Source organism: Pongo pygmaeus, chromosome 1, assembly GCF_028885625.2.
Source record: "Pongo pygmaeus isolate AG05252 chromosome 1, NHGRI_mPonPyg2-v2.0_pri, whole genome shotgun sequence".
In the NCBI taxonomy this organism is placed as follows: Eukaryota; Metazoa; Chordata; class Mammalia; order Primates; family Hominidae; genus Pongo; species Pongo pygmaeus.
Genome location: NC_072373.2, coordinates 218,137,798 through 218,205,252, shown reverse-complemented (window position 1 = coordinate 218,205,252; position 67,455 = coordinate 218,137,798). Strand labels below are relative to the sequence as shown.

Here is a 67,455-nt window from a genome sequence, read left to right as displayed (position 1 = left end):
CTGTTTTTTTGTTTGTTTTTGTTACTGTTTTGTGTTGTTTTGTTTTTTGAGATAAAGCCTTCCTCACTCTGTTGCCCAGGTTAGAGTTCAGTGGCATCATCATAGCTCATAGCAGCCTTGAACTCCTGGACTCAAGTGATCCTTCTACTGCAGCCTCCTAAGTAGTAGTCATGTGCTAATTTTATATAGATTTCCCTTACACATTGGCTTCCAATCTCCATAACATGTGTCAAACCAAAGAGCTGGATTACAGAGGGAGTCTGGAACAGTGCCTAGTTCAACCCAGTTGCACTAAGGTTTTCTATGCACAGAAATAAGTTTCCAGGCCTTGCTTGGTGGCTCACACCTGTAATCCCAGCATTTTTGGAGGCTGAGTCGGGCAGATTGCTTGAGCCCAGAGGCCAGGAGTTAGTGACCAGCCAGGGCAGCATGGTAAAACCCTGTCTCTACAAAAAATAAAAAAAACACAAAACCTAGCCAGCTATTTAGGAGGCTGATTTGGAGGATTGATTGAGCCTGGCAGGTCAAGGCTGCAATAAGCCGTGATCGTGCCACTTCACTCCAGCCTGGGTTGCAAAACAAGACCCTGTCTCGAAAAAGAAAAACAAAAATAAAGATTAAAAAATGTATACATAGCCAGCAATTGATTTGCTTAGTGAAAGAAGCTAAACTTTGAACAGTAGAACTTAGAGAATGTTCAGTTCGAGGTCAGGCATGGTGGCTTACACCTGTAATCCCAGCACTTTGGAAGGCCAAAGTGGGAGGATCACTTGAGGTAAGGAGTGCGAGGCCAGACTGGCCAACATGGCGAAACCCCGTCTCTACTAAAAATACAAAAATTAGCCCAGCATGGTGGTGTAAACCAGTAGTTATAGCTACTTGGGAGGCTGAGGCAGGAAAATCGCTTGAACCCAGGAGGCAGATATTGCAGTGAGCAGAGATCATGCCACTGCACTCCAGCCTGGTGACAGAGGGAGACTCTATCTCAAAAAAAAAAAAAAAAAAAGTCAGTGGTAAAACTTTCAGTTAGCTGGGTGCGGTGGCTCATGCCTGTAATCCCAGCACTTTGGGAGGCCAAGGCAGGCAGATGACGAGGTCAGGAGACCGAGACCATCCTGGCTAACATGGTGAAACCCCATCTCTACTAAAAATACAAAAAAATTAGCCAGGCGTGGTGGCAGGTGCCTGTAGTCCCAGCTACTCGGGAGGCTGAGGAGGGAGAATGGCATGAACCCAGGGGGCTGAGCTTGCAGTGAGCCAAGATCATGCCACTGCACTCCAGCCTGCATGACAGAGTGAAACTCCATCTCAAAAAAAAAAAAAAAAAAAAGAAAAACATTGGTTAGTGTAATCTAGTCTTCCCAGTAGATGCAGCTAATTTTATTTTATTTTTATTATTATTTGTTTTTGAGAGAGAGACTTCCTCTGTCACCCAGGCTGGAGTACAATGGTGCGATCTCGGCTCACTGCAACCTCTGCCTCCCGGGTTCAAGTGATTCTCCTGCCTCAGCCTCCCTAGTAGCTGGGAATACAGGCATGCACCACCATGCCCAGCTACTTTTTGTATCTTTAGAAGAGAAGGGGTCTCACCACATTGGCCAGGCTGGTCTTGAACTCTTGACAAGTGATATACCCATCTCAGCCTCCAAAAGTGCTGGGTTTACAGATGTGAGCCACCATGCCCAGCCTGATTTAGCTAATTTTAGTTTCAAGATACCATTTGTTCATTCAACCTTTGTAGAAGGCTGAGAAAAACAAGGGCAATGGTAGTGCCATTAAATTTGTAAAATCTTCTTTAAGCATTTGATAATCTGTCCAGTAAAGTGTGTTCCTGAGACAGGATTGTTCCCTTGACCTTGACTTTCTCCATGGGCAGGAACTAGAGTGGCTTGTTTCACTCTGGCTGCAGTCTGTGGATGGCTGAGTGTTAACAGCTCAGTGTAGGGTCAGAGTGACAGCTTCCTGTGCCTGCCCTTTTTGACACCCATGTTCTTATTTGGTGTAAAGGAAGAACCAGGTCACATTAACTATTTAAAGAGTAACATAAGTGAAGGATTTTATTGGGTGATAAATGTGGCTCTCAGTGGAAAGGGGAGTTAGAAAGGGGATGGTGCTGCCAGGTGCAGTGGCTCAAGCCTGTAATCCCAGCACTTTGGGAGGCTGAGGCAGGTGGATCACCTGAGGTCAGGAGTTCAAGACCAGCCTGGCCAACATGGTGAAACCCCATCTCAACTAAAAATACAAAAAAATTAGCAGGGCCTGGTGGCGGGTGACTGTAATCCCAGCTACTTGGGAGGCTGAGGCAGGAGAATCTCTTGAGCCCAGGAGGTGGAGCTTGCTGTGAGCTGAGATCATGCCACTGCACTCCAGCCTGGGCAACAGCATGAGACTCCCTCTCAAAAAAAAAAAAAAAAGAAATGGTATAGTGCAGCAAGAAGGTGATCTTCCCCTGAAGCCACAACATCTGAAGTTAGCTGCATCTCTCTGTAGGCTTTAATGCTCATACACTTGTATCCCCAACGTGCAGCCACTTGTATTTTGATGCTCAGCATCTTGCATCCCCGACCACTTGCAGCAGCTGCTTGTGTTGCTCTGCCAGCTGGTCTTTTTATGGGCCCAGGATAGGCTGTGGGGAATGCCAAAAGGGCAATCATTTGGGCAAAAAAATGGGGTTAGCTGTTTTCACTTAGGGCCGAGGTTCCAGGCTTGAAGGTGGGTTCAGTTGGGAACCCAGCTGTTCTGAATAATTTCCTTATTGCTGGCCAACAAGGTAAAACCCTGTCTCTACCAAAAATTAGCTGGGTGTGGTGGGGGATGCCTGTACTTCCAGCTACTTGGGAGGCTGAGGCAGGAGATTCCTTGAACCCGGGAGGCAGAGGGTGCAGTGAACTGAGATCGTGCCACTGCAGTCCAACCTGGTGACAGAGCAAGACTCTATCCAAGAAAAAAAAAAAAAAGAATGGGCACACAGATGCCTCAACAGTTGGCAACTGAGGGACATTTCCTCCTGGGTCATTATCCATCCATTCCAATTATGGAAAAATTCCTGCTTTCTAGAGCATTAAAGGAGAATCACCAAGAGGATATCAAGACAGGTGTTAATAAAGCCTTTTGGGTATAGTTGTTCTCACTGTTGGGTTTATGCAAATAGAGATATGATAAAGACATTTTTTGGCCACTTTAGGACAGATTACAATAGAGACCACAAAAAATGCTGTGGGACACAAAAGTCTCTAAATTCCTTACCTTAAGTGGTTTAAGGGAAATGTTTATGTTTATAGCTAATTGCTACAAGTCTAACTAATACTCAGGAGGCTGAGGGAGGAGAATGGGGTGAACTCGGGAGGCGGAGCTTGAAGCGAGCCAAGATCGCGCCACTGCACTCCAGCCTGGGTGACAGAGCGAGACTCCGTCTCAAAAAAAAAAGAGATCTGGAGAACACGTGCCCATGGTGGTGGGGGCACAGCTTGATTTCATACAGTTTACGGGAACATTAGACATCTATTAAATACATCTAAGAAATACATGGCCGGTCCGCTGGGCGCTGTGGCTCACGCCTGTAATCCCAGCATTTTCAGAGGCCGAGGTGGGTGGATCTTTTGAAGTCAGGAGTTCAAGACCAGCCTGGCAAACATGCTGAAACCCCATCTCTACTAAAAATACAAAAATCAGCCTGGCATGGTGCTACACACCTTTAATCCCAGCTACTCAGGAGGCTGAGGCAGAAGAATTGCTTGAATCTGGGAGGTGGAGTTTGCAGTGAGCTGAGATCGCACCACTGCACACCACCCTGGGCGACAGAGCGAGACTCCATCTCAAAAAAAAAAAAAAAGAAAGAAAGAAAAAAGAAATACATGGTCTGGTGCGTAGTGGTTCTCGCCTGTAATCCCAGCACTTTGGGAGGCCGAGGTGGGTGGATCACCTGAGGTCAGGAGTTAGAGACCAGCCTGGCCAACATGGTGAAACCCCGTCTAATTTTTGTAAAAACACAAAAATTAGCCAGGCGTGGTGGTGCACATTTGTAATCCCAGCCACTCAGGAGGCTGAGGCAGGAGAATTGCTTGAACTCCGGAGATGGAGGTTGCAGTGAGCTGAGATCACACCACTGCACTCCAGCCAGGACCACAGAGTGAGACTCTGTCTCCCCCCCCAAAAAAATGCACAATTAGTTGAACATTTGAATTCAACCAATGTATTTAAACAAATAAATAGAATAAAAGCACCAGAAAATGATCATCTTAATTGATGTAGGAAAGCATTTGAAAAAATTCAATGACTCATTCAGGATTTTAAAAATATTCTCAGCAAAATAAGAAAATAATACCTCAATATGAGTTGCTCAATGGGATTACAGGCACACACCACCCACCTTATCAGTCAGTCCCTTAGTAAATTCCATCAGTGTTTGTTAGGATTAGGGTGGAAGTCAAGAATTCATTCGTTAATGCCCTCCACAGAGAATGAGTTGTGCTAACATGTGACCTTCCTTCCTATTTTTGAGTTTGAGAGAGGGAAGGGTTCAATCTGCTCCTGAGATTAGACAGAAAAACAGAACCTGAAAGCTTTATGGTTCAGAGATCTTTGTCTGGATCAACGTTATCAAAATGAAGTCTTGACTTGCATCCTAATCCCAACACTTTCAGTTTCATGATTAGGATATCCAAGGGATTGAATGGACGCCTGAATTCACAGGCTTAACTGGGTGGAGCTCCAGAAATAAAATCAGGCATCACTCTCTGATGGGAAGCTGGTGGTTGAAAAGGGGAGGTGTGATGAGAAAGGTTCAAGGAAGCTTGTGAGCACCCCCAGAAGAGACTCAGAGCTGTGGTGCTTGGAGTTACTGCTTGGTTCTACACAAGATCCGCGCACATTGCAAAGTGAGTCCAGATCTGGTAAGTCAGGGACCTCCACAAAGGGCACTCCTATGACCCACAGTCAGACAGTCCAGATGACGACATGAAGGTCAAGACGACACAGAGAATTCTTCTGCTTGTTTTTCAGATGAACAGATGTAGGCTTTGATTTTTCCTCTAATACAGTTTTATCTACACTCCAAATATATATCTACATATATATTTTTGTTTGTTTGTTTGTTATGAGACAGAGTCTCACTCTGTTGCCTGGGCTGGAGTGCAGTGGCATGATCTCGGCTAATTGCAACTTCCACCTCCTGAGTTCAAGCAATTCTCCTGCCTCAACCTCCTGAGTAGCTGGGACTACAGGTGCCCACCACCATGCCTGGCTAATTTGTTTTGTATTTTTAGAGAGACAGGGTTTCACCATGTTGGCCAGGCTGCTCTTGAACTCCTGACCTCATGGTTCACCCACCTCAGCCTCCCAAAGTGCTGAGATTACAGGCATGAACCACCACACGCAGCCACTCTCCAAATATTTTATTTCTGTTTTAGTTTATGCCATCTCAAAGTTCTCTTTTATTTTACTTTTTTGAGACAGACACTTGCTCTGTCTCCCAGGCTGGAGTGCAGTGGCGTGATCCGGGTTCACTGCAACCTCTGCCTCCCGGATCGAGTGATTCTCCTGCCTCAGCCTCCCTGTTATCTGGAATTACAGGTGCCCACCACTATGCCTGACTAAATTTTGTATTTTTTTTTCCCAAATTGCTTCAGGGCTTGATAAGCTTCTTTTTTTTTTTCTTTTGAGACGGAGCATCACTCTGTTGCCCTGGCTGCAGAGCAATGGCACAATCTCAGCTCACTGCAACCTCCTACCTCTGAGGTTCAAGTGATTCTCCTGCCTCAGCCTCCCGAGTACTGGGATTACAGGCACCCACCACCACACCTGGCTAATTTTTGTATTTTTAGTAGAGATGGGGTTTCACCATGTTGGCCAGGCTTGTCTTGAACTCCTGACATCATGATCTGCCTGCCTCAGCCTTCCAAAGTGCTGGGATTACAGGTGTGAGCTACCGCACCCAGCCCTAATTTTGTATTTTTAGTAGAGGTAAGTTTTCACCATGTTGGCCAGGCTGGTCTTGAACTCCTGACCTCTCAAGTGATCCACCTGCCTTGGCCTCCCAAAGTGCTGCAATAACAGGCATGAGCTACTGGGCCCTGCCACATTTCAAAGTTCTTTTTTTTTTTTTTCCAAGAAGGAGTCTCACTCTGTCACCCACACTGGAGTGCAGTGTCTTGGTCTCAGCTCAGCGCAACTTCTGCCTCCCGGCTTCAAGCAATTCTCCTGCCTCAGCCTCCCAAGTAGCTGGGATTACAAGGCACCGGCCACCATGCGCAGCTAGTTTTTGTAGTTTTAGTAGAGATGAGATTTAGCCATGTTGGCTACACTTCTTTCAAACTCCTCACCTCACTGCAACCTCTGCTCCCCAGGCTCAACTGATCCTCCCTCCTCAGCCTTCCAAGTAGCTGAGACTCCCATGATGCCTCACACCTGTAATTTCAGCAACCTTGAAAGGCCAAGGCAGTCAGATCACATGAGGCCAACTCCATCCCTACTTAAAATGCAAACATTAGCCGGGCATGGTGGTGCATACCTGGGTGACCCAGGAAGACTTTGCCTTAAAAAGGAAAAAAAATTTATTTGTGCTTTGTTTTATGTCATTTCAAAATTCTTAACCAAAAAATTAAAAAAGAATCCAACTGGGCCAGTTACAGTGGCTCATGTCTGTAATCCCAGCACTTTGGGAGACCAAGGTGGGTGCATCACCTGATGTCAGGAATTTGAGACCAGCCTGACCAACACAGTGAAACGCCTTCTCTACTAAAAATACAAAAATTATCTGGGCATGGTGGCACATGCCTGTAATCCAAGCTATTCAGGAGGCTGAGGCAGGTGAATTGCTTCAGCCCGGGAGGTGGAGGTTGCAGTGAGCTGAGATCACACCATTGCACTCCAGCCTGGGCAATAGACTCCGTCTCAATAAAAAAAAAAAAAAAAAAAAGAATCCAATTACTTAATGTCTCGTTCCTTGACATTTAAAGTTTGTAGATTGTGTGCACTTAATTTACAGTTTGTAGACTATGTTATTGTGATTTTAATTTCTTGAGACAAAGTCTCACTCTGTCACCCAGCTGTACTGCAGTGGTGTGATCATCGTCTCAGTGCAACCTCTGTCTCCTGTATTCAAGGGATCTTCTCACCTCAGCCTTCCCAGTAGCTGGGACTACAGACCCACACCATGAGGCCTGGCTAATTGTATTTTTAGTGGAGATGGGGTTGTACCATATTGCCCAGGCTGGTCTGGAACCCCTGGACTCCATGTGATCTGCCAGCCCTTAGCCTCCCAAATTGCTGGGATTCCAGGCAAGAGTCACCCCACCCAGGAATGCTATTGTGATTTTGAAAGATAGGCTTTGTTTTTTACTAAAATTATCAAGATATTCCTTCCACCATGTTCTATTAAATTTTTTTATTATGATGGGATCTCACTTTGTTAGCCAGGCTGGTTTGGAACACCTGGACTCAAGCAAACCCCCCACCTTATCTCCTAAAATCTTGGGATTACAGGCATGAGCCATCATGTCTGGCCCCATACACTGTTTTCAAGAGTAGAGTCTTTGTTTTGAATGTAGGAACAATTTCTTCCCCTAGACTCAATCCCAAAGTGTGTTAGTATTATTATTATTATTATTATTTGAGAGAGGGTCTTTCTCTGTTGCCCAGGCTGGAGTGTGGTGGCAAAATCTCAGATAACTGAAACCGCTGCTTCCCAGGCTCAAGCCATCCTCCCACCTCCATCTGCAGAGTAGCTGAGACTATAGGCATGTGCCACAATGCTCAGATAATTATTTAATATTCTAGTAGAGTCTAGTAGACATGGGATATCACTATGTTGCCCTGGCTGGTCTAGAACTCCTGGGCTCAAGTGATTGTTCCGCCTTGGCTTCCCAAAGTGTTGGGATTACAGCTGTAAGCCGCCATGCTTGGCTTCTCTTCACATTTCTTTTTTTTTTTTTTTTTTTGAGACAGAGTCTCACCCTGCCACCCAGGCTGGAGAGCAGTGGCTAGATTTTGGCTCACTGCAAACTCTGGCCCTTGGGTTAAGAGACTCTCCTGCCTCAGCTTCCCAAGTAGCTGGGATTACAGGCATGAACCACCACACCCGGCTAATATTTTGTATTAGTAGAGATGGTATTTCACGATGTTGGCTGGGCTGGTCTCGAACTCCCAAGCTCGTGATCCGCCCACCTCAGGCTCTCAAAGTGCTGGGATTACAGGCATGAGCCACCACGCCGGGCCAAGAAGACATTTTTATTTTCTCAAAAAAGTGGAGATCTGAGCTTCAAAGATCCTTGGTAACACTTCCCAGTGCTATCAGTTTAGTGGAGCAATGGCCAATAATTCATGGACCCTATAGGAGTGATCTTGCCTGCTCTTTAGAGGTTGGGACACACTCTTCTTGGTAGCAGAAGGGCAGAACTATGCCTCTGTGGCCACTTATTGCAGAATGGAACTGGAATAAACTGAGGGCTCTTTCACACATGCTAGAGAAATGACTTTGGCCCTAGGAGAAGAGGGAGTTGCAGAGGATTGTCCTGAGAAACTTGCCTTTTCACTGGATTGTCCTCAAGAGTTTTTCTTTGCAGATTTGTCAGAATGAGCCTCCAGTCCCCATCCAGACTCCTGGGGCTGGCAGGGCAGAGCCTGCTGAGGAAGCAGTTCTTGACCATCTTCACCTTGGATGAGCTGCCCAGGGAGGTCTTCCCTCTGCTGTTCATGGAGGCCTTCAGCATGAGACACTATGAGGCCCTGAAGCTGATGGTGCAGGCCTGGCCCTTCATCCACCTCCCTCTGGGATCCCTGATGAAGACACCTCATCTGGAGACCTTGCAAGCTGTGCTGAAGGGACTTGATACACTGCTGGCCCAGAAGGTTTGCCCCGGGTGAGGTGACTCAGGTGGCCTGGTGGGAAGGGTCCAGGCATGTGGGGACGGGACAGTGGGATCAGGAGGAGTGGTGGGGTTGGGGAGCTAGCGTGGCTCAGAGGCTTCTGCTGGTGCCCATGAGAGGCCTTGACCATTGCCCAGATCCTCTGGGAAAGGACTGCTCACCATACAGTGTCCACTGAGGAAACAGGAACCTGCTTTCTCCCAGTGGATGGTAAAGGTTCTAGAAGTGAGAACCAGGCAGAACCCAAGGGGGAGCGAGATGGAGAAGAGACAGAAGGAGGAGCACTGAGGACAGGAGCAGCTGATTGATGTCCTGGATGTGGAGTGAAAGCTCAGGTCAGGGGTGGGTCCTTGCCTACATTCTGAGCTTTTCCCCTATGTTACTCACAGGAGGTGGAAACTTCAAGTGCTGGATTTGCGGGATGTTGATGAGAATTTCTGGACCATATGGTCTGGAGCCAGGGCCCTCTCCTGCTCCACAGTGGCCATGAGTAAAAGGCAGACAGTGGAGGACTGTCCAAGGATGGGAGAGTGCAAGCCCTTGAGGATGTTCATAAACCTCTGTCTAAAGAAAAGTACTCTGGATGAATGCCAGAGCTACGTTTGTGGGTGGATCCACTACAGAAGAGGTCTAGTGCACCTGTGGTGTAATAAGGTGCAGAATTACTCAATGCCAACTTCAACTTTCAGAAATTTATTGAAAAGAGTATACCCAGACAGTATCCAGGATTTGGAAGTTAGGAGAAAGTGCTCTCTGAATAAAACAGGAAAGTTTGCCCCTTACCTCAGCCAGATGAGCAATCTTCACAAACTCTTTTTAGCCTTCGGTTATGATGATGAGTTATATGAAAGCGGCCAACAGCAGTTCGTTCCTGACTTGGACTGTCCATTCCTCTGCCTGTCCTACCTTAAGATGCTTTATATAAGAAAGGTCAATAATATCAAAGAGCACCTGGAGCACCTGCTCAGGTAAGAAAGGATGGTGAGCTTTCTCTGCAGACCTTACCATAGACTTTTGTTCTTTTTCACAGTAAACGCTAGTGGGCATCTACTGTGTGCCAGCCACTGGTGATGTCACAGGGAATGGGACGCTAGAATGTCAATGCCTTATGCTGTTCAGTGCTCTATATCCTGAACTGGGTATCACAAAACCGCTCAAATAAGGGCAGAGGGATGGCTTAGAGTAGATGTTACACAGAGAGACATGTAGGGAGCTAGTTAGTCAGGGGTTCAGATCTAGGGAGGGTGCATTTGTGAATTCCTTTTTAGGAAGTGTGTTTGAAGTTAATATGATGAAACTTACTCTTCATATAGAGGAGAATATGAAAGAAGGGAAAGTGCATCAAACCTGTGCGTTTCACAGTAGAAGCTCCGTCCTCACAGCTTAGTAAACACCAATGATCCTGTCTCTAATTCCCTGTCTGTAAAAGGTTCTTTTGAACCCCAGGAAAAGTAGTTGACATGAGAAAAGCGTGCTTCTTGGATGGAGGTGAGGGAGTAGGCAGGAGAGTGATATAAAGTGATAGGTGGTTTGCAGACGCGGGCATGTCAGGGAACCTTTGCAGGCAGGTGGCCCTAGCAGAAGTCCCTAGACCTTACTCAGTTGAGTTCTTTGTGCACATCTCCCAGTGGGCTTCTCTGGCCCAGAGCTGAGGTTGTCTGCTGAAAGATGAAGTAAAGAAGCTTTAAAGATTTTGTGTCCTTCAACCAATCACACAAGAAAGGGTGACAAGACTGAGCCTAAAATGGAGCTGCCCCTGAATGATCTGAGTCTTCATCAGGCAGCACCTTGCATGCGGGCCATCATCTGATGATGGGAACAAACTTGTGTTTGGGTGAAACAGGCTTCCCCATTGCAGGTTAATATAACACCTGTGTTGCAGTAAGGTGCAGAATTACTCAATACCCACTTTAAGCTTACCATTGAGATTATTTCCCACCCCCCTCCTCTAACTGGCACCATTGCCCAAAGCTAACTTCTTGCTTTCCCCAGGTGCCTCAAGAACCCCTTGGGGAGGTTTATATTCTGTCATGCTTACCTAGCTGATCGGGACATGGAGTATCTGTCTCAGTACCCAAGCCTCAGTCAGCTAAAGGAGCTGCATCTGATTGATATCCTAATGTGGACCACCAATCTTGAGCTCCTTGGAGCTCTGCTAGAGAAAGTTGCTGCTACTCTCCAGATCCTCACATTAAAGGACTGTCAGATCCAGGACTCCCAACTCGGGGTCCTCCTGCCTGCCCTGAGCCTCTGCTCCCAGCTCACCAACTTCTATTTTCATGGAAATGAGACCTCCATGAATGCTCTGAAAGACCTGCTGAGTCACACAGGCAGGCTGAGCAAGTTAGGCCTGGAGTTGTATCCTGCCCCTCTGGAGAGTCTTGACAGCAGGGGTCATGTCAACTGGGAGATCCTCACCCCAATTCGGGCTGAGCTGATGCGTACACTCAGGGAAGTCAGGCAGCCCAAGAGGATCTTTTCTGGTCCCGTCCCCTGTCCTTCCTGTGGCTCATGGCCATCTGAGAAAGTGGACTTCCATCTTTGCTCTTAGGGAAGGCTTGGTTAGTGGGATGGATACGCTTTCTTCTGGACCCTTGGGCACTAAAATCTATGACATAGGTGCTTTTTTTTTTTTTTTTTTTTTTTTGATGGAGTCTCGCTCTGTCCCTCAGGCTGAAGTGCAGTGGCAAAATCTCAGCTCACTGCAACCTCCACCTCCCAGGTTCAAGTGATTCTCCTGCCTCAGCCTCACTAGTAGCTGGTGGTACTGGTGTGTGCCACAACACCCAGCAAATTTTTGTTTTGTTTTGTTTTACTTTTTTTTTTTTTGAGATGGAATCTCTGTCACCCAGGCTGGAGTGCAGTGGCATGATTTCAGCTCACTGCAACCTCCGCCTCCTGGGTTCATGCCATTCTCCTACTTCAGCCTCCCGAGTAGCTGGGACTACAGGCGTCTGCCACCACACACAGCTAATTTTTGGTATTTTTAGTAGAGTCAGTGTTTCACCGAGTTAGCCAGGATGGTCTCGATCTCCTGACCTTGTGATCTGCCCACCTTGGCCTCCCAAAGTGTAATTTTTGTATTTTTAGTAGAGACAGGGTTTCACAATGTTAGAGGATGCTGGCCTCGAACTCCTGACTTCAAGTGATCAGACCACCTTGGCCATCCACAGTGCTGGGTTTACAGGCATGAGCAGCCAAGCCTGGTCAGGTGCATCTTAAAGGAAGCACACAGCCATGTGTTTCAGGCACGTGCTGACTGTGAGTGGAAAAACAAAGGTGAATCAGCTGGGGGCAGGACTGGGTGAAAATGCTGACTTGGCATCGATGAGGCCTTCAGGGACTTGTTTCCTAGACTCAAAAATAGAACCTGAATTTCTAGAGTGATGCAGGAGTTACCCTTGCAAGGATGGTTATTTAAAAATGTCAAAAATAAATGGAACCTGAATGGAAACTTTCTGGTGTCTTCCATGATTGGTCAATCTCTTTTAGCTATTTATACATCAGATATCTCTTATTACTGATGAGAGGTACTAAGTCATCTGTGATTAAGGTTCAGCTGCAGCAAATTAAGTCATCAAAACTGAAATGTGATCATTTTGATTAATTCTCACCAATTTTTTACTTCCCTTCAGTCATCTGTTTCTTCCTTACTTTCTCCCATACTTGTTCACTGGGTTCATTCACAAAGGATGCACACTTGGGGCCTGGAACATTCTGTGTGGGCAGTGATGATGAGCCACTGAAATCTACCCTCTTCTCAGGGGCCCTCACTGCTCCCCAGATACTGAGACCCTGCTCACTCCTAATGGGCAGATCCAGAGGAATCCACTCCTGATCTTTGGCCATGCCAGGAAATGGCTTCACTGCACGAGGGGCTGCACCCTGACCTTGAAGGGAATGGCCACAGTGTGTATTGCAGGAGCCTCATGACATCACCAACCCTCACCTGTCCCCAAGGTAGCTGGTGGGTTTCACTGAATTAAAGTGGTTGTGTCCAATTTCCCTTTTAGAAAAATGCATATTACATATTCTAAATATTTCTAGTCTACAGTAATAGAAAAATACATCTTTTGGAAAGCTAATTCATACCAATGAGATATCTTCCTATAACATCTCCCTTCTCTCCTTATCAAGAAACACAAGAGACCAGGGCACTGACCTGCAGGCAGCATTTCCACGCTGCCTTGAGAATCTATTTGGAACTTGCCCCCTGTGGGCCAGGAAGCTCTCTGATGGTTCACTGAGGTGAACCTGGGCTCACTATATTGACCCAGTTTATGTCAAATTCCTAGACTCATGTGTTCCTCCTGTCTTGGCCTCCTAAAGTGCTGGAATTACATGCATGAGCCACCATGCCTAGTCTTACTGTTTTTCTAATTTTAAAATTATTGTGGATATATAAATCTCGTGTATATTTACAGGGTACATCTGATGTTCTTTTTTTTTTGTGAGATGGAGTCTCCCTCTGTCATCCAGGCTGGAGTGCAATGGCACAATCTGGGCTCACTGCAACCCCCACCTTTGGGGTTCAAGAAATTCTCCTGTATCAGCTTCCTGATTAGCTGGGACTACAGGAGCCCATCACCACACCTGGCTAATTTTTATATTTTAAGTGGAGGTGGGGATTCACCAGGTTGTCCAGGCTGGTCTTGAACTCCTGACCTCAGGTAATCCACCCGCCTCAGCCTCCCAAAGTGCTGGGATTATAGACATGAGCCACAGCACCTGGCTTGATATTCTGATACAAGTGTAAAATGAGTAATGTTCAAATCAGGGTAACGCAGGTTTTCACCATCTCAAGAATTTATCATTTCTTTGTGTTAGCAACATTCCAATTCCTTTGTTTTAATTATGTAGAAATTTACTATGAACTATTGTCAATATGAGTTGCCCTATGGTGTTACTGAACTCTAGATCTTATTCCTACCTAACTGCATTTTTGTACCCATTAACCATCCCCTTCTTTTTTTTTTCTGTTTTTTTTTTTTTTTTTTTGAGATGGAGTCTTGCTCTGTCACCCAGGCTGGAGTGCAGTAGTGCGATCTCAGCTCACTGCAAGCTCCACATCCTGGGTTGATGCCATTGTCCTGCCTCAGCCTCTGAGTAGCTGGGACTAGAGGTGCGTGCCACCACGTCCGGCTAATTTTTTTGTATTTTTAGTAGAGACAGGGTTTCACCATATTTGCCAGGATGGTCTCAATCTTCTGACCTCGTGATCCACCCGCCTTGGCCTCCCAAAGTGCTGGGATTAGAGGCGTGAGCCACCATGCCCTTCTTATTCTTTGTTTCCCATTATCCTTCCTAGCTTCTGATGACCATCATTCTACTTTCTATTTTAAGTTTCATGTTTTTTAGTTCCTAAATATGTGTGAGAACATGCCATGTTTGTCTTTCTGTATCTGGCTTACTTCACTTACCATAATGCCCTCCAGTTCCATCCATGTTGTTGCAGATGACAGGATTTCATTCATGTTTATGGCTGAATGATATTTTATTGTGTATATTTACCACATTTTCTTGACCCGTTTATCTGTTGATGGACACTTAGGTTGTTTCCATATTTTGGCTATTATGGATAGTGCTGTAATAAATATGGGAGTGCAGGCCAGGTGCAGTGGCTCACACCTGTAATCCCAGAACTTTGGGAGGCCAAGGCTGGTGGATCCCTTGAGGTCAGGATTTAGAGACCAGCCTGACCAAGATGGTGAAACTCCGTTTCTACTAAAAATACAAAATTAGCCGGACATGGTGACACACACCTGTAATCCCAGCTACTTGGGAGGCTGAGGGAGGAGAATCACTTGAACCCAGAAGGCAGAGGTTGCAGTGAGATAAGATCACACCACTGCACTCCAGCCTGTGCAACAAGAGTAAAAACTCAGTCTCACAAAAATAAAAAGAAATAAAGAAAAAGAAAAATAATATGGAAGTGCAGATATCTCTTGGATATATTTCTTTTTTCTTTTGGATATATATCCAGCAGGGGAGTTTATGGTTCATATAGTAATTCTATGTTTATTTTTTGGAGGAAACTCCATACTGTTTTTCATAGTAGCTGTACTAATTTACATAACTACCAATGGTGTACCAGGGTTCTCATTTCTCCATCTTCTCCTTGGCATCATTTTCTGTTGGTTTTTCTATTTTTTCAGAGACAGGGTCTTGCAATGTTGCCCAGGTTGGTTTTGAACTTCTGGCCTCAAGTGATCCTCCCACCTCAGCCTCTCAAAGTGCTGGGATTACAGATGTGAGTTACTGCCCCTGATCTACCGAGTAAACTAGAATCCTCACGGGAGGCTATGACTCTGGGTTACCTGATTTATATCAGTTGACACACATGTATTAGGACCTGAGAAAGCCTAAAAATGAATGACTACATCATTCCCTCAAAACCTACTTTTAGGGATGACCCAAACAAGGAAACCCTGCTCGAGTTGCCTGCCACCTTTGAAACTGTCAGGCCATTAGAATGAAGATTGTCCACTATTGCACCAGGTCTCTGTTGGACCAAACCGTTTTGGCTCAGACACTGTTTGCTTAGAGGACATTTCTTTTTTCTTTTTCTTTTTTTTTTTTTTTTTGAGGCAGAGCCTTGCTCTGTCACCCAGGCAAAGAGACTTTCCATGAACTATCTACTGATGATGATCAGACCTTCCATGACCCAGAACCTGGAGCTAATGGCTTTTAGAAACAAAAACAGAGGAAAACTGTCCTTGAGCCTCATTTGAAGGGATTCTGTCAGGTGAGTTACATTTAAGGATTTCCATGGGAAACCCTCTTCTAGAGGTAGATGGTGTTAGGAAATCGCTTTCCCAAGATGACAGAATAAGACACCCTGTGACTTCCTTTCACTGATGAAGACTTCCTTTTATTTTGCACTAACACAAAAGGTTCCAATTTATACCTCTATTTTCATAGGAATTTTTCCTTCTCAAATCAAACATCCTCTGGATCCTCTATTTAAAATGTAGCCATGTAGCCACTCTTTTTTTTTTTTTTTGAGATAGAGTTTCCCTCTGCTGCCGAGGCTGGAGTGCAGTGGCACCATCTTGGCTCACTGCAACCTCCATCTCCTGGGATAAAGCAATTCTCTCACCTCAACCAGTAGCTGGGATTACAGGCATATGTCACCACACCCAGCCTCGATTTTTCTTCATTTTAAACCTGAGTAATCTACAGTTGATTTTATGGAGAGAAAAAGGCACTGAAAAAGGCACTGTGTTGTCTGATCAATGAGGTTTGGCCCCAGGAACTCATGGCATGAAAATGAAATCATGATGATCAGCTCCTCCTATTCTTTACTTCCCTCTGGGTGTGTGTTACCACCTTGCTTCTTTATGTGAGTGTTCAGAAGGTTAACACAAATACTAGGTGGACACACAGGGCCTGGATCATTCTAAGTGACCAGTGGGTGTGAGACCCTGAAGTTAAGCCCCTTCTTCTCAGGGGCCCTCACTTCAATCCAGATGCTGAGACCCTGCTCACTCTTAATGGGTGGATCCAGAACCCTCAATTTCTGACCATTACCTGTGCCAGGAAAGGACTTCACTGCAAAAGGTGTGGCCCCTGCCCTGGAAGGGAAGGCCCACACTGTGCATGAGCAGGAGCCTCAGGGCATTGCCAATCCATGCCTGTCCTGATGGTGGGTAGCAGCCTTAGCTGAATTAAACTACCTGTCACCAGTAAAGACATCATATTCCCTTTTATCTGAATATGAAACTCATAGAGGCATATAACACTTGTAAAATATTTCTTTTTTTTTTTTAAGTGGAATTTCAGTCTTTTTGCCCAGGCTAGAGTGCAATGGCGTGATCTTGGCTCACTGCATCCTCCACCTCTTGCGTTCAGTGATTCTCCTGCCTCAGTCTCCTGAGTAGCTGGGATTATAGACGTGCACCACCATGCCCGGCTAATGCTGTATTTTTAGTAGAGATGTGATTTCACCATGTTGGCCAGGCTGGTCTTGAACTCCTGACCTCAGCTGATCCTCCTGCCTTGGCCTCCAAAGTGCTGAGATTATAGGCATGAGCCACCATGCTGGGACCATTCTATGGGCTTTGATAAATGGATAATGACACATTTCCACCATTGTAGCATCATGCAGAGTCATTTCACTTCCCTAAAAAGCCTCTCAGCTCTGTCTATTCATCCCACTGTACCCCAAACCCCTGCCAACCACTGGGCTTTGTGCTGTGCCCATGGTCTTGCCTTTTCCAGAATGTCTTACAGGATGTCGTCTTTTCACATTAGCTTCCTTTAGCTTGTAATGTAACATGCATTTAGGGATTCTCCATGTCACTTCAGGGCTTGATAATCTTCTATTGATTGGACGAATCACTGTTTTTATCCATTCACTATTGGAGGGCATCTTGGTTGCTTCCAAGTTTTGGCAATTATGAATAAAGCTGGCAAAAACATCTGTGGGCAGGTTTACTCATTTAGGTAAATGTTATCTAGGATGATTACTGGATAAAGCACTGTGGGTATTTTAGAATTTTTTTTTCCTGGACAATCTCATCTGCTAGACAGACATTGCCATTTAAAGATTAGGGACTAGGCTGGGAGCAGTGGCTCATGCCTGTAATCCCAGCACATTGGGAGACCGAGGCGGGAGGATGACCTGAGGTCAGGAGTTAGAGACCAGCCTGGCCAACATGGTGAAACCCCATTTCTTTTTTTCTTTTTCTTTTCTTTTCTTTTTTTTTTTGAGACGGAGTCTTGCTCTGTCACCCAGGCTGGAGTGCAGTGATGTGATGCCGGCTCACTGCAACCTCCACCTCCTGGGTTCAAGTGATTCTTCTGCCTCAGCCTCCCAAGTAGCTGAGATTACAGGCACATACCACCACGCCTGGGTAATTTTTGTATTTCTAGTAGAGATGGGGTGAGGCACGAGAATCTTGATCCTGGGATGTGGAGGTTGCCGTGAGCCAAGATCGTGCCATTGCACTCCAGCCAGGGCGACAAGAGTAAAACTCCATCTCAAAAAAGAAAAAAAGGGTATGGACTCTGTCTCTGTCACCATGTGGTCCTGCAGGTGAGCATGGAGCCTGATATGTGCTACCAAATGCTGTTGACCACATGGCACATAGAACAATATCAGTTCACAGCCACTAATTTGTCCATTTGGGGACATCAACATTAGCGGGCTACCAGTTATGTAAATAAGTTGGATATGAAAGACAGAGCTGTGGTGATGCTGTGGTCACTCCCTGTGTATCGTGAAGTCCAGCAATCAGAAGAAGCACATGCGGGCAACTTCATTTGTTTCTCATACATCCCCCCTTCCCTGCAATTAATACAGACAGGGCTCTCACTGTAAGACAATCCAATAATACAGACATCAAATGTCTCCTCTGAACTTTCCCTCCATCTCTACCCCCTCTCCAGATAGTTCAGTTTAGTGTGTCTCCTTCCAGACTTTTCCATGACTTCCTAACCATCCTTATGTGCACATAGAGATGTCTGGGTTTTTTTGTTTCTTGTTTTTTGTTTGTTTGTTTTTTTCTTTTTTTTTATTGAGACAGAGTTTTGCTCTTGCTGCCCTGGCTGGAGTGCAATGGTGAGATCTCGGCTCACTGCAACCTCCACCTCCTGGGTTCAAGCTATTCTCATGCCTCAGCCTCCGGAGTAGCTGGAATTACAGACGTGCACCACCACTCGCGGCTCATTTCGTATTTGTAGTAGAGCCACTGCGCCCGGACGGACGATGTCTGGTTTTACCTTTCCTTATAGAAATAGTGTTTTACTGTGGTATTGATCATCTCACTTTTTCCCCCTTAAGTGTAAATCTTGAAGATTTGTTCTCCTTCTAATTAGCTGACCTAGAGTAGTTTATAAAATGAATAGTGCACGGTTTAATCTTTGCCTGTTTATGTACATTTATTTTACCATTACAGACCATGAGGTACTAAAATTCCTTGTACACACTAACGTTTCTCTTTGGCTTCTCAAAGCTTTCTCTCTTTTTATCCCATCTCTTCTGGATCATCAATTTTCTTGTCTCTGACAAATCATTTTCATCAGCTTATGACCAGGCCCTTCACAATCTTTCATTTTGAAAATGAAGCAAAAGGAAAAGAAAGAAAACTGTGCTTGCTGCCATAGGAGTCTCTAGCTGGCATTCATTTCTTCCCATTTCCAGCAGAATTTCTCCCAAGTGTTCTGGGCTGGGCACAGTGACTCACCCCTGTAATATTAGTACTTTGTGAAGCCAAGGCAGGCAGATTCCTTGAGCTCAGGAGTTGAAGACCAGCCTGGGCAACATAGTGAAATCTGGTCTCTACAAAAATTAGCCAGGTATGGTGGTGCACACCTGTAGTCCCAGGTGCTTAGGGAGCTGAGGCTGGAGGATGGCTTGAACCCAGGAGGTCAAGGCTGCAGTGAGGCAAGATAGTGCCATGGCACTCCAGTGTGCATGACAAAGTGAGACCCTGTATCACCAAAAAAAAAAAAAAAAAAAAAAGAATTCTGCACATTCCAATCATGATGTCTTAGTCTCTCATATATTCTCAGTATAATTTTCACTATATTCCAAATACACAGAAAAATATACTAAGTAATACACAAAACACAAAGTTACTCACACCCAGCTTTATTGTTAACATTTTGCCATATTTGCTTCAGATTTCCCCAGATGAATCACCTTCCAGATGAGTCTTCCTGGGTGACCCTCCCTTATTGCTGGAGTCTTGTCTCTTACTTTCTGCCCAGAGAAAACCACTTTCTTGTATTTGTTATATATTGACTGAGCATGGTGGCTCGTGCTTGTAATCCCAGCACTTTGGGAGGCTGAGGTGGGAGGATCACTTGAAGTCAGGAGTTTGAGACACACCCAGCCAACATGGTGAAACCACATCTCTACAAATACAAAAATCAAATTAGATACCTGTAATCTCAGCTACTCAGGAGACTGAGACAGGAGAATCGCTTGAATCCAGGAGACGGAGATTGCAGTGAGCCGAGATCCCGCCACTGCATACCAACCTGGGCAACCGAGTGAGACTCTGTCTCAAAAAAATAAATAAATAAATTCTAATCAGAGACCTCACTCCCTCAAATCTCTAGGCTCAGATAATTTCCATGTGATTTTTTCCACACTGTCAGTTACTTTTGTTTGTTTGTTTGTGTTTTTGTTTTGAGACGGAGTCTTGCTCTGTCGCCCACGTTAGAATGCAATGGCACAATCTCTGCTCACTGCAACCTCCGCCTCCCAGACCCAAGTGATTCTCCTGCCTCAGCCTCCTGAGTAGCTGAGATTACAGGCACCCACCACCGCTCCCGGTTGATTTTTGCATTTTTAGTACAGATGGGGTTTCACCATGTTGACTAGGCTGGTCTCAAATTCCTGACCTGAAGTGATCAGCCCGCCTCAGCCTCTCAGAGTGCCGGTATTACAGGCGTGAGCCACTTCACCCAGCCGGTATTTTCTGTCTTATATAAGATGTTCCAGAAAGAAAGGCCAATATGGAAGGCTGTATAATTCACTTCATGAGAGAGCTGTAGCCTATATTTTAAAAATGAATAAAGATTATAGAAGGAAATTAAATTTAAAACTTATTTGGTGAAAGTTTTATTTTATTTTATTTTATTTTATTTTATTTTATTTTATTTTTTGAAGACTGAGTATCACTCTGTCACCAATGCTGGAGTGCACTGGCACAATCTCGGCTCATTGCAACCTCCGCCTCCCGGAGTCAAGCGATTCTCCTGCCTCAGCCACCCGAGTAGCTGGGATTACAGGCAAACGCCACCACACCCAGCTAATTTTTGTATTTTTAGTAGTGGCAGAGTTTCTTCATGTTGGCCAGGGTAGTCTCCAACTTCTGACCTCAGGTGATCCACACGCCTCGGCCTCCCTAAGTGCTGGGATTAAAGGCATGAGCCACTCACTGCGCCTGGCCAGCAAAAGTTCTTAAGAAAATATCAGCTGCCTAAATGCAACAGTGCATTAGAAAGTCATATATAATGGCCATTCTGGGAATGCCAGACTATCACAGAAAAATCTAAGTGTAATTCACCACACTGGCAAACTAAAGAGGGAAAAGCAAGTTTCCTACAAAATGCAGAAAAGAACTGCAGAAAAATTAGCTAGGCACAGTGGCTCACACCTGTAATCCCAGCACTTTGGGAGACCGAAGCGGGCAGATCACCTGAGGTCAGGAATTTGAGACCAGCCTGACCAACATGGTGAAACCCCATCTCTACTAAAAATACAAAAAAAATTAGCTGGGCGTTGTGGTGCCTGCCTGTAATCCCAGCTACTCGGGAGGCTGTTGCAGGAGAATCCCTTGAATCTGGGAGACTGAGGTTGCAATGAGTCATGATCATGCCACTGCACTCCAGCCTGGGCAACAAGAGTGAGACTCTGTCTCAAAAAAAAAAAAAAAAAAAAAAAAAAAAAAAAAAAAAAAAAGAATTGCAGAAAAATCAAATTAAATTTATAATAACATATTTTGGAAAATGAAATGTTGTATGTTAAAAAACTTGCATTAAACATCAGATGTAATGGATAAACATTAACTCCCTTCCTACTGAGATATGAAATAAGGTAAGACCCTCAGCAACTTAGGATTTAGAGGCACATAGGTATTTTAGTCAGTAGTAAAGACTCCAGATCCATGTTGATTAATTTAAGTTCAAAACTGGCTCAGTGACCAATGGCTGTGTGATCTTATCCAACTTTCTTAACCTCTCTGTGTTTTAGCTCACTCACCCATTAAATGGGATAATCACAATATTGACTTCACAAAGTGCTATGAGTTAATTTATTTCAGTACTTCAAGCTGTATTTGACATACGGCAAGCAATAATATTTTTATTGTTATTATATTTGAAAAATATATTAGTTAAAAACTTAGGTAAGAAACCAAGGTCTATAATTAAGGTGATTATAAGCCTTCATACACCCTTGTTGTTCTGAAAATCTCAATTATAACAAGACTGGGCAAGGTGGCTCATGCCCGTAATCCCAGCACTTTGGGAGGCCGAGGTGGGTGGATCACCTGAGGTCAGGTGTTCGAGAACAGCCTGTCCAAGATGGCAAAACCCTATCTCTACTAAAAATACAAAAAGTAGCTGGGCATGGTGGCAGGCACCTGTAATCCCAGGTACTTGGGAGGCTAAGAGAGGAGAATCACTTGAACCTGGGGGGTGGAGCTTGCAGTGAGTAGAGAAGCACCATTGCACTCTAGCAGTCTGGTGACAGAGCAAGACTCCATCTACATAAAATTATTATTATTAATAATAATAATTATTATAATTATAACGGACTGTCCGTTCACTCTCCAACGTGTCAGGAAGAGATTCACCCCTTCCCTATCTCACACTCAGGACTATGAAAGGCACGTATTAGTAAAGCTCCATGTTTGTGGAGTGAATCAGTGAATGAGTCCTGGACTTTCACCCTATCCTTAAATCTTTCACTTTGATGGATGAATATCTAATTCAATCAGTTAACCTCAGGATTAACTGGGTGGGGCTTAAGAATTCTAATCAAATGTAGTTCTCTCTCGCTTTTTTTTTTTTTTGAATCTAGCCTATTTCCCAGGCTAGAGTGCAGTGGTATAATGTCAGCTCACTGCAACTTCTGCCTCCTGGTTCAAGTGATCCTCCTGCCTCAGCCTCCCTAGTAGCTTTGACTACAGGCACATACCACTGCACCGGGCTAATCTTTGTAATTTTAGTAGAGGTAGGGTTTTACCATGTTCACCAGGCTGGTCTTGAACTCCTGACCTCAGATGATCCACCTTCCTTGGCCTCCCAAAGTGCTGGGATTACAGGTGTGAGTCACTGCGCACAGCCAAAGTGGTTCATTTTCAATATGTGTAAAAGATGTGTATTGGAAACTTCTGTCTTGTGAATGATGCATAACACTGTTACATAGCTTTCAAAGCTTCTCACTGAAATTTTCAATAATGAGTCCGGGGTGGAGGCTCCTGCCTGGAATCCCAGCACTTTGGGAGGCCAAGGCAGGTGGATTGTTTCAGTCTAGGAGTTCAAGACCAGCCTGGACAACATAGTGAAACCCACTGTCTTTACAAAAAGTCAAAAAATAAAAGATTAGTTGGGCATGGTGATGCCTGCCCGTGGTCCCAGCTACTCGGGAGGCTGAGGTGGAAGAATCCTTTGAGCCTGGGAGGTCAAAGCTGCACTGAGCAGAGATCACAGCACTGCACTCCAGCCTGGGTGACAGAGCAAGATGCTGTCAGAAAGACAGAGAGAGAGGAAGAAAGAAAGAAAGAAGGAAGGGAGGGATGGAGAGAAGGAAGGAAGGAAGGAAAGAAGGAAAGAAAGAAAGAAGGAACGAAAGAAAGAGAAGAAAAAAAGAAGGAAGGGAAAGAAAGAAAGAAGAAAGAAAGAAAGAAAGAAGGAAAGGAGAGAGGGAAAGAAGGAAAGAAGAAAGAGACAAAGATAAAGAGAAAGAAAGCTTAAATAATGAAAAGAAAACAAATAGAACCCGTTCTAGGGAGGCCCCATGAGTGTTCCCAGCCAGCTTATTTGTAGGAACTGAAAATGTAGGCATGTGGGCTTGCAACACTCCCATTCCCATTGTTTTAGAACCTTGAGTAAGTAGAAATTTCCCCAAAGTTCGGAGGGATTAGCTTTCAGGTTCCACCATATTCACAACTCACTGGATGGAGCACTGGATGGAAAGGAAGGGCTAGTGGTGGTCCTGCCTCCTCACTGCTTGAGAGACACTCATGCTGATGCAGCAGAGGCAGAAGCCTGGCTTTGTGGCCATTGAGTACAGAGTAGAATAGGATTAAATTGAGGACTCTTTCCCCACTGCCAGAGCAGTGACTTTGGCCATAGGAGAAGATGAAATTGCATTGGCTTCACCTGAGAGTGATGCCTTTTCTCTGGATTTGTCCTGTGGAAGTTTTCCTTGTAGATTCATGAAGATGAGCATCCGGACTCCACCCAGACTTCTGGAGCTGGCAGGGCAGAGCCTGCTGAGGGACCAGGCCTTGACCATCTCTACCCTGGAGGAGCTGCCCATGGAACTTTTCCCCCCACTATTCATGGAAGCCTTCAGCAGGAGATGCTGTGAGGCCCTGAAGCTGATGGTGCAGGCCTGGCCCTTCCGCCGCCTCCCTCTGAGGCCTCTGATGAAGATGGCTTGTCTGGAGACCTTCCAAGCTATGCTCGATGGGCTTGATGCACTGGTTACCCATGGGGTTCGTCTCAGGTGAGGTGGGCCAGGTGGGCTGGCGGGGAGGGCCCAGGTGTCCAGAGAAGGAACAGCTGGGTCATGAGGAGTGGGGAGGCCCAAGAGGGGATGACGCTGTTGAGAAAGCTCAGAAAGGCCTTGGCCATTCCCCAGCTCCTCAGGGAAAGGACTGCTCACCATGCAAGTCCATGGAGGTAACAGGAATCTCTCCTCTAATGGCACTGAAAGGCACCACAAAAAGTGAGAACTGGGCAGGGCACAGTGGCTCACAACGTAATCTCAGCCCTTTGGGAGGCCGAGGTCAAGAGTTTCAGACCAGCCTGTCCAACATGGTAAACCCCGACTCTACTAAAAATACAAAAATTAGCTGGGCATGGTGGTGGGCTCCTGTAATCCCAGACACTTGTGAAGTTGAGGCAGGAGAATCATTTGAACCCGGGAGGTGGAGGTTACAGTGAGCCGAGATCACATCACTGCACTCCAGCTGGGGAGACAGCGGGAAACTTCATCTCAAATAAAAAAGTGGAATTGGGCAGGATCCAAGGGGAAAACAGGATGGAGAATAGTCAGAGAGAGGGAGAAGAAGCAGTGAGGTGAGCAGCTGCTATCCAGGATGTGGAGTTTAAGTTCAGAAATGAGTACTTGAACTCTCAGCCTCACCTCTATTTTCCCACAGGAGGTGGAAACTTCAAGTGCTGGATTTACAGGATGTCACTGAGAACTTCTGGATGGTTTGGTCTGAAGCCATGGCTCATGGGTGCTTCCCCAATGCCATGAGGAACAGAAAACCAGTGCCAGACTCTCCAAGGATGAGAGGACAGCAGCCCTTGACTGTCTTCATACACCTTTGGCTCAAGAACAGGACTCTGGATGAATACCTCACCTGCCTCCTTCTGTGGGTCAAGCAGAGGAAAGATTTTCTACACCTGTGCTGTAAGAAGCTGAAAATTTTGGGAATGCCCTTCTGCAATATCAGAAGCATCCTGAAAATGGTGAACCTAGACTGTGTCCAGGAGGTGCAAGTGAGTTGCAGGTGGATACTGCCCATCCTGGCACAGTTTGCCCCATACCTATGCCAGATGAGGAATCTTCAGAAGCTCTATCCCTCCCACATGGATGTCTCTCGCTACATTTTCCCAAAACAGAAAGAGTTTGTTACACAGTTCACCACTCAGTTCCTCAAGCTGCAGCACCTCCAAAAGCTTTATATAAACCCTGTTTCTTTCCTCGAAGGCCACCTGGACCAGCTGCTCAGGTGAGGGAGGGTGGTGAGCTTTCTCTGCAGACCACAGCAGAGCCTGTGGTACAGCAAATGCTAGTGGGCATCTACTGTGAGCCAGACTATGAGGATGTAACAGTGAAGAGGACACTAGAACGTCCATGCATTGTCCTGTTGGCAGCTCTGTCCTGAAATGGGTATCACGCAACTATCCCAATAGAGGCAGATGGATCAGCTGCGGTAGATGCTATAGAGAGGCTGTCATGCTAGGAAGCTAGCTACTGGAGGGTTCAGATCTAATGAGGGTGCCTTTGTGAATTCTTCCTGAGGATCTATGTCTAAGTTAAGATGATGAAAACTAGGCCAGGGGTGGTGGCTCATGCCTGTAATCCTAGCACATTGGGAGTCTGAGGCAAGTGGATAACTTGAGCCCAGGAGTTTAAGACCAGTCTGGTAACATAGCAAGACCCCTTTCAGAAATGAATCAATAAAAAATAAAAATAAAAAAGATAATTTTTTTTTTTCTTGGAGAAGGAGTTTCTCTTTTATTGTCCAGGCTAGAGTGCAGTTGCTCCATCTCAGCTCACTACAGCTTCCGCCTCCCGGGTTCAAGTGATTCTCCTGCCTCAGCCTCCCAAGTACCTGGGATTACAAGTGTGGGCCATCACACCTGGCTAATTTTTATATTTTAAGTAGAGACAGGGTTTCAACATGTTGGCCAGGCTATTCTCCAACTCCTGACCTCAGGTGATCAAACTGCCTTGACCTCCCAAAGTGCTGGGATTATAGGCGTGACACACCATGCCCAGGCAACAAGCTAATTCTTCAGAAGATGATGGGAAGTAGGGAAGTTAAGTGGGCACTGAAGAGGGGAATGCTCAGCAAACCTGCACATTTCAGAATACCAGCATTCTGCCCCTCAGCTTGGTGAACACAAATGATCCCATCTCTACTTCCCTGTCATAATAGGTTGTTTTGAGCTCCGGGTAAATTAATTACATAGGAAATACATGATTCTGAAACAGGGTCAGGGAGCAGGCACAAAGAATGGTGAAAGAGATGGTTTGCTGATGATACAGGCATGTCAGAGACTCCTGCAGGCCGCTCACCCCAGCTGATGTTGCAGGATCCTGCCTGGGTTTGTCCCTTCTGCTGGCATCTCCAATGGGCTTGTGTGGCCCAGAGATGTGGTTTCCTGCCTGACAGATGAGGAAAGGGAGCTTTAGGGATTCTGTGAACTTGATTCATTCCTATAAATGATGGTGAAAAGACAGGCTTAAATGGATATATATATAATTTTTTTTTTGATACAGAGTCTTGCTCTGCCACCCAGGCTACAGTGCAGTGGCATGATCTCTGCTCACTGCAACCTCCACCTCCTGGGTTCAAGCGATTCTCCTGCCTCAGCCTTCTAAGTAGCTGGAATTGTAGGCACCTGCCACCACACCTGGCTAATTTTTGCATTTTTAGTAGAGACGGGGATTTGGCATGATTGCCAGGCTGGTCTCAAACTCCTGACCTCAAGTAATCTGCCAGTCTAAGCCTCCCAAAGTTCTGGGATTACAGGTGTGTGTTACTGCGGCAGGCCTATAATGCAATTGACCTCTGTGGCAAAGCTCTTCATCACGCATCATCCTAAGTGTTGACCATCAGACAATCAGAATTACCCTGGGCTTGGGAAAAATGACCTTCGTCCTTCATCTTGAAATTCCCCACCACCCTCAACTCACCCCTACAATTCCCCAGAACTAACTTCTTGCTCTCTCTCCCCAGCTGTCTGAAGACCCCGTTAAAGATCCTCGCAATAACTAACTGTGTGCTTTTGGAATCAGACTTGAGACATCTGTCCCAGTGCCCGAGCGTCAGTCAACTAAAGACCCTGGACCTGAGGGGTATCAGACTGGCCAATTTCAGTCTTGTGCCTCTCCAAGTTCTGCTAGAAAAAGTTGCAGCCACCCTTGAGTACCTGGATTTAGTTGACTGTGGTATCGTAGACTCCCAATTCAACGCCATCCTTCCGGCCCTGAGCCGCTGCTTTGAGCTCACCACCTGCAGCTTCTGTGGAAATCCCATCTCCATGGCCACCCTGGAGAACCTGCTGTGCCACACAATCAGACTCAACAACTTATGCCTGGAGCTGTATCCTGCCCCACGGGAGACTTATGGTGCTGATGGTACTGTCTGCCGGAGCAGATTTTCCCAAATTAGGGCTGAGCTGATGGGGAGAGTGAGGGACTTAAGGCATCCCAAGAGGATCTTGTTCTGTACTGACTACTGCCCTGACTGTGGCAACAGGTCATTTTATGGCCTGGAGTTAGATCAATGCTGCTGTTGAATACCTGCCTATTTAGGCGGATATATCAAATGCTTCCTTCTGGACACATGGAAACTAAAACCTCGGTCTTAGGTACATCCTAAAGGGAGCACAGAAACCACCGTTTCAGACGCCATCTCTGAAAGTGGGAAAGGAAAGGTAATCAAGCAGGGGCCAGACTTGGGGGAAATGTCTACATGGATTCAATGGGACTGTGGGGACCTGTGTCCTGTAGAGTCGAACATGGGAATGTGAATGTTTAGAGTGGAATTCAGGCTTGAGAATACTTGAGGGAGTTCCCCTTGCATGGATGGTTGTAAAGAAGCAGTCAGAAATATAGGGAAACTGAATGGAAACTGTCTGGTGCCCTCTATTATCAAGTAACTGTTTTCCAGTTTAAGCCTCAGGAATCTTCAGATATTGAATTAAAAAAAAAAAAGGCACTGAGTTGTCCAATCAGTAAGATGCAGCCCCAGAAAAATAAGGCATTTAAATGAAATTTGGTTATTTTAATCAATTTCCTCCCATTCTTTTTTTTGAGAAAGAGTTTCACTCTTGTTGCCCAGGCTGTAATGTGGAGTGCATTGGCGACATCTCTGCTCACTGCAACCTCCATCTCCAAGGTTTAAGAGATTCTCCTGCCTCAGCCTCCCAAGTAGCTGGGATTACAGGCATGTGCCACCATGCCCAGCTAATTATAGTATTTTTAGTTGAGACAGGGTTTCAGCAGTATATTGGTCAGGCTGGTCTGAAACTCCTGACCTCAGGTAATCCACCCAACTCGGCTTCCCAAAGTGCTGCGATTACAGCTGTGAGCCACTGCGTCTGGCTCTTCGTTTGTTTGTTTGTTGTTTAAAGGTGTTGCTCTTTTTTTCTTTTTTTTAAAGTTCTCACTCTGTCCCACAGGCTAGAGTGCAGTGGCACAATCATAGCTCACTGAAGCCTCAATTTCCTGGATTCAAGGGATCATCCCACCTCAGCCTCCTGAGTAGCTAGGACTACAGGCATGAGAATCACCAGGCCTGGGTACTTTTTTTAGTAGAGACAAGGTCTCGCTTTGTTGCCCAGGATGATCTGGAACTCCTGAGCTCAAGTGATTCTCCTGGCCTGGCCTCCCAAAGTGCAGGGAGTATAGCTTTGAGCCACCAAGCTCGGCCTCCTCCAGTTCTTCACTTCTCTTTAGACATCTGTTACCTCCTTGTTAGTTTCTGTGGCTGTTCAGTGGGTTAATACACATTAGGTGGACAGCCAGGGCCTGGAACATTACTGGGCAAGAACAGTGAGCCAATCCACATGGAAAGCACCCTCTCAGGGTCTTTCACTGCTAGCCAGATGCTGAGACCTGGCCACTCCTTGTGAGTCTCCACATGGTTCCGGAAGCCTTAGTTGGTGGACGTCAGCTTCACTGCACAAGGAGCCACTCCCTTCTCACTGCCCTGGAAGGGGATGTCCATATCGTGTATTAGCTGGAGCTTCTGGGTGGCACCAACCCTTGCTCGTTCCCCTGATGACCAGCAACCCTTCTTGAATTAAACTGGTTGTAGCCAGTAAAGACAGCCACTTTCCCTTTAAGTAAAATACTAAAATTATACAGGCATGTAACACCACATAAATATTTCAATCTCACATTTAAAACATTACATCTTTTTGGGGAGCTAGGTCAGGTCGATGAGAGATTTTCTCATAATGCCCCCTCCCATCAAGAAGAGACTAGTGCAGCATGTTTTGGAATCTCACATCAAAGGGTGGAGAACGATCAAATGCCTGTGGGTGATGAGTGACCTTCCCTGTGCTGAGGAAGCCTGCATAATGGGCACCCAAGTGAAGGATCCTGCTGAGGATTCAGGGGTTGGTGTTGTTGTCAGGAATCTTAGCCAAGAGTCTCAGATTCCCTGTAAAATGAGGATGATGATGTCCACCAGCTTGTGGGGCACTGGTAGAATCCAATAAGATGGTTCATGTTTTGGGCTTGGCATGGGGCCTGGCATAGAGTAAGATCAGTACATCTTGGTCTTTTTTCTCTTCTCAGCAGAAGTCCCAGCATTTTTCATCTTTCAATCTCACCTCCTATTCCTGATAACAGGGAGGCAACAAGAACCCAGGGCATGCAGTGGGACTTAGATTCTTCAAGTCACCACAGATTTCATCATGAGTCCCCCAAACAACAGAGCTGCAGGAGCCAGCAGGGGGCACAGTTGGCAGTTCAGGCCTGGATTTATACCTAATTATTTTAAGATCAAAATTTCCAATCCATAGGTATCAGGTGCCATCTGCTGGTAGATCAGATCAGATGGTCTAATTTAGTGTTGCAAGGATTATATTTTATTGTATTTTTAGAAAATTACTATTATGAGCCAGTTGTGGTGGCTCATGCCTGTAATCCCAGCACTTTGGGAGGCCAAGGCAGGTGGATCACCTGAGGTTGAGAGTTAGAGACCAGCCTGACCAACATGGAGGAACCCCTTCTTTACTTAAAATACAAAAAATTAGCCAGGTGTGGTGGCACATGTCTGTAATTCCAGCTACTCAGGAGGCTGAGGCCAGAGATTTGCTTGAACCTGGGAGGTGGAGGTTGCGATGAGCTCAGATTGCACCATTTCACTCCAGCCTTGGCAACAGTAGTAAAACTCCATCTCAAAAAATAGTAATAAAATAAAATAAAATAAAATAAAATAAAATTTATTATGGCCAGGTGTGGTGTCTCACGCCTATGGTCCCAGCATTTTGGGAGGCCAAGGCGGGCAGATGACTTCAGATCAGGAGTTTGAGAGCAGCCTGGCCAACATGGTGAAAGCCTGTCCCTACTAAAAATACAAAAATTTAGCTGGGTATGGTGGCGCTTGCCTGTAATCCCAGCTATTCAGGAGGCTGAGGCAGGACAATCGCTTGAACCCAGGAGGTGAAGGTGGCAGTGAGCTGAGATCGTGGAGCTGCACTCCAGCCTGGGTGAAAGAGCAAGACTCCATCTCAAGGTGGCGGGGTAAAGAATATTTAATTTGGTTTGGAATCTCAAAACAAATGAGATTTTACAAACTAATTTTAAAGACACTGAACAATAATCGTTTCTACTTTAAAATATATTTAGAATAATACAATCAGCTTTGAAAGGAAACATGACAGTTTTTAAAAATATTAAGTTTATTTTATTTTATTTTAAGACAAGATCTCACTCTGTCATCCAGGTTGGAGGGCAGTGGCATTATCACGGCTCACTGCAGGCTCGATCTCCCAGGCTCAGGTGATCTTCCTTCCTCAGTCCCCCTAGCAGCTGGAACAACAGGCATGCACCATCATGTCTGGCTTATTTTTGTATTTTTAGTGGAGACCAGGTTTCACCATGTTGTCCAGACTGATCTTGAGCTTCTGGGCTCAAGCGATCCACCTGCCTCGGCCTCCCAAAATATTGGGGTTACAGGTGTGATCTGCCACATCCAGCCTTGAGTTTATTTATTTATTTATTTATATATTTATTTTTGAGATGAAGTCTCACACTGTCGCCCAGGCTGGAGCACAGTGGCATGATCTCACCTCACTGAAACCACACCTCTAAGGGTGAGACACCACACCCAGCCTTGAGTTTATTTATTTATTTTGGAGATGGAGTCTCAGTCTGTCACCTAGGCTGGAGTGCAGTGGTAAGATCTCAGCTCACTGCAACCTCCACCTCCAGGGTTCAAGCAATTCTGCTATCTCAGCGTCCCAAGTAGCTGGGATGACAGGCATGCACCACCACACCTGGCTATTTTTTTGTATTATTATTATTATTATTATTATTATTATTTAGTAGAGACGGGTTTTCACCATGTAAGCCAGGCTGGTCTCCAAACTCTGACCTCAGGTGATCCGCATGCCTCGGCCTCCCAAAGTGCTAGGACTACGGGCGTGAGCCACCATGCCTGGCCTATTTTTTTTCTTTATAGCAGTTTTAGATTCACAGAAAAACTAAGCAGAAAATCCAGAGTTCCCGTCTACCCACTTCCTCCTTCAATACACAGCACCCCCACAGGATCAGCACCTACACCAGCACAGAGCATTCGTCACAATCAATGAGCCACAGGGACACATCATTATCACCCAATGTCCATAGTTTACATGAGGGATCATTGCTGGTTTTGTATATTCTATGGATTTTAACAAAGGGATAATGACATGTATCCACCATAAGAGCATCATGCAGAGTAGTTTTGTTTCCTTAAAAGTCCTCTGTCCTCTTTCCATTCATCCCATTGTACTCCAAACCCCTGGCAACCACTGGGTTTTCTACCATCTCCATAGAAAAAGGCAAAAGCCTTTTCTGGAATGTCTAACAGGATGAGTCTTTTCACACTGCCTTCCTTCACTTGTACAATAACGTGCATTTTGGAATCTTTCATGTGTTTTTATGGCTTCATAATAGTTCACTGACCAGATGGATCACAGTTTGTTTATCCAGTCACTGACTGAAGGGCATCTTTCTTGCTTCCAAGTTTTGGTGCTTATGATTAAAGCTGCTATAAACATCCAGGTGTGGGTTTACTCATTTCTTTAAATACCTGGGAGCATGATGACTGAATTGTAGGGGTATGGTATGTTTTACAAGGATTTTTTCTTTCTTGACAATCTCACATGCTCGATATTGCTGCTAAAGGTCAGGAACTTTGTCTCAATCATCCTGTGTTCCCACTGCTGAGCATGGAACGTGGCACTTGGGAGCAAATGCTGTTGACCACGTGATGCATGGAAATGTTTGTCATCACTATAGCCACTAAATTGCTCACTTGGGGATGTCAACAGTAGCTCGCTACCAATAATACAAATAAGTTGGACTATGGAAAATATAGCCCTTGTGATACTGTGGATATTCCATGTGTATCATGAAAGCCCAGCAATTGGCCAGGCACAGTGGCTCACATCTGTAATCCCAGCATTTTGGGAGGCTGAAGCGGGCAGATCACTTTAGGTTGGGACTTCGAGACAAGCGTGGCCAACATGGTTGAAATCCTGTCTCTATTAAAAATACAAAAATTAACTGGGCGCGGTGGTGCGTACCTGTAGTTCCCGCTATTGGGGAGACTGAGGGAGGAGAATTACTTGAACGCAGGAAGTGGACATTGCAGTGATCGAAGATCATGCCACTGCACCCCAGCCTGGGTAGCAGAGTGAGACACCATATCAAAAAAAGAAAAAGAAAGAAAGAAAGAAGGAAAGAAAGAAAGAAAGAAAGGAAGAGAGAAAGAAAGAAAGAAAGAAAGAAAGAAAGAAAGAAAGAAAGAAAGAAAGAGAAAGAGAAAACAAAATAAAACAAAACAAGAAAGTCCAGCATGGTAGGAGGTAAATAGAGGCACATGAGGGCGAGCTTCATTTGTTTTTCATCCTTTTTCCCTTCTCTGGACAGCATTCTGAATGCAAAACATTCCAAAAGCACAGAGCAAACGTCTTCTCTAATCTTCCCCTTATCCCAGACCGCTCTTCACAGTGTATGTGCTAGTGTCTTCCAGACTTTTCTATGACTTGCTATACAGAAGATCAGATCAAATGGGCATGTCCCTAAAAACTGACTTGCCAGATCTGGACTCACTTTGCAGGATGCCAGGACCTCTGTGAGAATCAAGCAGTAGCTCCAGGAGCTTTTGGTCTCTTCTGTGCATCTTCAGGAGCTTTTATTGAACTTTCTCACTACAACCTCCCTTCTTGATTACCAACTTCCAATCTGAAAATGACGTCTGACTGGATCGTGAACTTCCACACAGTTAACCCTGATTGAGTTTTCAATTTTATTCTCATTAAGTGATTAAATTAGATAGGCATTTATGAAAGTGAAAGAAGTAATAATAGGATGAAGGTCTAAAACTCATTTATTCACTTATTCCACAAACACTGGTAAAGTCTGACTAATTTGTGACCTTCATAGTGATACAGGGAAGGATTTAATCTGTTTCTGACATTAGAACATATATATATATATATATATATATATATACATATATATATACACACATATATATATACACACACACATTATATATATATATATGTATATATATATATATATGTATATATATATATATATATATATATATATATATAAACTTTAATGGAGACTCTTAGGCCACATCAAAAGTATCAAAACGTTTCAGCATTAAAACAGCTTTAAGAAGACAGGGATGTCATCCCTAAAAAACACAAGAAAAATCTCTGCATATCCACTGGACACCTGGGTTTTGTGCTACCTAACATGGTAGATCATATGCCCATTCAGGTGGAAGACAGGAACTACTGAGGGTGTAATTTTTCTCAAGGTTAAGGTCAAGGTTTCACTGAAAGAAATCAGGCCTAAATTACAAAGTTAGGTGGGGGCTGGGCTGGATGGGACTAAGTGTTCTAATGGGACCCTAGGAGGGAACCAAGAAAACATAATATATGGTAGTTATTTTGTGGGCATCTGGAGAAAAGGATTGAAAGACTTTTTTATTTTTTTAGATTGGGTGTCACCCAGGGTGTTGTGCAGTGTTGCAATCTTGACTCACTGCAACCTCTGCCTCCCAGGTTCAAGCAATCATCCGCTTTCAGCCTTCTGAGTAGCTGGAACTTCCAGCACGTGGGAGCATACTGGCTAACTTTTTTGTATTTTATGCAGAGAAAAGATTTTGCCACATTTCCCAGGCTAGTCTCAGAATTCCAGGACTCAAGTGAACCACCATGCAGAGCAATGATATTGTGATTTTAAAAGACAGGATTTGCTTTGTTTTTAAGAAACCTTAGAGATAGACCATATGCTATTTTCTTTTCTTTTTTTTTAAATTTTGAAATGAAGTCTCACGCTGTCACTCAGGCTGGGGTGCAACGGCATGATCTCACCTCACTGCAACCTCCAACTCCCAAATTCAAGTGATTCTCCTGCCTCAGCCTCCTGCATAGCTGAGATTACAGGTTCGAGCCAACACACCCAGCTAATTTTTGTATTTTTAGTAGAGGTGGGTTTTCACCATACTGGCCTCGCTGGTCATGAACTCCTAACCTCAGATGATCTACCTGCCTTGTCCTCCCAAAGTGCTGGGATTATAGGCATGAACCACCATGCCCCATCATATATGCTATTTTCTATTGATTTTTTTAATAGTGATGGGGTCTTGCTTTACTACCTAGTCTGGTCTTGAGGCAGAAATTTAAAAACAATAATAACAACAAATACTACATTCATTTATTCCAAGAAAAGTTACAGACAAGGCTATATGAAGGTCATAGCGACTTAGCCTGAGAAGTAAAAGCCAAGGCCCAGAACATGGCAAGGCAAAGGTAAAAATAAACGAACAAACAAAAAACAAATTTTCCTCTGCCTAGCAAGCTCTTTCCAAGGACAGTTACAAGATAATGCTGTTGGAGAAGTCGAAATGAAAGGAATAGACTACAGACACCCACTGCTCCAGAGCAAGGGTCATTAAAAAAAAAAAAAGAAAGAAAAAGGGCAAATGTCTGCATTTAGCCAATTCTTCCTTTTTATTTTGATGCAGCTACAAGGCCACCAGATATGCAAGGCCACAAGTTATGCTATAGATTACATTACCTGTCATTGCATGATGAACTTCCACTGTTTTGCTTCTGTAAGCCTGCTTGTAAAAATCCTGCTCAGTCTTTGTTCAATGCTCAGCTTTTTGGATATAAATCCACTGAGCCAGTGTGTACCTTAAAAAGAAAATCCTCCTGTTTTCCCATATCAGTCGCTCTGGTCCTCAGTTTCTCACATCATTTTGGTGAGCCAGACTGGAGGAGTGGAGAGGACAGGCTTACTTTCTCCTTTTCCTGTGGGGCTGGAGCCTGGGGTCAAGGGAGACCTGTGACCCGAGGCGCTGCCAGGAGAACTTCAGCCCAGAGGGGACATCGGCTCTCCTGTGACCCGGTGCCCCCACCCAGCAGCACAACAGAACCTGAGGGGCTACAGGATGATTCCAGGAGCAGTGTGATTCCTTCAGGACTGCAGTAAAGTTTTGGGACCAAAGACAGGATCCATCCCATAAGGACAGAAGGGGTGCATGTTCACCTCCAAGGGTGTAACTAGTAATCCGACCCAGAGAGGCTGGAGGTGGTGAGAGAGAGGCTCACCAATTCAGATGAAACTCACACCCTACCCGGCACACAACACAAGAGTGGCTCCCCAAGTCAGTTAGGAAAAGAAAACTGGAGGTGGTGAGAGTGGTTCGCAACCCCAATTAGGAACACATGAACTGGGAGTGGGGAGGTGTGTGAAAGTGTGTGAAAGATACAGTTCAGGGAGGAACTAATGTGGGAGTGGCATAGAGAGTCACAGATCTCTTAGCATGGTCTGTGTGCTCTGAGCGAAGTGTGGGGCCAACCTACACAAGTGGCAAACCACATAGAGCTAATAGGAGCTGCCCCATAGCTCAGAGTTATGGTGGGAATAAAAACCTCTCTAAAGCTAAGTGGTGTCTGAATACTCCGATAATAGGAGATGATCTGGTTGACCTGAGGCAAAAGGAAGAGTGGGTGTGCTGCATCGTAAGGGGAGGAAATAGGAGGAAAGTCATCAAAACACACTCCATTGGGGTGCATGTTACAGAAGTTTAATAAAGGTTTTGCGGGAGATTATGGAGTTAAGCTGAACTCCTAGAGGTTGAGAACTCTCTGTGAATTCAAATGCCTTCTTTTGGTGTTGGATGGCCAACCAAAGGAACTATAGATAGGGAAATAATTGACCGTGCATTTAAGGTGATGACAGGGGTTGGAGGAGAGCCTGGGCACCCAGATCAATTTCCTTATATTGACTCATGGTTAAATATAGCACAGACAAGACCAGCATGGTCCAGCTCTCTTTAGCCAGTTAGTGCAAAACACTTGTGGCCTGAGCCGAGCCAAAAATGAAAGTAAGAACAGCTTCACTGGCAGACACAGAGTTAAAGGCAAAGTCCCAGAGGGAGCAAAAAAGTCAGTTTTGCAGGAGCCACCAGAGGGAATAGAGATTCCTACTCCATATGTCCCAGCCTACCCTCCTTTACAGAGGCCAACGGCCCCCCAGGAACCAGATTCAAGAGCTAGCACACCCCAAGTCTCACCCCAAAGGAAGGATCAGAGGCTTGAGAGGCCAGGGAAGGAAGTCAAGATGGTTAACAGGCCGTCTCAGATCTGGCCGTGCTTGAGTTATGCAAATGCATCTCAGGGAGATGGGAGGACTCATTTATTATGATGACCAAGGCCAAGTCAGGTGGGGGAATGGATTTTCATCTATCATCCCTTTTCCACCACTGATCTCTTGAACTGGAAACACCACACTCCCTCCTATATGGCAAAGCCCCAAGCTCTTATAGATCTGATGCAGTCCATCTTTCTGATACACAGTCCAACCTGGCCAGACTGCAGGCAGCTTTTTCTCCCACTGTTTAACACTGAGGTGTGTCAGAGAGTAACACAGGCAAATCTCTGTCTTCTGGAAGCCCGCTGTTCTCTCTCTACATTTTGTCTCTGTGTCTTATTTCTTTTCTCAGTCTTTCATCCCACCTGATGAGTTATACCCACAAGTGTGGAGGGGCTGGCCCCCTTCATTTAGGGCAGCAGGATTCTGCCACATCTGGATTCCAAATTTTTCAATGATGGCTAAGACATTATATGAAGCCACAAAATCAGAGAAAAAGAGCCGCTCCTTTGGGAAACGAATCAGGAAATAGCCTTCAAACAGCTCAAGGAAGCTTTAAGTCAGGCCCAGCCTTAGGACTGCCAGATATAATTAAGCCTTTCTCTCTATATATTCGTGAATGAAAAAAAAATGGCTATAGGGGTTCTGACTCCAATTATAGTATCATGGCTTTGCTCAGTGGCATATTTATCCTAACAACTGGACTCCGTGGTGCTAGGATAGCCTTCTTGTCTTAAGGCATTAGTTGCCATGATCTTGTTAACTCAAGAAGCCAGCAAATTAACTCTGGGACAGCAGCTAACTGTCCGGGTGCCACACTCAGTTATAACTTTGATGGATCAAAGAGGGCATCATAGGATATCAAACCAAAAATAACTCAGGTCTTCCATGTGAGAACCCTTACATTATTTTAGAAACAGTGAACACCTTACACCTGGCTACTCTGCTCCCAGTCTAACCGGGGGCTCCTCTCCATGACTGTGTTGCAACAGTAGATGAGGTATTCTCCAGTTGGAAAGATCTTGCAGACAGACCTCAGAGACCCAGATGTTGAATATTTCACAGATGGAACTAGTTTTGTGCTAGAAGGGGTTCAAGATGCCAGGTATGCAGTAATAACACTGGACTTAGTAGTAGATGCTCTGCCTCTGCCTACTGGAACATCAGCTCAAAAGGCAGAATGAATAGCCCTGACAGAAGCACTGTTTCTAGCAAAAGAGAAGAAGGTCAATATTTACACTGATTCTAAGTATGCTTTTACTACATTGCATGTACGTGAAATTATAGACAAAGAGAGAGGACTTTTAACAGCTGGAGGCAAAGGCAAAGAACTCAAGTACAAAGAAGAGATTCTACAGCTCTTACAGGCTGTATGGGCTCTAGGAAAAGTAGCTCTGATGCACTGCGGATGGCACCAAAAGGCTTGGACACCAAAAGCTAAAGGCAACAGAAAGGCAGACATAGAGGCAAAGAGGGGAGCAATGACTACACCACATTTTAAAGAGGAAGCCTTAGCTATGCCTCTTTTCACAGAACCTTCTCTCTAAGAAGACCCAAGTTATACTCCAAATGAAAGAGCCTAGTTTGCTCAAGAAGCTGGAAAATATATTAAAGGAGGGTGGTGGAAATTCTTCAATGGGAGATTAGCCATTCCAGAAATGTTAGCTCCTACGTTTCTGAAGCAAATTTGTCTACGAACTCATATGGGAAAAAACGGCACTGGAAACATTAATGAAATGCCATTTCTATGTGCCGTGGCTCTCTGCCATCATTTGAGCTGTTTGTAAACAATGCTTAACCTGTGCTCAGAACAACCCTCGACAGGAGCCCACTCAACCCCCAAGAATTCAGGAAGTAGGAACAATGCCTTGTGAAAACTTTCTTATAGACTTTAACAAACTACCCCAGGCTGGAGGCTATCAGTATGTGCTAGTGCTTATTTACACTTTTTCAGGATGGGTTGAAGCTTTCCCCATCAGAACAGAAAAAGCATGAGAAGTGACTAAAGTACTGCTAAGAGACATTATCCCCATGCTTGGACTGCCTCTAACTTTAGGGTCCGTTCATTGGTCGGCATTTGTAGCTGAAATAGTGCAAGATTTATCAAGACTGTTAAAAATAAAATGGAAGTTACACACAGCCTATCAGCTGCAAAATTCAGAAAAAGTGGAATGCATGAACCAGACATTCAAGCAGCTACTGAAGATATATTTCCAGGAAACCTATCTGAGATGGGATCAGGTCTTGCCTATGGTCCTCCTCTGAGTCAGGTGCACCGTCACCAAACAAATTGGGTATTTGCCCTATGAGATTTTGTTCAGTCAGCCTCCCCCAATCATAAGTCAAATTAAAGGTGATCTCCGTGAACTGAGAGAATTAACCTTAAGAAAGCAAATGCAGGCATTAGGGACAGACTTGCAAAGTGTCCATTGTTGGGTACAGGAAAGAATGCCTATAAGCCTGACAGACAAGATACACCCCTTTAAACCTAGTGACTCTGGGTTAAAAAGTTGAATTCAATTCTCTAGGACCCATATGGGATGGGCACTGTACTGTAAGCTTTTTTTTTTTTTTTTTTTTTTTGTTGATGCAGTCTCGCTCTGCCCCTAGGCTGGAGTGCAGTGGTGTGATCTCAGCTCACTGCAAGCTCCGCCTCCTGGGGTCGCACCACTCTCCTGCCTCAGCCTCCCAGGTAGCTGGGACTACAGGCACCTACCACCATGCCTGGCTAATTTTTGTATTTTTTTTAATAGAGATGGGGTTGCACCGTGTTAGCCAGAATGGTCTCCATCTCCTGACCTTGTGATCCACCTGCCTGGCCTCCCAAAGTGCTGGGATTACAGGCGTGAGCCAACACACCCAGCCCTATACTGTAATCTCGTGCACTCCCTCTGCTGTTAAAGTTGCAGGTGTTGTGCCTTGGAACCACCACAGTTGGCTGAAACCGAAGCTCAGGACAAGTGGACCAGCCAGCAGGACCCAGATCATCCAACTGATCCTGACATGAGACACAGCTGATCCTGAGATGAGACCAAGCTGCTGCTAAAGATGACTGCCCTGCTCTGGTCACTCCGGAGGCTGACCAGTCTACACACTGAAGGTTGAGGAGACAACAAGCCCTGCTCTAGTCACACACTGGAAGCGGACTAGTCTACACACTGCGAAGCTTGAGGACTCATCAAGCAAATAAACGTAGTTAGAAATCTTAGGACTAGTAGTTTTCCTTGTAATACTGTTTTCCTATTGTTCACTGAAACCTCTGCCTCCTCAGTTCAAGCAATTCTCCTGCCTCAGCCTCCCAAGTAGCTGGGACTACAGGCATGACAGCACACCCAGCTAATTTTTGTATATTTACTAGAGACGGGGTTTCACCATATTGGCCAGGCTGGTCTCAGATTCCTAACCTCATGATCCACATGCCTCAGCCTCCCAAAGTCCTGGGATTACAGGTGTGAGCCACTGCGCCCAGCCGTCCTGCTTCTTTCTAAGTGGGGATCTGCTCCCCACACATTCTCCTCTGTGTTCCTCAGGCCATGAATATCTCTGAGGTCCGTGAGTGTGAGGTCTCTTGCAGGTGCCGTTCTTTCCTTTCTCTCAGGACCTTTTTTCTTGGTGTGTCTCTGTGCAATAAGGAATGTGAGCCTGTGAAGAACAGGCTGGACTCTGCAGCAGGACACAGAGGCCCTGGAGAGGCAGACAGTGGAGCAAGCAGAGGCTAAATTTACCTCGTTTTTACCCAAAGGAACCTCCTAACCACTGTCGCCACTGACACAGTGGCTCCAATAAAAAGAAAATAGGGGATGACTCCACACATTTCCTGGAGCAGTTAGAAAAAAAATCCCTGTTGATATTCATATTAGTACAGTACCTTTGGTAGTGTTAGTTCTTGTATTAGTAGTAGTACTAGTATTAGTGTCAATACCTGCATTAGTATTAGTAGTGGTATTGTTTAGCTGATGAAACTTTGTTTCTCTCTCCTTCTGGGATAAAAACTCAAGACACCCTGGGGATCTCGAGTGCATGGACCAGGGAGTCTGAAGGCGTTTGTTCTTTGGATATGAACCCATGGGAAGTGGGTGTGTATTCTGTGGCCAAACTCACTGACCTCTTTGATTAGAGGAGACAGAGGGGGCTAGCACCCACCCCCAGGCCTGTGCTTCCAGGAACACTTGTCTCTCTTTCCATGTGTGTGCCTGAGAGGGTTCCTGGTCCTCACCCATCCCCATTGGCTCTTCTACAGGTGATGTGTCTACTGTACTCCTACAGGTGACCTTGTGTAGAAAGAAATCCAAGAACCTACGTGGGGCCACACAGAGTGCGGCTGCCTCCAGGCGGGCACAGGGACCCTGAGCTTCTGAGGCACTATGAGCACCTGAGACTACGGCACTCTTATGGAGACAAATGCATGGGACTTTAGAAGAGGCTGCGTTGGAGGGAGCAGAGGAGGGCATGGATGGAATGCAGGGGTCCCTGGAAGCTTCAGGGCCAGAGGCACTTGGGAGAGGGGTAGGCATCATGGAGAAAAAGGTCAGGGCTCCTTCCATGCCCTGAGGTCACAGTGGGTTTCCCTCTCTCCCAGCTCCTCCCTGGACTCTTGTGTCTGGGAGTCAGGGCTGGCTCAGCTGGGGTTCTTTGGTGAGTGGGAAGGACATTGGGCACTCAAGGTCTCAAGTGCAACTTTTAACATAATCCTCAAATGAGAGGTTTCATCCAGTAGCCTCCTGTCCACAGATCCCATGTCTTCTGGCTCGACTCCTGAGGGGGTTGCCCAGCCAGGGACACGAGGTATTTTACTTTTCCCTGCCAAGTGAAAAACCGTGTTAACCTATGTGAGGCCAGCTCTGTCCTGGAGAGTTGTCACTTTCTAGGTGCTCACACCACACACACACACACACACACACACATATATATATATATATACACAACATGAGGTTACCAAGGGGTTGAACCAGGGATGTCAGGATCCACGGGGGCCCACCCAGGGGCTGCTGGGAAGGCACTTTTGTCCAAGGAGGTACCCTGGCCTTAACCTCTGCTGTTACCCTTTTTTTCCTTCCACAGGTGCCTATACCTCCCGTTTCAAGCCTTATCATCCCTTCTAGGCCTTCTTGCCACATTGTGGTAAAACTGCGAGTGTGACATGCACCGTGGGTGAGCACCAGGGACGCCAGGATCACCAGGGCCCTGTGCAGCATCTGCTGGGAGGGCACTTTCATCTGTGGGGGGGCCCAGGCACCCCTCCTCTGCCTCACCAGTTTTTTCCTTCCACAGGTGTCTCTACCTCCCCTTTCAAGCCTTATCTTCCATCCTGGGCCTTCTTACCACTTGGGGTGCCCCCCATGGGTGTGACATGCAACTTGGGTGTGAATCAGAGATGGAACTAACCCCGGAGCCCTGTGCAAGTGCTGCTGGGAAGGCACTTTAGTTCATGTGGGGACACAGGCCCCCTCCTCTGCCGCACATATTTTTTTCCTTCCACTGGTGCCTGTTGCTGCTTTGGGGTTCCCCCCAGTGTTAGCGACAGGCATCGTCGGGGTGAACCAGGGACACCAGTATCCCCAGGGCCAAGCTCAGGAGGTGCCGGGAAGTCACTTTCATCCATGGGGAGACCCATGCCCACCTCCTCTGCAGTGCCATTTTTTATTCCTTCCACAGGTGCTTCTACCTTAAGCTTCAAGCCTTGTCTTCCATTCTGGGCCTTCTTGATGCTTTGGGGTGCCTCCCGAAGGTGCAAAACGCACTGTGGGTGTGAACCAGGGATGCCAGGATCCCCTGGGCCCTGTGTAGGATCTGCTAGGAAGGCACTTTCATCCGTGGGTTGACCCAGGCCCCCCTTCTCGACTGCGCCATTTTTTTCCTTCCACAGATGCCTCTACCTCCCCTTTGAAACCTTATCTTCCCTTCTGGGCTTTCTTGCCCCTTCCGGGTGCCCCCACCACCATGACAGGCAATGTGGGTGTGATTCACGGATGCCAGAAATCCCGGGGACTCTGTAGCGGCTGCTGGGAAGGCACATTCTTCTGTGGGGGGACCCAGGCAACCCTCCTCTACTGTGCCCATTTTTTTCCTCCACAGGTGCCTCTACCTCCCCTTTCAAGTCTTGTCTCCCTTTCTGGGCTTGCTTGAAGCTTTGGGGTGCCCCCCATAGGTGGAATACACATCGTGGGTGTGAACCAGGGATGCCAGGATCCCCTGGGCCCAGTGCAGGGTCTGCTAGGAAGGTACTTTCATCGATGGGTGGACCCAGGCCCTTGATCTCAGTCCCACCATTTTTTTTCCTTCCACAGGTGCCTCTACCTCCCCTTTCTAGCATTATCTGCCATTATGGGCCTTCTTGGAAGTGCTGGGAACTGCAGAACCACCAAAAGGGAATCACAGCCCTAGCTCAGGAAGCTCCCACGCCTGGGCTCCTGAAAAGTGTAGTAGCTCTTCTCTTTTTCTCTTCACCTACAACTTGGTGAGCAAGGGGCGTGTTTCAGCTTTGTTTGTGTTACTGCTTTTAGCCCCACCATTAGGCGGGTCTTGTCCTGCAACCAGGAAGAACGAAATATGCAGACAAGTGGAGAATGAGCAAGATAAAGAGGACCTTTATTGAGCAATAGAACACGGGGATGGGGTGAACTCCTGGGCCCTCGAGAGCACTGGGGGACCTTGTTTGGTAACTGCAACCTGGGCAGCTTCAGTTGTGCCTTTGGAGCTACTGCCCTGCCAACTTGGGAGGACCAGGACTCCCTCTTGTCCCAGGCTCCCATCAGCTCCAAAGTGTGCGCAGCCTCGGCTTTGCCCTCTCTCTGTGTTTCCCCGCAGAGGTGACAGGTGAGATGCAGGTTCACAGCAGCTCTGGTCAACCCCACAGAAACAAATCTGAAGCTCCTGGGTCTGGTTTAATGAGCCCCAACTGCGCTCTGATCCAGGAGATTGCAGGCTAACAGCACAAAGTGGGGAGTGAGGTCGAGGCTGTGGTGAAGACTGCGGACCTAGGAGCAAGTCCCGTTTAGCTATGAGACGGTATGGGTGGCAAAGTTGGCTGCCTCAGGGACATGGGGCACAGGCCTAGCTCACAACTCTGCCAAAGGGTGGTGCCTTTAGGAGTGGATCATGGTCCCCAAGCCCAGCAATCGGAAGCATCAGGCTCTGTGGTCACCACTCTTGGGGGCAGATCTTGGAAATGCAGCCTCAGGAAGATTCACACAGAACTCCTTTTTAGACTTAGGAACTTGACACTATCAGCAGGGTGGGTGCACAGTGGACGCATAGCTGGCCAGGTCATTGAACTTGGTGCCATTTCTGCTTCCCAACTCGGGCCCCTGGAGCATGGCCCCAGCTCTGCCTTCTGAACCTGACAACCACAATTCATGTGCAAGCATGGCACCACCCCAAGCCCATCTTCTCCTCATGGCCCCTTTCTGCCTGTGCCTTTGTGCCCGACCGTGCTGCTCCCCACAGTTGAAAAAGTATGAAAAAACAGATGAGTAAAGAGAAGTAAAGGATGAGTGCAGACCATTCGCACACCTGTAATCCCAGCACTTTGGGAGGCCAAGGTTGGTGGATCACTCAAAGCCAGGAACTCAAGACCAGCCTAGTGAACAGAGTAAAACCCTCTCTCTACTAAAAATACAAAAATCAGCAGGCTTGGTGGCATGTGCCTGTACCCCCAGCTACTTGAGTGGTTGAGGCAAGAGAATCACTTGAGCCCCACAGGAAAGGATTCCAGTGATCCCAGATTGCACTACTACACTCCAGCCTGAATGACAAAGCAATATTTTTGTCTCCAAAAATAAAAAATAAATAACGAACTAAAAGAACAAGAGTGGGTGGGAATTACTCAAAATGGTCTAATTTTATTCGGTTGCTATGATATTCCACAGGTGAATCTCAATCACAGACAAATTAGTGCCTCGTTATTTTTCCATCAGTAACTGAATAACTAGAGATTTCTGATGTATAAATCCCTAAAACAAGTACATCAATTACAGAGGACATCAGAAGGTTTTCATTGAGGTTCTCTATTTCTGATATTTCTTGGTGACCATCCTTGCAGGGATAACATTCTCATCACTGAAGAAATTTAGCTTCTCTTTCTGACTCTGTAGGTCTCATTGACTCCACCTCAATATTTTCCTCAAGTCTTGCCCCCTGCTGCTAGGATTTTCTCCCTCGCACTAAGCACCTGTCTGAAACAGAGCTCTGTGCTTGCTTTGAGTTGTACATGTGGCCTGGGCACAGTCGCTCGTGCCTGTAATCCCAGCACTTTAGGAGGCCCAGGCAGGAGAATCCCATGTGCCCAGCAGTTTGAGACCAGCTGGGGCAACATAGTGAAACACTGTCTCAATTTTTTTGTAATAAAAATTTTGGAATTATTAAAAAAGGAAATAAGAAAAGAGAAAAATAACTTGCACCTACATACAAGATTTTAGTGTCCAAGAGCCTGGAATAGTACTTTGGATTTCTCTACCCCGCTAGGCACGCCTTCCCTAGCAGCAAAGATGGAGCTCCAGTTCCTCAGATGGTGATGAGCCACAGGAAGGGCAGGGGTTGGGGCCAATTTAGATCCTCTTGGGCTGCCTGACTTCCCTCAGTGTGCACATCAGCTCAGCCCGAAGTGGGGTGAAGATCTCCCAATCGACATGAACCAAGGAATTCAAACTCTCCTCAGGGGCAGGATCCGTCTCCAGGCTTAACTTGCTCAGCCCACTGGTGTGGCACAGCAGGTCCTTCAGGGCGTCCATAGACATGCAATTTCTGCCAAAGTAGAAGGTGGTGAGCTGGGAGCAGCGGCTCAGGCCAGGCAGGATGGCACTGAGTTGGGAGTAGTGGATCTGACAGCCCTCCAAGATGAGGGTGTCAAGAGTGGCAGAAACTTTCTCCAGCAGAGCTCCGAGGGGTTCAAGGCTGATATAGAACTGCAGCATGTAGCTGAGATTCAGATGCTTTGGGTAAGCGAGTCTTGGGTACTGGTAGAGACACCTCAAGTCCTCTTCCAATAGGTAGCCACAAGTTAATTCCAAGTTCTCCAAGGGGTTCTAGAGGCACCTGTGGAGATCGAGAAGTTAGTTCTGGGCAATGGTACAAGTTAGATGAAGGTAGTGGGGAATAAACTCAAGGAAAATGCCTGCTTCAAACAAACACAACTTTGTTCCCACCATCTGATGATGGTCGGCATGCAGGTTGCTGCATGATGAGGACTCTGATCATTCAGGGGCTGTCCCATTTTAGCCTCAGCCTTTTCACCATTACTTGTGTGATTGGGTCAAGGCCACAAAATCTCTAAAGCCTTTTATCTTCATCTTTTAGCAGAAAACTTCATCTCTCGGCCACAGGTACCCGGGGGGAGATGTGCACAAAGAACTCAACTCAGCAAGGCCTACGGACATCAGCTAGGGCTACCTGCCGGCAGGGGCTCCCTGGCATGCCTGCATCTGCAAACCACCTATCACTTTTTACCACTCTCACTCCTACTCCTTCACCCTCCATCCCAGAAGCACGCATGTTCTATGTCAATTGACTTTCCTGGAGTTCAAAACAACCTTCTACAGACAGGGAATCAGAGATAGGATCATTTGTGATCACCAAGCTGGTGAGGACAGAGCTTCTACTGTGAAATGCACAAGTTTGATGCACTGTCCCTCCTTTCATACCCTCCTCTGTTACCTCTTTTACATCGTATCAACTTGAAACACACTTTGTAACAGGAAATTCACACGTGCACCCTCAGTAGAGCCAAAACGCCCACTAAGTACCTTGTACAAGATGTCCCTCTATAGACTCTGCCCTAGGTGACCTCTCTGCCTTTATTGAAGTGATCCTGTGATATCCACTCCAGGATATGGAACACTGAGCGGGACAATGTGTTGACATTCTGGTGTCCCTTGCACTGTGCCGTCGCCACTGGCTGGCACATAGTACACGTCTTCTAGTGTTTGCTGTAACAAAAATAAAGGCTGTGCTGTGGTCTGCAGAGAGAGTGCACGATCCTTTCTCACCTGATCAGCTGTCCCAGGTGCCCTCTACGGAAGGTGACCATATTCATTTTAAGCAACTGGAGGTGTTTCAGCCTGAGGAACATAGAACTGATTTTGGTGACTGAGCATTCCTCACGGTAATTGGCGTGCAAGGATGGCACCTGGAGAAAAATGAGTTCGCGAAGATTCTTCATCTCCTTCAGGTAACAATGAAGGTTTCTTATCAGATGTGGCCAGGACACATAGCAAATTTCCAGCTCCTGAATACTATTCAGTTGGATTATTTTCAATGATCTTCTGAGATATTCAATCGACGTTAGATAATTCACCAACTTACTACAGCACAGATGTACTAAACCTCTCCTTTGGTAAACCCACCGGAAGAGGTATCTCAGGCATTCATCCTGGGGTATTTCCTTGAGGCAGATGTCTATGAACACCTTCAAGGGCTGGTGCTCTCCTGTCCTTGGACAGTCCTCAGCTGTCTGCCTCTTACTTATGGTCTCTGGGGAGGAGGACAGGGCCCAGGCTCCAGGCCATCCAGCCCAGAAATTCTCATCAACATCCCGCAAATCCAGCACTTGAAGTTTCCATCTCCTGTGGGTAAAGCAAGGCAGAGGCTCAGAATTCAGAAGGACAAATCCCTGACCTTTGCTTTCATTCTCATCCAATAGATCAGCTGCTCCTGTCCTCAGTGCTCCCTGTTCTCTCTGAGATTTCTTGGTCCCTTTTCTCTTTCAATTCTGACTCATCCCCACTTGTATTCCATTTACCTTCCACTGGGAATAGGCAAGTTTCTGTTCCCACAGTGGATCCTATATGGTGACCAGTCCTTTCCCTGAGGATCTGGGCAATGGCCAAGGCCTCCCTGAGCTTCCTCACCAGCACCACCAGAAGACACTGGGCCATCCTTGGGCTCTTTCTTTGACTGACCCTGCTGTTCTTTCCCTGGACACCTGAGTCCTATCTACCAGCCCTCCTGGGTCACCTCACCTGGGGCGAATCTTCTGTGTAAGCAGCATATGAAGCCCTTCCAGCAATGCTTTTAAGGTCTCCAGATGAAGCGTCTTCATCAGCGATCCCAGAGGGAGGTGGGTGAAGGGCCAGGCCTGCACCATCACCGTCAGAGTCTGGAAGTGTCTCCTGCTGAAGGCCTCCAGGAAGAGTGGGAGGTAGAGCTCCTTGGGCAGCTCCTCCATGGCAGAGATGGTCAAGGCCTGGTCTCTCAGCAGACTCTGCCCCGCCAGCTCCAGGAGTCTGGGTGGGTCCTGGATGCTCATCCTGATGAATCTGTAAGGAAAAACTCTAGAAGACAAATCCGGAGGAAAAGCATCACTTTCAGGCCAAACACAACCACCTCATCTTCTCCTAGGGCCAATAGCATTGCTCTGGTAGAGGTAGAAAAATTACCACTTTACCCCAATTCCACTCTGCACTTGGTGGCCACAAATCTATATTTCTGCTTCCGCTGGTACCAGGAAGAATGTCTTCCAAACACCAAGGAAGGAGGGTTCAAAGAGACCACTGGCCCATTAATTTTCATCCATGGCTCCACTGAATCCCAGAACCACCAGAAACTGTCACAGAGGATCCTGAAAGCCAAGCTCTACCTCTTTGAGGAAAATTTTCTTGTCACTTACCGCCCTAAAGCAATGACAATGAGAGTTTCCTGTGGCCCCAGACAGCCTACATTCTCAGTTTACGCCGTGAGCATGCTGGCGGAACACTAAAGGGACACCCTAAAATCAATGCCATTATTTTTTATTTTGAAAAATTTCAACCAGAAACTGACTGGGTGCTGTGGCTCATGTCTGTAATCCCAGCACTGTGGGAGGCCAAGGCAGGCAGATCATTTGAGGTTAGGAGTTCGAGAACAGCCTGGCCTACATAATGAAACCCTGTCTCTACTAAATATAAAAAAATTAAGAATCATTTGACTCCAAAAGGCAGAGGTTGCAGTGAGCCATGATCCCACCACTGCACTCTAGTCTGGACAAAAGAGTTAGACTCTGTCACACACACACAAAATAATAATAATAATAATAATAAATTAATTAAAATGTTAGCCAGATGCGGTTGTGCAGTCCTATAAGCCTAGCTACTCTGGATGCAGAGGAAGAAGAATCACTTGAATCCCGGAGGCAGAGTTTTCAGTGAGCTGAACTCAACGCCCTGCACTCCAGCCTCGGTGACAGAGTGAGACTCCATCTCAGAACAAGAGAAAAGAATTAATCAGAAACTAAAAGCAATGTGATGGTATTCTAGAGCATTTGGAAGGTAGGGATAGAAATACTAGCTCTAGATGAGGCACAGTGGCTCACTTCTATAATCCCAGCACTTTGGGAGTCCAAGGTGTGTGTTTTTATTTTGAAAAATTATAAGAGAAATTATAAAAGCAGTGTTGCAGTAGTCTAGAGCACTTGGAAAGTAGGGATGGAAACACTAAGTCTGAGGAGAAGAATCCAATACACATCCCTTCCACATACAATCACACTCTTAGGGACAGAGTCTAAGGGAAGAGATAAATCCCAGGTTCAGAACAGGACTCTTGAGAATGGTGTACGGGAGATCTAAGATTTCTGTAAAACGAAAGCCTGACTAATAAAATCACAATACCACCAAATGTGTGAACTATAGGTGACAGGCACAGAAACCAACAACTTCACATGTCAAGACATAAACATCCATCCAACCATAAATTTTTAATATTTTTTTCTTAAAAACTGCTTTAATAAGAATTTTGAAATGAGAAAAATGAAGCACAAATCAAAATTTGCAGGATGAAGTCAAAACTATATTTGGAGGAAAAATCAAAACCTACATCTGTTTAATCTGAAAAAACAGACAGGAAATTCTCTGTGCCATTTTGGGCTGCATGTCACCATCCCTGACTGGCTGGCTGCTGATCAGATGGGCATGTTCCTAAGAAGGTGGTGACTTACCAGATCTGGACTCAGTTTGCAGGGTGCTGGGACCCCTCAGAGAACCAAGCAGTAGCTCCAGGCACCAGGGCTTTGAGTCTCTCCTGTGCAAACTCAGGAGCTTTTATTGATGTTTCTAACCACACCCTCGCCTCCTCAATCACAAGCTTCCAATCAGAAAGTGATACCGGATTAGATCCTGAAGTTCCACCCAGTTAAACCTGATTGAGTTTCACACTTTCTTCTGATTAACTGATTAAATTAGATGTGCATTTATGAAAGTGAAAGAATAAATAATAGGATGAAAGTCCAAAACTCATTAGTTCATTTATTCCCCAAACACTGATGAAGTTTGACTAACATGTGCCTTCATAGTGACATGGAAGGTTTAATCTGTTCCTGGCATTAGAAGGAAAAAACAAAACCTAATGATATCTTTACGGGAGAATATTTGGCCACATTGAAATTATCAAAACCTTTCAGGGATAAGACAGCTTTAAAAAGACGGTGATGTCAACCCTAAGAAAACAGAATAAAAAGCTCTGTTATCCAGTGGTCACCTTGGTTTTATGCTTCCTAACAGGGCAGGTCATATGTGGGTTCAGGTAGAAGAGGGCAACCACTGAGGGTGTTATTGATCACAAGACTAAGGTCGAGGCTTCACTGAGGGAAATCAGGAGAGAGTGAAAAAGTAAGGTGGAGGCTGGGCAGGATGGTACTGGGTGTTCTAGTAGAACCCTGGGAAGGAACCAAGACAGCATAAAACATGATGGGTATTTTGTGGGTGTCTCCACAGAAGGATTGAAAGACTCTGTCTGGATTGAGTTTAAAAATTAAAAAGGGAATAATTACAGAAGAGACAGTGCAGACTCTTCAAACACAACATTGTCTTTGAGGGAAGAGGAGACAGATACAGTCTTGGCCTCTACTAGAAGGCAAAGCGTGTTTATTCCGAAAAATGATGGGCTCGCCTCAGAAAATCAGCCTGGGAAGATGGAATCTGAGAATCTGAGCTGGGACAGATGCCAGAGAGAGGCAGTGTGGCCAGACCTGGGAAGGTAGACTTTCCCAACCTGGAAGCCATCGAGGGTGGAAGTTGTGGGTTTTACAGGATGTGGGAGAAAGTGAACAAGGGTCCACGTCTCTGTCATGGCGCTATGGTCTGGAAACCTTTCTTTTAGACTCAGGGATCTTCCCACAGTGGGACATATCCCAGCAACCCTCACCCACAGATGTTTCCCAGGGCCCTTCATCCTCATCGATCCCATCGTCCCATTCCCCAGTATATTTTGATAATTAATGTTCTGCCATTCTTAAAGTCCTCCCTTGTCCCTAATATTGAACAGAGAGATTCTGATTAAAGCGATACCATTAGGCATACAAATAAAACTCAGGCCATGTGTGGTGGCTCATATCTGTAATTTCAGCACTTTGGGAGGCCAAGGCAGATAGATTACTTGAGCGCAGAAGTTTGAGACCTGCCTGGGCAACACAGAAAATTCTGTCTATAAAAAATATATACAAAAAATTAGCCAGGCAAGGTGGTGTGCAACTGTAGTCCCAGCTGCCCAAGAAGTTTAGATGCGAAGATCACCTGAGGCCAGGAGATTGAGACTCCAGGGAGCCATCATTGTGCCACTGCACTCCAGCCTGGTCAACAGAATGAAACTTTGCCTCAAAAAGAAGGAAGGAAGGAAGGAAGGAAGGAAGGAAAGAAGGAAGGGAGGGAGGGAGGGGAGAGAGAAGAGAAAGAAGGAAACAGAAAGAAAGGTGGAAAGAAAGAGAAAGAAAGAAAGGAAAAAAGGAGGGAGGGAGGAAAGAAAGAAAGGAAGAAAGAAAGAAAGAAAAAGAAAGAAAGAAAGAAACAGCCTTCTTGTCTTTAAGAACAGTGCATATATACTGTTAAATTGGGTGCACACCTACAGTACATTTCCCCCACAAAAGCTGGAAGCTCTATTTCACGTTGAAAGATCTGCTAAGTTCAGGGATGGCTCCCATCCTAAGCAGGATCACACAGTGATTCTTCTGATGTTTTAGGGCACAAAGTAGTAAGAACCTCCCCCGCCTCCACAAAGTCCTCCAGGCCTTTCTCTCCCATTCCATATGAAAACCAAACAGCTCTGAGATGCCACTGGCCTCCAAAACTGGATTACTTTGAAGGATGCTTTCTATCTTGAAATGTTTCTGTAAATGTTCTTTCTCCACATTTCTGACCTCACTGTCAATGCCCTGCTATGTGTGCAATCGAGTTAAACTGCAATGTGTTCAGTGGGGCTTCTACTTCACCGGCCCTCAATTTGTGAGCCTGAGGCTGAGGTTGAGCTCAGCACCAAGGGTGGTTGTGAGTGTCTCTGGTGACTGAGCATCCACGAGGCACAGCAGGGGCTGGTATCATTCATCCAAGATCTCAGCTCTCCTCACAAATAATCTAAAGCATGTTGCTGACCCCAAGAGTTGGCTAGCAAGAGGAATCTGCCCATGTTCAGGCAACAAATGATTGGCAGACCCCTCAGGTGAGAGGCTCAGAGGATCCCCTAAGGGGTTCAACAACCTAAATGTTGGAGAAAACTGACTGACAGGCTTTCCTTTCTTGCCCAATTCAGAAGGTCCAGCAAATAGTGGTTGGTCTCGGGAAGATGAAAAATCACAAACAACAGTTAAAAATAGAAACTAAGCAAAGGAACACTGGCAAGAAACTGTGCCAGTGCCCCCCGTTTCACCAAAAAGGAAGGCCTCCCACTCCTGAGCCCACTGTGCCCGAGCTTTCACGAGGCCTACATACGCCTAGGCTACCCAGAGTAGAGAAGAAAGGATGCAAGACCCTCCCTTGGCTGCCCGTTTGAGGCCTAGAACTGGGATACAAATGTCCCTGAGAGAGCAACGGTATACTGGAGTAGACGAGGATGGGCATATGGTGGAAAGGCATGCCTTTGTGTACTAACCCTTCACCTCTGCCCATCTCCTCCATTGGAAAACAATACCCCATCCTATGCCGAAAAGCCTCAAGCTATAATTGATTTGCTCCAAACTGTTATCCAGACCCACAACCCCACCTGGTCTGATTGCCACCAGGTGCTCATGTACCTCTTTAATACAGATGAAAGGAGGAGAGTGCTCCAAGTAGCAACTAAGTGGCTGGAAGAACATGTTCCAGGAGATTACAAAATCCCCAAGGGTATGTGAGGATCCAACTACCAGGAACAGACTCCCAGTGGGACCCAAATTAAAGACAGGGTGTGCAAAGGCTAAACCGGTACACGGAAGTCCTTCTAGAAGGATTACAGGTGTGAGCTGCCTCACCTGGCCTTGAATGAATGAATTCTTGACTTCCACCCTACCCGTACCACTGTCAATTTCCTGATTCATGCAATTAATATGGATATCTGATATGAATGGATATCTGATTCAATCCATTAATCTGGGGGGAGCCAAAACCCCAATCAGGATTAACTGGGTGGAGCTTCAGAAATGCAATCAGATATCATTTTTTGATTGGAAGCTAGTGATCTGCCTGCCTTGGTCTCCCAAAGTGCCAGGATTACAGGCATGAGCCACTGTGCCTGGTCGGTATTTTCTATTTTGTACAAGATGTTCCAGAAAGAAAGGCAAATATGGAAAGCTGTCTAATTCATTTCATAAGAGAGCAGTAACCTATATTTTAAAAATGACTAAGGATATTAGAAGGAAAGTAAATTTAAACTTATTTGGCAAAAGATTTTTTTCTTTTTTCTTTTTTTGGAAACTGAGACTCACTCTGTCATACAGGCTGGAGTGCGGTGGCAGAGTCTCACCTCACTGCAACCTCTGACACCCAGATTCAAGCAATTCTCCTGCCTCGGCCTCTGTAACAGCAGGGATTAGAGGCACACTCCACCACATCCAGCTAATTTATGTCGTTTTATTAGAGACAAAATTTCGCTGTGTTGGCTTGAACTCCTGACCTCAGGTGATCCACTTGCCTCGGCCTCCCAAAGTGCTGGGATTACAGGCATGAGCCACCGCGGTCAGCCAGGAAAAAGTACTTAATAAATTATCAGTTAACTAAATGCAACACTGCGTTGGAAAGTGATAGATAGGCCAGGCTCCTTGGCTCACACCTGCAATCCCAGCACTTTGAGAGGCTAAGGCAGGTGGATCACCTTGGGTCTGGAGTTCGAGACCAGCCTGACCAACATGGAGAAACCCCATCTCTACTAAAAATACAAAACTAGCCAGGTGTGGTGGCACATGCCTGTAATCCCAGCAACTCAGGAGGCTGAGGCTGGAGATTTGCTTGAACCAAGAAGGTGGAGGTTGCAATGAGTCATCGTGCCATTGCACTTCAGCTTGGGCAACAAGTGTGAAACTCCATCTCAAAAGGAAAAAAAAAGAAAAAAAAAAGAAAGCAATATAGTAATATTTAATGGCCATTCCGAGAATGCCATCCAGTCACAGAAAAATCTAACTGTAATTCAGCATACTGGTAAACTAAAGGGGGAAAAGCAAGGTTCCAACAAAATGCAGAAAAGAATTACAGAAAAGTCAAATTTATCATAACATATTTTGGAAAATGAAATGTTGTATACTGAAAACTTGCATTAAACATCAGATGTAATGGATAAACATTAGCTCCCTTCCTACTGAGATATGAAACAAGGTAAGACCCTCAGCAACTTAGGATTTCGAGGCACGTAGGTATTTTGGATAGTAGTAAAGACTCCAGATCCAGCAGATCCAGACTGCTTAATTTAGGTTCAAAACTGGCTCAGTACCATCCTGGCTAACACGGTGAATCCCTGTCTCTACTAAAAACACAAAAATTAGCTGGGCATGGTGGCAGGTGCCTGTAGTCCCAGCTACTTGGGAGGCTGATGCAGGAGAAGGGAGTGAACCCGGGAGGCGGAGCTTGCAGTGAGCCAAGATTGTGCCACTGCACTCCAGCCTGGGCGACAGCACGAGACTCTGTCTCAGAAAAAAATAAAAATAAAAAAAACTGGTTCACTGGCCAATGGCTGTGTGGTCTTACCCAACTTACTTAACCTCCCTGTGCCTTAGCTCATTCACATATAAAATGGGAAAATAGCAATATTGACTTCACAGTGTGCTATAAGTTAATCTATTTCAGTACTTCGAGCTGGATTTGACATAGGGCAAGCAAGGATATTTTTGTTGTTATTATATTTGAAAAATATATTAGTTACAAACTTAGGTAAGAGACCAAGGTCTATGGTAAAGGTGATTTTAAGCCTTCATACACCCCTGTTGTTCTGAAAGTCTTAATTATAACAAGGCTGGGTGGCGTGGCTCACGTCTGTAATCCCAGCACTTTGGGAGGCCGAGGTGGGCGGATCACCTGAGGTCAGGAGTTCGAGACCAGCCTCACCAACATGGCGAAACTATCTCTATATTAAAAATACAAAAAATAGCTGGGCATGGTTGTGGGCACCTATAATCTCAGGTACTCGGTAGGCTGAGGCAGGAGAATCACTTGAATCCAGGAGGCAGAGTTTGCAGTGAGCCAAGATTGAACTACTGCTCTCCAGCCTGGTGACAGAGTGAGACTCCATCTCCAAAAAAAAATAATTATAACAACATGTCCATTCACTCTCCAAAGTGTCTAGGACTGGACAATTAATTGTCAGGCCCTCTTCTGTAGCACCATACACTATAGCATATATGTGGATTAATATAAATACACGTACAAAATTCAAGTATATATTCTACATACTTTCTGTATACTTATATTCTAAGAGGTCACATGCAAATTCAAGGCTAGGTCAAACAGTAGAGTGGCTGTCTATGGAAAGGGGAGTGGAAGTGAATCATGGTAATAAAAAAGGTGTAGATATAGATATGGATAGGTAGACATACACACATTACAGCTGCAAGAAAAGGGAATATAATGGACCAATGATGACAGTGAGCCATGTAAAAAGGCTACAAGTTTTGTGATTGTGTGTCCGTTTTCAGGATGGGTTGTAGCTTACCTTTTTAGAAAGGCTGATGCCATAGTCATAGGTAATAAATGATTATAAAATGTGTTTCCTTTCTGGCGCACCTCTGGAGAAATTGCCAATGGTAGGAGAACTTAGTTTACTGGGCCCGTTATCACACAGATAAGATTTTACAGATCTAATGGCACTACCATTAACTTCATTATCCTTGCTATTCTACAAAGATTGAGTGAACAAATGGTATCTTGAAACTAAAGTTAGATAAACTGACAAAGAAAACTGGATTCTTATTATTTATTTTTGAGACAGAGTCTCTGTTGCCCAGGCTGGAGTACAGTGGTACTACGTTGGCTCACTGCAACCTCTGCCTCCTGGGTTCAAGGGGTTCTCCTGCATCAGCCACCTGAGTAGCTGGGATTACAGGCACATGTCACCACACCCAGCTAATTTTTGTATTTTTGGCAGAAACGGGGTTTCACCATGTTGGCCAGGTTGTTCTCGAACCCAGGACATCGGGATCTGCCTGCCTCGACCTCCTAAAGTGCTGGGATTATAGGCATGAGCCACCACACCTGGCTGAATCTTTTTTTCTTTTCTCAAAAGATGGTGGCATAGTATTGGCTTCTATACACTTATTAGAGTGAGCCCATTGTTCACTAACAATATAACTCAATATTGCAAGACTTTGATGCAGTATTTGAAAGACTATTTCCAGAAGGTGAAGGAGGATTTCAGTGATGCTTAGACCTTCATGCCCTAGCATTTGGAGATTGCATCCTGTAGAAATGACACCAAGGGAAATCTGCCCATGAGCAGCATTAGATGGGACAGTACCAGGTGACTTAAAATTAAAGATATCCAAGGAAAAGCCTTCCCTAGAAGCAGACATCATCACATAGTGGGCAGCTTTTCCAAGACAATGGAACAAGACTCCATTTGATCTTCTTCCATTGACTGAGACTTGGTCTTGTTTTGTATTAACACAAAATTCTCAAACCTGTATTTTATATTGTTAGGTACTTTCACCACTCAAACCAAACACTTTCTAAGGTCTCCTGTTCAAAATGTAGCTGCTCTCACTAACCAAAGCTATTGCTGGCTATGGAGTCATTTACACGAAAGGCAAGGATCACAACTAATAGTACAACCTGCTCTCATACACAGTTGGGTAGCAATTGAGGATGAGGATGCTAACTTCATGATAAAGTTTGTTATCCTTCCTTTGGAAAGTTCGTTAATACTTATAATTAAATGACTTGGCACTGAGAAGAAGCTATAAGTGCAAGTGGGTGGCCTGTGACTATTATTGATTTCGTTACTGGTAATTTATCTCTATGCCTAGAAAACACTAGTGTAACTGGGTCCAATCTAGATAGTGTTCCAGACTCCCACTAGAATCAAACTCTTTGGTTTGACACACATTATGCAGATGGGAATGCTATAGATATCGACATAGACACAGAATCAGGACATGACCATGTTACCCTCTGCCATATAATCAGAGAACTTACTGAAACTAGACATTGGTTTACTGGAAACTCTAGAGGCAAATAGAATGCGTCTATAGCTCTACTATATGAAATAATAGTTTTATTTATTGGATGCATCAATACTCAGGACATATTTGGAGAGAAACCTCTTCATTCTTCAATGGAGATGGCATACAAGGATTACTTTATAAAACACACAGAAATATTTTTTCTTCCCACACCAATTCCAACCATTACCATGCAACTTGTTGTCAATAGACATTAAGGCAGTTGAGGCAGAAATAATTAAATAAAGCCTCATTGGAAGCTAAATGTGAGGATCGACGTGGAAGACACACACTGACAAAATGAGTGTTTTCAAAAGTCTGTTACAAGTTGGAATGCTTTGGTAAGAAAGGTTGAAAGAAGGGAATGGGACTCCTCTTATCAGTTTTTTTTTTGTTTGTTTGTTTTTTAAATTATCTTTTGTTTTATGCTGGCAAGGCTCAAATAGAGTTGGGTTTCTTGTTTTTGTTTTTTCCATTGGAAGGGACAATACAGAGGTTACAATCATTGACTTTAGATGACAACATAACAGGCGAAAATATTTTCCTTGCAACACAACCAGCAAAACTTCATGATCAGAATCAAATCAGTGTCCTTCTCACTGTCACTGGGTGAAGCCTTCATCAGTACTTGAAGAGTCTCAGGCACTCATGAACTCAAGATCAGATTCTTTACTCAGGGACAGGATGTAAGCCAATCATAAGACCTTCCACAGATGATTAATTTGGAAGTCTACCTAATGTGACCTGCACGTTTTCACTGCTAATATGCAGGTGCAGATATGACAAAGAATAATCCTGACCTTCATATCATCCCTAGCTGTTGAGGATTGGGATTCTTTTGTCCCTTTCTCTCCATAAAACGAAGTTACTAATGTTGTGTGGCAACAAAATATATGGTCTACTTAACAGGGAAAGAGACTCCACAGGGAAAAAAAAGGATTTTTACTATGAAATGAGCAAAGCAATGGGAATAGATGTGAGATTATTCGGGGAGGTAAAGGAAGACAAAGGTTTTGAAAGGAAAAATGAGGAGAATTACATAAATTCTTTTGAAAGACTCATTCTTGCTCATAAGTATGAAAACCAAAGGAGCCTCGGTGCAATGTTGGAAAGATTCCTTCTCCACCCCCTCAATAACCCACAACATGTTTACCAAGTCTTTGTCCACTCCCAGGATTCCATTAAAACACCCAGCTCAATCCTGACCAGCCTCCACTTTCACTTCCCTTTGTAATTTTGACATAAATTTGTTACAGGACCATCAGGTTCCTATGCCTGCTGCACAGTAGCAGACCAATATTCTGAGACAGCAGGGTTTGTGGCAGAGAGTTTAATGATCACAGGGTGGCTGAATGAGAAGCTAGGAGGAGATCCTCAAATTCATCTCCCCAAGGAGTACTGAGCATTTCCAGTGGATCCTGGATAGCAAGGGGGTGGAAAGTTGGGGTAGCAGTAAGAGGGAAGAAGTCAACAGGATGTAGAAACTGCATTCTTTGGTGCGTTAGTGCATTGCAGGGCCCTTCAGATCAGCTGGCATCAGTAGTTTCACTGACATGCAGAACCTGAAAGAATATCTCAGATGAAAAAAGTTAATGTTTTACACTGCTTAAATTGTTGTCTGCAGGGAAGTTAAGGGGAACTGTAATCTAAGGTCTATATGATTTTGGAACAGTAGGCTGCCAGCAACCATGAGGAACCAGGTCAGAGAACAAGCTGACCTCCTGATGAATGCTGAATGTGTTGCAAGCTTGGTTTATTTTTGTTTCTCTCCCTCCCTTCTTCACTGATTACATTTATAAGGTTTATAGATGTGGTTTCAATTTCTTCCAAAGAAGCCTTAACCTAAGCCCTGAGACGACTCACGCCCTCAGTGGCACCTGTCCTCCACCAGAACGAGCATGTAATCTGCTACCTTAGGTTACACAAAATCCCCAAGACCATTCGATACATTGAGATTTTTATTCTGATTTTGTAGGGATGACCCCTCTGTTTTTATAAAGCTTTTTTAAGTGTAAAGCATTTTTATATTTTGATGTGGCCAAAGATCTCCTAACAACACTACTTTCAGGTTGTATTTTTCTGTCTAATGTCGTAAACAGATCAAGTCGTTCCCTGCCTCACACTCAAGACTATGAAGTTCACATATTATTAAAATTCCATCAGTGTTTGTGCAGTTCATGAATGAATGAATTTTTTTATTTTTTGACAGAATCTCCCTCAGTCACCCAGACTGGAGTGCAGTGGCACAATTCTGGCTCACTGCAACTATTGCCTCCTTTGTTCAAGCAATTCTCCTGCCTCAGCCTCCCGAGTAGCTGGGTTTCAGGCACCTGCCATCATGCCCAGCTAATTTCTGTGTTTTTGTATTTTTGTAGAGATGGGGTTTCACATTTTTGACCTGGCTGGTCTTGAACTCCTGACATCAGGTGATCTACTCACCTTGTCGTTCCAAAGTGCTGGGATTACAGGTATGAGCCACCTCACCCGGCCTTGATGAACGTATTCTTGACTTCTACCCCATCCCTAACACTGTTAATTTCTTGCTTCACAAACTGAATATAGATATGTGATATGAATGGATATCTGATTCAGTCCATTAATCTGGGGAGAGCCAAAAACCCAATCAGGATTAACTGGGTGGAGCTTCAGAAATGCAATCAGATATCACTTTTTGATTGGAGGCTAGCAGCGGATACGTGGAGGGGCGTGGGTGGGAGTTGTGATTAGAAAGGTCAATAAAAGCTTCTAAAGACCCACAGGAGAGACCCAGAGTCTTCAAGCCTGGAGTTCCTGCCTGATTCTTCCTGAGGTCTGAGCACCTTCTAAACTACATCCAGATCTGGTAAGTCACTAATTTCTGTAAGTACACTCCCATCTGACCTACAGTCATTCAGTCTGGGATGGTGACGGTGCAGCCTACGATGGCACAGAGCCATATCCTGTCCTTTTCTTTTTTTCATAGGAACAATTTGAAGCTTTGAATTTTTTCCTCTAAATGCAGTTCTGTCTTTATTTCAAAAAAGTTGATTGTGCTTTGGTTGATGTCATTTCAAAATTCTTGAAGGGAGCAGTGACTCATGCCTTTAACCCCAACACTTTGGGAGGCCAAAGTGGGAGGATCATTTCAGCCCAGTGGTTTGAGACCAACCTGGGCAACATGACAAAAACCCTCCTCTACACAACGTTTATTTTTTGAGGGCAGGGATGGAGTCTCGCTGTGTTGCCCAGACTGGAGTGCAGTGGCATGATCTCAACTCACTGCAACCTTTACCTCCCGGGTTCAAGCAATTCTCATGCCTCAGTCTCCATCCTCAGAAGCTGGTATCACAGCCTTCTGAAACCATGCCTGTCTAATTTTTGTATTTTTAGTAGAGGTGGGATTTCATCATGCTCTCCAGGTTGGTCTCGAACACCTGACCTCAAGTGATCCACCTGCCTTGGCCTCCCAAAGTGTTGGAATTTCAGCTGTGAGACACTGGTGCACGGCCTCTTTTTTTTTTTTTTTTTTTTTTAGTTAGCAAAGCATGGTGGCATGCATCTGTAGTCCCAGCTATTTGGGTGGCTGGTGTGGGAGAATCACTTGAGCCCAGAAGATTGAGGCTGCAGTGAGCCATGCTCACACCACTGCTGTACTCCAGCCTGGACAAAAGAGAGAGACCCTGTCCAAAAAACAGAAACAAAATCCTAACCAAAAAGGACCTTTGACCTTAATTTTAAACCAATCACATCCTCTTCCACCCAAACGGAGACATGGGAGTGGGGGTGCATGCCTGTAATCCCAGCTACGTGGAAGGCTGAAGCATGAGAATTACTTGAATCTTGGAGGCCGAGGTAACAGCGAGCCGAGATGGTGCCACTGCACTCCAGCCTGGGCGACGAAGTGAGACTCAGCTCCCTCAACACCAAAAAAAATTATGCCAGCCAGGTGATCATTGGATATATGAAGATTTCTATTGTGTTTTCTTAGGGACTGTCATCTCTGTCTTTGTAAAACTCTTTTAACTCTGAAATATTTTGATAAATTTGATGTGGCCAAGGATCCCTCAACAAAGATACTTTCAAGTTTTCTTTCTTTCTGTCTAATATCAGGAACAGATTCAACCCTTCCCTACCTCACATTCAGGACTGTGAAGGACATATATTAGTAAAACTCCATGTTTGTGGAGGGAATCAGTGAATGAGTCCTGGACATTCACCCTATCCCTAAATTTTTCATTTTGATGGATAAATATATAATTCGATCAGTTAATCTGGAAGAAAGCCAAAAATCCAATCAGGATTAACTGGGTGGAGATTAAGAAGTCTAATCAAATGTAGCTCTCTCTCTCTCTCTCTCTCTTTTGAATCTAGCCTGTTTCCCAGGCTGGAGTGCAGTGGTATAATGTCAGCTCACTGCAACTTCTGCCTCCTTGGTTCAAGCGATCCTGCTGCCTCAGCCTCCCTAGTAGCTTGGATTACAGGTGCAGACCACTGCACCTGGCTAATTTTTGCTTAGTAGAGGCAGGGTTTTACCATGCTGGCCAGGCTGGCCTTGAACTCCTGATCTCAGATGATCCACCTGCCTCGGCCTCACAAAATGCTGAGATTACAGGTGTGAGTCGCTGCACCCAGCCAAAGTGGTTCATTTTGAATATGTGTAAGAGGTGTGCATTGGAAACATCTATCTTGCGAATGATGCATAACAGTGTCACATAGCTTTCAAAGCTTCTCACTGAAGTTTTCAATAATGAGGCTGGGGCGGAGGCTCACACCTATAATCCCAGTACTCTGGGAGGCCAAGATGGGTGGATTGCTTGAGACTAGGAGTTCAAGACCAGCTTGGACAACATAGCGAAATCCACTGTCTTTACAAAGAGTCAAAAAATAAAAGATTAGCTGGGTGTGGTGATGCATAACAGTGGTCCCAGCTACTTGGGAGGCTGAGGAGGAAGAATCCTTTGAGCCTGGGAGGTCAAGGCTGAACTGAGCAAAGATCCCACCACTGCACTCCAGGCTGGGTGAGAGAGCAAGACCCTGTCAGAAAGAGAGAGAGAGAGAGGGAGAGAGAGAAAGAGAGAGAGAGAGAATGAGAGGAGGGAGGGAGGGAAAGACAAGAAAGAAAGAAGGGAGAGAGAGGGGGAAAGAAAGAAAGAAGGGAGGGAGAGAGGGAAAGAAAGAATGAAGAAAGAGAGAGAAAGAGAAAGAAAGCTTAAATAATGAAAAGAAAACAAATAGAACATATTCTAGGGATGCCCCATGAATGTTCCCAACAATCTTATTTGTAGAAACTGAAAATATAGGCATGTAGGCTTGTGACGCTCCCATTCCCATTGTTTTAGAACCTTGAGTAATTAGTAATTTCCCCCAGTGGTGGGAGGGGTTAGCTTTCAGGTTCCTCCACACTCACTAGTCACTGGATGGAGCACTGGATAGAAAGGAAGAGCTAGTGGTGGCCCTGCCTCCTCACTGCTGGGGAGACGCTCGTGCTGATGCAGCAGAGGCAGAAGCCTGGCTTAGTGGCCAATGAGTACAGAGTAGAAATGGAGTAAACTGAGGGCTCTTTCACCATTGCCAGAGCAGTGACTTTGGCTCTGGGAGAACATGAGATTGCATGGGCTTGGCCTGAGAGTGATGCCTTTTCTCTGGGTTTGTCCTGTGGAAGTTTTCCTTGCAGATTCACGAAGATGAGCATCCGGACTCCACCCAGACTCCTGGAGCTTGCAGGGCGGAGCCTGCTGAGGGACAAAGCCTTGGCCATCTCCACCCTGGAGCAGCTGCCCATGGAACTTTTCCCCCCACTGTTCATGGAGGCCTTCAGCAGGAGACGCTGTGAGGCCCTGAAGCTGATGGTGCAGGCCTGGCCCTTCCGCCGACTCCCTCTGAGGCCTCTGATGAAGATGCCTTGTCTGGAGGCCTTCCAAGCTGTGCTCGATGGGCTTGATGCACTGCTTACCCACGGGGTTCGTCCCAGGTGACGTGGCCCAGGTGGGCTGGTCGGGAGGGCCCAGGTGTCCAACAGAAGGAGCAGCTGGGTCATGAGAAGTGAGGAGGCCCAAGGGGGGATGGTGGTGGTGAGGAAGCTGAGAGGCCTTGGCCATTCACCAGCTCCTCAGGGAAAGCACTGCCCACCATGCAAGTCCATGGAGGTAACAGGAATCTCTCCTCTAATGGCACTGAAAGGCACCATGAAAAGTGAGAACTGGGCCGGGCACGGTGGCTCACAATGTAATCCCAGCACATTGGGAGGCTGAGGTCGAGAGTTTGAGACCAGCCTGTCCAACATGGTAAACCCCAACTCTACTAAAAATACTAAAATTAGCTGGGCATGGTGGTGGGCTCCTGTAATCCCAGCTACATGTGAGGTTGAGGCAGGAGAATCGTTTGAACCCGGGAAGCGGAGGTTGCAGTGAGCTGACATCACACCACTGCACTCCAGCCTGGGTGACAGAGGGAGACTTGGTCACAAAAAAAAAAAAAAAAATGTAGAAGTGGGCAGGATCCAAGGGGAAAACAGGGTGGAGAAAAGTCAGAGAGAGGGACAAGAAGCAGGGAGGGGAGCAGCTGCTATCCAGTATGTGGAGTTTAAGTTCAGAAATGAGTCCTTAAATTCTCAGTCTCACCTCTATTTTCCCACAGGAGGTGGAAACTTCAAGTGCTGGATTTACAGGATGTCTGTGAGAACTTCTGGATGGTTTGGTCTGAAGCTATGGCCCATGGGTGCTTCCTCAACGCCATGAGGAACAAAAAACCAGTGCAGGACTGTCCAAGGATGAGAGGACAGCAGCCCTTGACTGTGTTCATAGAACTTTGGCTCAAGAACAGGACTCTGGATGAATACCTCACCTGCCTCCTTCTGTGGGTCAAGCCGAGGAAAGATGTACTACACTTGTGCTGTAAGAAGCTGAAAATTTTGGGAATGCCCTTCCGCAATATCAGAAGCACCCTGAAAATGGTGAACCTAGACTGTATCCAGGAGGTGGAAGTGAATTGCAAGTGGATACTGCCTATCCTGACACAGTTTACCCCATACCTGGGACAGATGAGGAATCTTCAGAAGCTCGTTCTCTCCCACATGGATGTCTCTCGCTATGTTTCCCCAGAGCAGAAGAAGGAGATTGTTGCGCAGTTCACCACTCAGTTCCTCAAGCTGCACCACCTCCAAATGCTTTATATGAACTCTGTTTCTCTCCTTGAAGGCCACCTGGACCAGCTGCTCAGGTGAGGGAGGGTGGTGAGCTTTCTCTGCAGACCACAGCAGAGCCTGTTACAGTAAACGCTAGTGGACATCTACTGTGAGCCAGCCTATGAGGATGTAATAGTGAAGGGGACACTAGAATGTCCATGCATTGTCCTGTTGGCGGCCCTGTCCTGAAATGGGTATCACACAACCATCCCAATAGAGGCAGAGGGATCAGCTATTAGAGATGCTATAGAGAGGCTGCCATGCTAGGAAGCTAGCTACTGGAGGGTTCAGATCTAGTGAGGGTGCCTTTCTGAATTCTTCCTGAGGACGTGTGTCTAAGTTAAGATGATGAAAATTAGGCCAGGGATGGTGGCTCATGCCTGTAATCCTAGCACTTTGGGAGCCTGAGGCAAGAGGCTAGCTTGAGCCTAGGAGTTTAAGACCAGTCTGGGTAACATCCCAAGACCCCTTTCAGAAATGAAGAAATAAAAGTAAAAACAAACAAGATAATTTTTTTTTTCCGAGATGGATTTTCACTTTGATCGTCCAGGCTAGAGTGCAGTTGTGCCATTTCAGCTCGCTGCAACCTCTGCCTCCCAGGTTCAAGCGATTCTCCTGCCTCAGCCTCCTGAGTACCTGGAATTACAGGCATGGGCCACCACACCTGGCTAATTTTTATATTTGAAGTAAAGACAGGGTTTCACCATGTTGGCCAGGTTATTCTCGAACTCCTGACTTCAGGTGATCCACCCACCTTGGACTCCCAAAGTGTTGGGATTATAGGCAAGAACTACCATGCCCAGCCAACAAGCTAATTTTTAAGAAGATGATGTGAAGTAGGGAAGTGCAGCGGGCACTGAAGAGGGGAATGGTCAGCAAACCTGCACGTTTCAGAATATAAGTTTGTGCCCCACAGTTTGGTGAACATGAATGATCCCATCTCTAATTCCCTGTTGTAAAAGGTTGTTTTGAGCTCCAGATAAATTAATTACCTAGGAAATGCATGATTCTGAAACAGAGGGTCAGGGAGCAGGCACAAAGGATGGTGAAAGTCACAGATGTTTTGCTGATGATACAGGCATGTCGGGGATGCCTGCAGCCCGCCCACCCCAGCTGATGTTGCAGGATCCTGCCTGGGTTTGTCCTTTATCTCTGAATCTCCAATGAGCTCCTGTGGCCCAGAGATGTGGTTTTCTGCCTCACAGATGAGGAAAGGGAGCTTTCAGGATTCTGTGAACTTGATCCATTCCTATAAATGACAGTGAAATGACTCAGCCTCAAATGGAATTATTTTTCTCTCTCTTTTTTTTTTAATGCAGAGTCTCGCTCTGTCACCCAGGCTGGAGTATAGTGGCATGATCTCTGCTCACTGCAACCTACACCTCCTGGGTTCAAGCGATTCTCCTGCCTTGGCCTCCCAAGTAGCTGGAATTGCAGGCGCCCTCCACCGCACCTGACTAATTTTTGCATCTTTGGTAGAGAGGAGGTTTTGCCATGATCGCCAGGCTGGTCTCAAACTCCCGATCTCAAGTAATCCACCAGTGTCAGCCTCCCAAAGTTCTAGGATTACAGGTGTGAGTTACTGCGCCGGACCTAAAGTGGAAGTGACCTCAGTGACAAAGCTCTTCATCATGCATCATCCGAAGTGTTGACCATCAGGCCATCAGAATGACCCTGGGCTTGGGCAAAATGGTCTCCATCCATTACCTTGAAGCCATTCCCCTCCACCCTCCACTCACCCCTATGATTCCCCAGAATTAACTTCTTGCTCTCTCTCCCCAGCTGTCTGAAGACCTCGTTAAAGATCCTCGCAATAACTAACTGTGTGCTTTTGGAATCAGACTTGAAGCATCTATCCCAGTGCCCGAGCATCAGTCAACTAAAGACCCTGGACCTGAGTGGCGTCAGACTGGCCAATTTCAGTCTTGTGCCTCTCCAAGTTCTGCTAGAAAAAGTTGCAGCCACCCTTGAGTACCTGGAATTAGATGACTGTGGTATCGTAGACTCCCAAGTCAACGTCATCCTGCCTGCCCTGAGCCGCTGCTTTGAGCTCACCACCTTCAGCTTCTGTGGAAATCCCATCTCCATGGCCACCCTGGAGAACCTGCTGTGCCACACAATCAGACTCAACAACATATGCCTGGAGCTGTATCCTGTCCCACGGGAGAGTTATGATGCTGATGGTACTCTCTGCTGGAGCAGATTTGACCAACTTAGGGCTGACCTGATGGGGAGAGTGAGGGACTTAAGGCACCCCAAGAGGATCTTGTTCTGTACTGACTACTGCCCTGACTGTGGCAACAGGTCATTTTATGACCTGGAGGCAGATCAGTGCTGCTGTTGAATGCCTGCCTATTTGGATGGATATGTCAAACACTTTCTTCTGGACACTTGGAAACTAAAACCTCGGTCTTAGGTACATCCTAAAGGGAGCACAGAACCCATCATTTCAGACATGGGCTCTGAAAGTGGGAAAGGAAAGGTGATCAAGCAGGGGCCGGACTTGGGGGAAATGTTGCCATGGATTCGATGGGACTTTGGGGACCTGTGTCCTGTAGAGTCAAAAATGGGAATGTGAATGTCTAGAGTGGAATTCAGGCTTGAGAATACATGAGGGAGTTACTCTTGCATGGATGGTTGTAAAAAAAAATCAGAAATAAAGGAAAACTGAGCAGAAACTGTCTGGTGCCCTCTATTATTAAGTAACCTGTTTTCCACTTTAAGCCTCAGGAATCTTCAGTTATTGATGGAAAAAACAAAAGGCACTGAGTTGTCCAATCAATAAGATGCAGCCCAAGAAAATCAAGGCATTGAAATAAAATTTGGTTATTGTAATCAGTTTCCTCCCATTCTTTTATTTGAGACAGAGTTTCACTCTTGTTGCCCAGGCTGGAGTTTGGAGTGCAATCGTGCCATCTCGGCTGACTGCAACCACCACCTGGGCTTTAAATGATTCTCCTGCCTCAGCCACCCAAGTAACTGGGATTACAGGCATGCACCACCATGCCCAGCTAATTTTTGTATGTTTAGTAGAGACCGGGTTTCCTCACTATGTTGGTCAGGCTGGTCTCAAACTCCTGACTTTGGGTGATTCACGCAAGTAGGCCTACCAAAGTGCTGGAATTAGACGTGTGAGCCACTGTGTCAGGCTTTTTGTTTGTTTGTTGGTTTTTTAAAGGTCTCCTTCTGTCACCCAGGCTAGAGTGCAGTGGCACAATCATAGCTCACTGCAGCCTCAATTCCCTG

At 45.7% G+C, this 67,455-nt stretch overlaps 3 protein-coding genes and 1 pseudogene across 3 annotated transcripts; 3 read left to right on the top strand and 1 right to left on the bottom strand.

Moving 5' to 3' along the window:
* Positions 1-8,571: 8,571 nt before the first annotated feature.
* LOC129014481 (PRAME family member 17-like) lies at positions 8,572-11,504 on the top strand. The gene is made up of 3 exons (XM_054451970.2): positions 8,572-8,858; positions 9,255-9,833; positions 10,858-11,504. The coding sequence occupies exons 1-3, from the start codon at positions 8,572-8,574 to the stop codon at positions 11,414-11,416; spliced, it is 1,425 nt and encodes a 474-aa protein (XP_054307945.1). The 3' UTR covers positions 11,417-11,504.
* A 12,249-nt stretch (positions 11,505-23,753) lies between these two features.
* LOC129007531 (PRAME family member 15-like) lies at positions 23,754-27,591 on the top strand. Its single transcript, XM_054438585.1, has 3 exons — positions 23,754-24,055; positions 24,714-25,292; positions 27,030-27,591. The coding sequence occupies exons 1-3, from the start codon at positions 23,763-23,765 to the stop codon at positions 27,589-27,591; spliced, it is 1,434 nt and encodes a 477-aa protein (XP_054294560.1). The 5' UTR covers positions 23,754-23,762.
* Positions 27,592-45,168: 17,577 nt separating this feature from the next.
* On the bottom strand, positions 45,169-47,936 carry LOC129014202 (PRAME family member 1-like; annotated as a pseudogene).
* An 11,792-nt stretch (positions 47,937-59,728) lies between these two features.
* On the top strand, positions 59,729-66,889 carry LOC129044029 (PRAME family member 5-like). Its single transcript, XM_054501544.1, has 4 exons — positions 59,729-59,889; positions 62,689-62,997; positions 63,663-64,244; positions 65,992-66,889. The coding sequence occupies exons 2-4, from the start codon at positions 62,711-62,713 to the stop codon at positions 66,551-66,553; spliced, it is 1,431 nt and encodes a 476-aa protein (XP_054357519.1). The 5' UTR covers positions 59,729-59,889; positions 62,689-62,710; the 3' UTR covers positions 66,554-66,889.
* Positions 66,890-67,455: the final 566 nt, after the last annotated feature.

Bases quoted from the DNA above. Each gene is read 5' to 3' on its own strand.
- LOC129014481 (XM_054451970.2), top strand. From the start codon at position 8,572: ATGAGCCTCCAGTCCCCATCCAGACTCCTGGGGCTGGCAGGGCAGAGC. The intron at 8,859-9,254 runs GTGAGGTGACTC...TGTTACTCACAG, and splicing joins GCCCAGAAGGTTTGCCCCGG to GAGGTGGAAACTTCAAGTGC. The intron at 9,834-10,857 runs GTAAGAAAGGAT...TGCTTTCCCCAG, and splicing joins CACCTGGAGCACCTGCTCAG to GTGCCTCAAGAACCCCTTGG.
- LOC129007531 (XM_054438585.1), top strand. From the start codon at position 23,763: ATGAAGATGAGCATCCGGACTCCACCCAGACTTCTGGAGCTGGCAGGG. The intron at 24,056-24,713 runs GTGAGGTGGGCC...ATTTTCCCACAG, and splicing joins ACCCATGGGGTTCGTCTCAG to GAGGTGGAAACTTCAAGTGC. The intron at 25,293-27,029 runs GTGAGGGAGGGT...CTCTCTCCCCAG, and splicing joins CACCTGGACCAGCTGCTCAG to CTGTCTGAAGACCCCGTTAA.
- LOC129044029 (XM_054501544.1), top strand. From the start codon at position 62,711: ATGAGCATCCGGACTCCACCCAGACTCCTGGAGCTTGCAGGGCGGAGC. The intron at 62,998-63,662 runs GTGACGTGGCCC...ATTTTCCCACAG, and splicing joins ACCCACGGGGTTCGTCCCAG to GAGGTGGAAACTTCAAGTGC. The intron at 64,245-65,991 runs GTGAGGGAGGGT...CTCTCTCCCCAG, and splicing joins CACCTGGACCAGCTGCTCAG to CTGTCTGAAGACCTCGTTAA.